Raw genomic sequence first — 71181 nt, 5'->3', positions numbered from 1 at the left:
CTTACTGGTCCCTTTATTTATTTAAAATAAAATGAATAATACAAGTGCCAATCCCCACACAACCCGGAGCGCTTACTGGTCCCTTTGTTTTCTTTAAATAAATATAATGATAAGACAAGCGCCAATCCCCACACAACCTGGAGCGCTTACTGGTCCCTTTATTTATTTAAAATAAATTGAATGAAACAAGCGCCAATCCCCACGCAACCTGGAGCGCTTACTGGTCCCTTTAGTTATTTAAAATAAAATGAATAATACAAGCGCGAATCCCCACACAACCCAGAGAGCTTTCTGGTCGCTGTAATAATTAATAAAATTTATTAAGTAACAACGCGAGTGCTTATCACCTGACTATCCAGGATACTCACTGGTCACCACTGGTTGCGCTTGAATGATTATTTAATGCTTTTTTAATAATAATTAATGCTACTAGTAAACGCCCCAGCTTTTGTAGTGAATGTCGCTTGCCTTATTACTTTATTTATTGTAAAATAAGTATGCGACCAGTAAGCGCACCGTGTTGTGTGGGGATTGGCGCTTATGGTATTTGTTAGTATTACAATTTCTTTCCCCGTATATTTTCATTATTTCGCACTCATGCATAAATCTCGCCTTATTAATTCTCGCCTAATGCGCTACTTAATTAGCTCGATTCAAACTTGTCGCGTCGCGTATACCTATATGTGACGTCAATGACTGTACACACAGATAAGTTCAGTCAGAGATGAGTAGAGAAATTGCTAACGCCAATGCTACGGCGTGAGACAACTTTTTTCCACTGATCGGGGCGACCCGCCGCGGCCAGCCGTCGAACCAAGGCGCACATTTTTCGAGAGTGCGAGACTCGTATCGAAGAGCGTGTGCCTACAAGAAGAGAAGTGGATTCGCGTGGAAATGAGCATATATATAGGCGCACATTTTGGTGACACGTAGAAGGGGTATACCGAATGTGTGCCTACGAGGAGAGGAGTGGAAATGTTGACTATAGCTATATATCTGAGCGCACAGCCAAAGCAAGCGACGACACGAGTTTTTCTCTTTTGACTGCAACCGAGTATATGCTATATATATTTAACTGACTCTTACTCTCTCGCTCTTGCTTGAATGATATCTATCAATCTTACATTCGATTAAACCGTGAAACTAAATGCTCATATAATTATATGCACAGAATTTGATATCAAAACATTTTTTTTTTCCGTACGTTAACACTTAATTTGAAATCTAGTATTATTTTGAAAAAATAATCAGCTTAATTTTTTTAAGGATAACAGTTCAGCTATAACCACTGGTTAATTATTTTTCCTCATCATAATTGTTACGAACTGTAGGACAAGCCCCGGAGGTCATCGATGAACATATGTGACTTTAAGATCTCCTACCCTCGAAGTTTCGATAGCTAAGGTAGTAAGGGCTTATGCCACTACTGTTCTCGTTTTGCTATCTGAGGATCGATTCCAACTGTCGGCAAATTTTTTTTTTTAACGTGATTCATCATTCTAGTTTATTTTCTTTTTATTTATGTTTTATTTATGTTTTATAAATAATATTAACAAACCCTTTTTTCCCTATACATCGAAATACATTTTTTTAATACTAATTATATTAAACAATTTCATAAGCTGATACTTATCGTTAGCATGGCCATTTCGGAATTTCATAATAATAAAATAATTTCTTAGGATATGAGTATAATTCTTACATTTAAAACTCCAAAGAAAGTAAGAGAGAAAAAATCCTTATACATAATTTTCATTAATTTTAATTTTTTTTTTTCCAAGAAATGATTAAGCTGTTCTGGTCGATATTTTTATCTATCTATACAATAATCATAATATTCGGAGGCACAAGAAAACTTACATAAAACTCCCTAAACATTTATTTTCCGTCTTTTGTTGTAAAAAAATTTTAGGTATAGCAGCTATACTTATTGTGTTGATTAAATATGTAATTTCAATTTCAATTACATAATGTTGGTTCTAGACCAAACTTTTAATTAGCGTATGTAAGTATCAAAACTTAATACCTTTGAAAATTATGCAACAAAAATCTGAACAGTAATGAAAAACAGATCTTATATATCAAGTTAACTGTTACGTTACTTAAAATTTTTACCTGGTAGTTACAACCACTTGTCACTTACATTATGAATTTCAAAAAAGTAAAAGTTTAACCTTGAACATAATTTTCGATAATTTATAAGAATTTATATGAAATTCCGAAATGGCCATGCTAACGATAAGTATCAGCTTATGAAATTATTTAATATAATTAGTATTAAAAAAATGTATTTCGATGTATAGGGAAAAAAGGGTTTGTTAATATTATTTATAAAACATAAATAAAACATAAATAAAAAGAAAATAAACTAGAATGATGAATCACGTTAAAAAAAAAAATTTGCCGACAGTTGGAATCGATCCTCAGATAGCAAAACGAGAACAGTAGTGGCATAAGCCCTTACTACCTCAGCTATCGAAACTTCGAGGGTAGGAGATCTTAAAGTCACATATGTTCATCGATAACCTCCGGGGCTTGTCCTACAGTTCATAACAATTATGATGAGGAAAAATAATTAACCAGTGGTTATAGCTGAACTGTTATCCTTAAAAAAATTAAGCTGATTATATTTTCAAAATAATACTAGATTTCAAATTAAGTGTTAACGTACGGAAAAAAAAAAATGTTTTGATATCAAATTCTGTGCATATAATTATATGAGCATTTAGTTTCACGATTTAATCGAATGTAAGATTGATAGATATCATTTAAGCAAGAGCGAGAGAGTAAGAGTCAGTTAAATATATATAGCATATACTCGGTTGCAGTCAAAAGAGAAAAACTCGTGTCGTCGCTTGCTTTGGCTGTGCGCTCAGATATATAGCTATAGTCAACATTTCCACTCCTCTCCTCGTAGGCACACATTCGGTATACCCCTTCTACGTGTCACCAAAATGTGCGCCTATATGCTCATTTCCACGCGAATCCACTTCTCTTCTTGTAGGCGCACGCTCTTCGATACGAGTCTCGCACTCTCGAAAAATGTGCGCCTTGGTTCGACGGCTGGCCGCGGCGGGTCGCCCCGATCAGTGGAAAAAAGTTGTCTCACGCCGTAGCATTGGCGTTAGCAATCTCTCTACTCATCTCTGATTCAGTTTGCTGTCAACCGTCCAACGGTTAACACGTAAGCTCTTTCCTTCTCTTAAATAAAGTGTTTTTGTTAATATGAACCTACGTTGCCTTCGATTCATTAAATCCCAAAAGGTTATGGGCCCAAGTAACGCGAGACGCGTGTTGTCGTAAAAGCCAAAAGTTTAGACAGCGAGAAGGCGAAAGCGAAAAACACCAAAGTCAAGAAAAAGAGCCCCTGCAGCCATCAAGTCAAAATGGCAGACAGCACAGCGTCCTACACAGCACGATTCGAGATGCTGACCAGGGACAACTATGACACCTGGAAAATCCAAATGGAGGCATTGCTGATCAAAAATAATACGTGGCAATACATATCAGGTGAAACACCGGAGGTTAAAGAAGAAGGTACACACTCCTCAAGCATGGAGATACAAGTCAACGAAGAACTCCTGGCCATTCTGCTACTGTGCAGCCTTCCAAGTAGCTTAGAAAATTTTTGGTGTGCGATCGAGTCACGTGACACTCTACCCAACGCCGAGTTGCTCAAGATAATAATTATCGAAGAGAGCAACGCCAGGCAACAAAAGGAAGTCGACACCAGCGCCATGTTTGCACAGTCGAGAAAACCAAAACAGAAAAAAGACGAAAAAAGAGACGACGCAAGCGCAAACAAGCAAGGCAAGCAAAAGCCGAAGTACAAATGCGGATTCTGTGGAAAAATTGGGCACAAGGAAGCCGACTGCCACGCTAAAAAGGCACAAGCTAAACAAGCGGAAACGGAGAAAGCCAATGTTTGCTTCTCGGCACAAGCACGAGACATGAACACAGCGAATCTCTGGTGCATGGACAGCGGCTGCACTTCGCACCTGTGCAACACCAAGGAAGCATTTACAAACCTGAAAGCCGCAAACGATCAGCTGAGACTCGCCAGTGATGCAACCACGACGATAAAATCGAAAGGCGACGTCAGTGTCGGTGTCAGTAAAAACGGATGCGACACGATGACGCTAAAAGACACGCTCTACGTACCCGACTTACGGACTAACCTTATCTCAGTCGCAAAAATTGTCGACGCAGGATATGAGGTTACTTTTAAGCAGAGCAGCGCCGAAGTCAAAGACTCGAACGGAAATGTCAAAGTCGTGGCTGACCGGGTCAGAAATCTATTTTGTGTCGAAGAAAACGTCGAGACGTGCGCACGGGCCGAGCCACTTCAGGCGGACGCTTGGCATCGTCGTCTTGGACACCTGAACGCGAGCGATATGGCACTGATGAAGATAAGTGGTTGCGTAGAGGGTCTCGATTTCAAACTTGAAGAAGTACTGAATACCTGCGAGACGTGCCTAGCGGGCAAAATGACCAGCCTCCTCTTCTCCAGTCGCAAGAGCTCCGCCGACGAGCTTCTTGAGCTCGTTCACTCCGACGTTTGTGGACCCATGAGAAACGCATCCATGAGAGGTTTCCGCTGGTTCATTACATTCATTGACGACAAAAGTCGATGGTGTGCCATTTACCTCATGAAAAACAAAAGAGAGGCTGCCGAAAAATTCATCGAATTTAAAAATTATGCCGAAAACCAAACAGGCAGAAGGATAAAGGCACTTCAGTCCGACAACGGACGCGAATACATAAACAACAGTTTCAAGAAAATTCTCACGGACAACGGCATAGAGCATCGCACGACGGTCCCTCACGCACCTCAACAAAACGGTGTGGCCGAACGTAAAAATAGAACACTCGTCAAGATGGCAAGGTGCATGCTAATCGAGTCGTGTCTGCCACCCTCGTTCTGGGCAGAGGCGATCACGACGGCCAACTACGTCCGGAATCGCTGTCCAACCAAGTCCATCTCCCACGGAACGCCGTATCAGCTTTGGAAAGGCGAACGTCCAAGTGTCCAGCACATGCAGCCCTTCAGATGCAGGGTTTACATCTTGGACAAGGCACCAACCAAGGGAAAGTTCGACGCAAGAGGAATACCAGGAAAATTTGTTGGTTACACGGAGTCGTCGTCGACGTATCGCATCTGGATTCCGAGCGAGCATAAAGTTTGCAACTCAAGGGACGTCAAGTTCCTACTCAGTCCCGGACCAGACGACGAAATCAAAACATCCGAAAATTCCAAGGAATTCGTGGACTACCTGGACATCGAGGTCGCTCCTCCAATCAAGCCTAAAGAAGTTGAGTACGACATTCAGCAAGAAGACTCGACGGATGACGAGGAGCTACCTTTCCGCGGATTCCACCGGAGCGAAATTCTCCCAGGACCCCCTGTAAACGTCAACGTCAATAAGCACGACCGTGTAGGAAGCGTCCCGTCGCGCGAAGCTGAGCCTGTCCACAAACACCCAACGGGGGATCGGATCGGAGAAGAAGCGGAGGAGTCGGACGATTCCATGCACGATGCAATGGACGTTGATCCCTCGGACGCCGAAATCGCCATGGTCGCCACGGAAGTTCCCCTGAAGGATGCCTTGAGCGGACCAGAACGCGCAGAATGGCTCGGCGCCATCTACGAAGAAACGAAGAGCCTCATCAGCAACGACACCTGGGAGCTCGTCGATAGACCTGCGGACGGCACGGTGCTCGGCTGCGGAACCATACTCAGAAACAAATTCGGAGCGGATGGTTCGCTGGCACGCCGAAAGGCCAGAGTTGTCGCTCAGGGATTTTCCCAAATACCCGGAGTTGACTTTGTCGAGACCTTTGCACCGGTGGCAAGACTTGAGTCCTTGAGACTTTTACTTTCTTTGTCTGCAAAGTACGACCTGATTGTGTCTCAGCTCGACGTCGCCACCGCCTATCTGCACGGTGACATTGACACTACAGTTCATATGAGAACGCCGGACCTGTTGGAGGAAACACTGTCAAGGATGGCCAAGGCCGAGGAGGATCCGGATTTGGCGCGCAAAGCGACCACCATGCTACGAGATTTGAGATCCGGAAACAGGGTCTGCAGACTCAAGAAAGCTATCTACGGACTTCGTCAGGCCGGTCGTCAATGGCACCTCAAACTAAATGAAAGCCTCAAGCGCATTGGACTCATACCTACAAGCTCCGATCCTTGTGTCTACACCGATAGTCGAGGAAGCGGGATCACGTACCTCCTAATCTACGTAGACGACATCATCATCACATCAAATGACGCAAAACGTGTGCAGGAAATCAAGCGCGGACTCTCACGGAGCTTCGAGCTTAAAGATCTCGGTAAGGTTAATTACTGCCTCGGAATAAACATACAGCAGACTCATGGACGCATCACATTGAGTCAGAGTGCCTTTGCCGCCGAGATTCTAACCAGATTTGGGATGTCCGACTGCAAGCCCGCCAAGACACCCGTCGCTTTGGGCGAGAAACTGAAGCTTGAAGAACCTGCGAGCACGACTCACAATTACCCGTACAGGGAACTTGTCGGGGCGCTCATGTACCTTGCCATTGGTACTAGACCTGACATTGCTTACGCAGTAAATATGCTGAGCCAATTTAACAGTTGCCCCGGTCACTCTCACTGGATAGCAGCTAAACGCGTACTACGCTACCTAAAAGGGACGCCTGACCGAAAACTCGTCTACTCGAAGGATAACCGAGGAGTCTCTTCGTTCGCCGACGCGGACTGGGGAGGGTGTATCATTGACCGCAGATCCTATTCAGGTTACGCTTTCTCTCTTTCTAAAGGAGCCATATCCTGGTCTTCACGCAAGCAGAGGACCGTGGCCTTATCTTCCACTGAGGCAGAGTACATGTGCCTTACAGAGGCCTGCAAAGAGGCCATCTACCTCATACAGTTCTTACGAGAACTTAAGCAGCCTGAATTGGCCAAAATTGTCATATTCAACGACAATCAGTCTGCAGGGAAGCTGGCTTGTAACCCCATCTTCCAGGCAAGATCCAAGCACATCGATATACGACACCACTTCATAAGGGGTGCTCTCCAGGATCATCCCATCAAGATAGAGTACCTTCCAACGGACGAGATGACCGCTGATGTTCTCACCAAGCCACTGAGTTCACCTTCTCACGAGAAATGTTCTAAGAAGCTTGGACTAATTTAATTGTTAAATTATTATTATATTTTGTGTTTTCTTATACGTGGATTTTCATTGAGGGGGCGTGTTAGTATTACAATTTCTTTCCCCGTATATTTTCATTATTTCGCACTCATGCATAAATCTCGCCTTATTACTTCTCGCCTAATGCGCTACTTCATTCGCTCGATTCAAACTTGTCGCGTCGCGTATACCTATATGTGACGTCAATGACTGTACACACAGATAAGTTCAGTTCGCTGTCAACCGTCCAACGGTTAACACGTAAGCTCTTTCCTTCTCTTAAATAAAGTGTTTTTGTTAATATGAACCTACGTTGCCTTCGATTCATTAAATCCCAAAAGTATTTTACTTATTTAATTAATAAACAAAGCGGCCAGTAAGCGCTCTGGGTTGAGTGGGGATTGGCGCTTGTATTGTTCATTTTATTTTAAATAAATAAAGGGCCCAGTAAGCGCTCCAGGTTGTGTGGGGATTGGCGCTTGTCTTATCATTATATTTATTTTAAATAAATAAAGGGCTCAGTAAGCGCTCCGGGTTGTGTGGGGATTGGCGCTTGTTTTATTCAATTCATTTTAAAAAAATGAAGGGACCAGTATAAGCGCTTCAGGTTGTGTGGGGATTGGCGCTTGTCTTATCATTATATTTATTTAAAAAAACCAAAGGGACCAGTAAGCGCTCCGGGTTGTGTGGGGATTGGCGCTTGTGTTATTTCTCACATGTTTGCCAGTCACATTTGGGAGCACTGGTGAGAACCTCTGGAATGCCCCCTTCTTCTCTGCCTATTCGCTTCTCCAACACTCTATAGATTGGTATGTCAGTGACAGTAACTTTTATGTTACTGACCGTAATTTTCACTGCGGGAATCCTCTTCACCCAACGGCCCCAACGCTGGGCACGATTCCGATTTCTGTGGCGCCGTGATCTGAGTGTGGTTTCTTGTATATTTTGATGCCAGGAATAAGTACAGGAAAAATAATAAAAAAATTCCTTCTTACCTCCTTTTCGAGATGTCGAACTCGAAGGTCGAAAAAATCGTATTTTGTATACATGTGATATATTACGGTTATTTCTTGCTTATTTGATAGTAATAAATATAAAAAAAAATAATGAAAACCATTCTATTTGCTTTTTTTTTGAAATGTAGCATCTCGATTGTCGAAAAACACATTTCAAAAATGTTTGATTTTAATATAAAAACACTTGATAAATTGATATTATTTATTGATTTTAAAATGATAAAACTTCTGTTAATTTTACCATCGCTGCCCGGCACACTGACACAGATCAAAGTGTATTATCTATTCTCATCAACTTGGTATCTGATACGCTTTTCATGTAAGGGCTATTCAAAATTCAAATTCTTGAAAACACTTGATAAATTGATATTATTTATTGATTTAAAAATGATGAAATTTCTGTTAATTTTACCATCGCTGCCCGGCACACTGACACAGATCAAAGTGTATTATCTATTCTCATCAGCTTGGTATCTGATACGCTCTTCATGTAAGAGTAAGAGCAATTCACAAATATACATACACACAGGCTTACACATACACACATTGGAGTGCACGTAGGTTTACCTCCTTGTGTCGCACTCTGGGTAACGCTAAAGATCTATATTATTTTTTTCTGTTAGTGGAAAGTATTTGTTTTTTAATTGTTATTATGTTTATCATGTTTTACTTACTACTAGAAAAAAAACCACATGAAACATTTTTAAAGAAGAAATACACATTTAAAATGAAGCAAAATCAAAAAGTACACAAGTAGAAATTTATTAAATATTTTTATCATATTTTTTACTATCAAATTAGTAAGTAATAACCCTAATATCGCATTTTTACAAAATACGATTTTTTCGACTTTCGAGTTCGATATCTCGAAAAAGAGGTAAGAAGGAATTTTTTAATTATTTTGCTGTATTCCTGGCATCAAAATATACAAGAAACTACACTCAGATCACGGCACCACAGAAATCGGAATCTCCCCGTATTTTTTGCATACTGTCTCACCTACGTGCATGTGAGAAAGTTTGTTGGAGTGGCGAAAATAGTATATTACGCACCTAGAGAGCGAGGTTAAGGATGTCTTAGATTTCACGTGAATAAACGCCCGAGGGGAAGCCGAGGGTGGTTAACGTGAAATCTAATGCATTTCTTATAACCTTCACGCGCGTTTCGCGCAGTATGGTGAAAACCTTATTTGCTTCACAAGTAATTCGTGAAAGCAATACAGTAGTATGTGTCAATAGCTTTTTAATGCTGTCATATCTCTTCTGATTACTGTTTTCTCACCCAACCTGGTCATGGCCACACTGACTCTTATTTTGGAGAGCCTATAGCCAATAAAGTGAGAAGAAGATTACTGTTTTCATAATCAGTTTCATGAGAGCACTTGTAATTTATGGTTTAAAAAATAATAAAAATAACTAAATGTGTTTACTTTTTCAAGTTCAAATTAAATAAGTAATCAAACAACCTTTACCTGTACAAAGCACTGTGCAATCAGATAGCAGAGAATATCACTAACGGAGCCTTACGCGAACACAGCCATAGAAACACGTCCCTTTCATGTATCAAAGGTCAGGCTAGGACATTTGGAAGGTTACGCTGGTTAAGTAGCCCAAAATCGTGCGACTAAAATGTGCAAAAGTGGTGGTGCAGAAACTATTATAATGCACTATCACGAGTAAATAAAAAGTAAATCCGCTTTATTTAATCATGACAGACCCGCGTCTATTACTATTATTATTTAGAAAGAATGTTTTAGTTTTTTAGTATTCATGATAAAAGATCGCGATTGAACCACCAAAAAGTGGCGCTGTCGGCGGTACTTAATTAGCGAACCTCAAGGGTGATAACAAATTAATTTTTAATTTCTCTCACAGGAATTGATAAACCTTATGATTCGTGATGATCCTAAATATTTTTGTAATACTTCGTTCTGGTAAGGAGTTTTCTTGGTGTTAAAGACGTCCATATTTGATCAAAATATTACGAGCAACCACTTGAACCAATGAATGAGGTCCCTACGATCAGCAAACTTAGCATAGATGGCGTGCTGTAGCTAAGAGAAAAATGGCGTCACTGACATACTAGATACTACGGCTATAAGTGACAATGGTATACGGTAATGTGGACTTACTTTTGTGACAACATATCCTTCGCGCTAACGTCAGGAGATCATGAATACTACATTTGTGTCAATGTGACGCCATTTTTCTCTTAGCTACAGTACGCCATCTATGCTGAGTTTGCGAACCGTACCCATAGGGACCTCATAGAGAACATAGAGCGTGCCAAACCCACATAACCCTGTACTAAAAGCTATGTCCCACACGGTGCGAGACAGACCGCTGCAAGAGCTGAGGCCGAAGGGTGGTCAAAATTTTAACCAGCCGCCACTCTCACCAGAATTGAGGAACCTTATGATTCGTAGAGATCCGAAATATTTCGATCATATTTCATAGTGATGAAGAGTTATGTGGTAATTATAGTAGTGCCGTATAGTCTTTTTTAGTAACTAGCCGCAACTTACACCAATGGGTAGAAAATATAAAGCAGGGCAAGAAGGAGTCTTGTCCTGGCGACATGCGCCACCAGGTACGAAAACTACCATTTTGTCCCCCGGGTGCAGTGCTTTGCGCCCTAGAGTCATAGGGTGGAAAGTAATTGGCGGGCGGAAAGTGTGCCCACGGGTGCAAAGTTGTACTTTTCGCCCTCAACCCAAAAATGTAGTTCTCACCTCGGGCAGAAACATACAACAATCCCAGTATTTTCTGTCCTAGGTAAATAATATATTATTTTTTCATTCTTCATCTTTCACAATGCTTTTCTGCTTTGTTTCTGTGCATTATCACTTTTTTATTATTGGCCATTGACGCTCGAAATTTTAATTATTATGCTGTGTCAACATTAAAATTTATTTGCAAAGTTTTATTTATACCTTAACGGTAATAGAAAGGTACTTGCAGTACTAAGTTTTAATCTAAAAATATCAGACCGTAATTGTTCTAATGAAATGGCGAAAAAAATCGTGAGAATGATTGATTATTGTATACCCGTATATAAAACGCATTACATCACAGAAGTTAAGTAAGAAAATTTGAATACTACATATGATTTTATCTGATACACATATTTTTTGAATTTTTCAATGTTGTGGTCGAAAAAGTTAAAACTTATAAAATTTTAAACTTCAACTCTGGGCATATTCCATGAACATCAGCAAGTATCTGTACAGCATTAAAATGTCAACGTAAATCTGACTTGCTGCATAAATAACTTCATCGGGATTTAATTCGATGTGTTTGCCTCCCATCATCGTTTGCACATCGAAAAATAAAAACTGTAATAAAATTGTTTTTCTTGTCAATCATTAAATCTAACAGTTAATAAGCGACATGGAATTTCGATACACAGTACCATCGATATTAAAAATGCGCCAAGGATAGTGATCCCGACCTCCACTGCTGGAGTTTGCAAGGCAGCAATGAATATTCCTCCAATGATTGCACAAAAAAATACTAGGGAGACAATCAACATGAGCCCGGTGTGTGCTGTCAGATCAAACTGCAACGAATTTTATTTTTTTTGGCAAGTTACTTACGTTCTGTGTGTTGTGTACTAAAAATATATATTTTGCACACTTATCAAAAGCTTGTTTCAGTACATTTTAGGGAAAATGAACAAATGAATACGCTTTTACTACAGGAACAAGTTTTTTTTTTTTTTAACTTTTATCTTGATTGCAATTCGAATATTCACGGTATTGTAAGAGATACTTTTGGGTTACTCCATTAACTATTGGAAAAATATCACGTTGAGAATTTTGCAGAAACACTTATATTTTACTCGTTGACTTCCGGTATTTACGTTATTTCGTAAGAAATTCGAAATATTTCAATGTAACAAACGAATAAAATATTGCGTCACAAAAATTTGAAAAATATTTCAGATTCACATGAAAAAGAAATGCTCCATTCTCCACCGGTGAATGAATGCTTGAGAGAAATATTTCATCGGAAAGATTACGTAATGGTTTTCTGTTTAACATATTTGACGCGTACAAAAAAGTAATGCTAAACGAATTTCAAGTAGATGTTGCCACTGCGATTTTGATAATTACTGAAAAAAATAATTTTAACCTTAGTGCAGGCAGCCGTGAAAAATATGACGGCCGTGATGAGAGTTGTGACGCCCACCGTCGTCAAAACCACATCGGTGGAATAAAAAGTGGTCAGCGCGGCCATCAAATAAGCGTCCGACACGGTCTAAGGAAAAAACCAAAGACATCAGGGGTAAGTACTTTTGTTTCTTTGTTGATGATTTCTTCATTCGTCTCACCATCAAAGTCAGGCATACCACGTTGAGAGGCGGATCCCGCCTGGCACAGCTGCTCAGCGATATCGACAGGTACGACAAAAAAAACACGATGCTGTCCAAGAGAAAAAGAAACGGTATATATGTGATAGAATCGAGTATGATTTTTCGTTTAATCAGCAGCTAGACGTGTGGGTGCGACTTACCCCGCCAATATGAGCAAGTGGGCATTGCTGGTCATAAAATTCCTCGCGTCCTCCCTACGCAAAAAAATGCAGTTGGGAATTAAAGTCACTAAAAAAAAGAAAAAAGTAGCTTCCGCGGTCTTACACGAAGTAAAAGACGGCGATGACGATGGCCGTGAAGATCAGTTGGAGCGTGAGGATGGAGAAGACCCTGCGGATGAACCTCCGGCGCACGTTGAACACCTTAAACTCGCCCGCGTAGTTCTCTTCGATCATCTCGGCCATTCTGGCGTTGCGGATCTGCTTGCGCTCCCACCGCCTGGCCAATTTTTGGTTTTCGAGCTCGCGCTTGCTCACCATAGACTCCGTCACCGTCACGCTGAACGGGCCCTTCAATTTTTTTTTTTTTTTTTTTTTTAATTATTTGTTTACTCGTGATAGCTAGGTTTTTTGGTTCGAGGGTGCGTACGTATGGTATTTTTTGTCCCACGTGCAGGGTGGGAAGTTGCGGGGGTCCTCCAGCGGAGGTCGGCCCTTTGTTGGCCATACCGGTGATTCTGAGATCCTTTATTTATGCCACGGGCAATTAAATTTCATACGAGCGCCGATCTTACGAAGTGCAGTTTTTTTTTCTACAAAATTTAATTTAATTGTACTTTGAATATACTTATATCAACAATTTGCTGATCAATGACATTGAGCGAATGCCATTCCCCTTCGTAACCTAATAACCCCAATTTTGTCACATTGTTTATTTTTCGTTGTATTTACATATGTTTTGGTGTATGAAAATGATACATATCAACTTACCAATTACCGGACAATTTTTTCTGTTGATTGGAAATATTTTTTTCTCAGATCAAACATAAATGTATAAAACATAGAAAAATAAGAACCTGAAGCATCTGTCAAAAACCTCGTTAGAAAAAAACATCTGTACAGCGACGCGTAGCTCCACTCCTATATATGGGTTATTTCACAAAAACTGCGATATTTTCACGCCCAAATTGAGATTTTTTAAATTAAATGTTCAGAATTTTTTAATTGTTTTTTCCAAGGTATATAATGTCCAAACTAGTTGGAAAATTTTAGTCTCGACTCTACGATCATTCATTAAAAAACTATGTTAATTCAAATGCATTTTTTAAGAAATTCAAAAAGAGCATTACGGTAATGTCAGACTTCTCATTACCGTAATGGTACTTTTTTTGCGATTTTAAAGCACCAAGATAGAATTTTTCAACGAAATTTCGTTTGTCACATCTGCACCCTATACCCCTTCGTACACTATAGTCATCCAATCGATGATTTTAAATCCTTAATTATCCCTTGGGGAGTAGGGGCGTTAAGGTAAAGACCGCTTATTTTACCGAGAAAAACGCCATGTACTCTCGCGACGATACTAAAATTAGCTAAATTAAAATTTGGTGCTGCAAAAAAATTTGATAGTGTTTTTGTACACTCCAGAGTACAAAACGGTTAATTCCAAGTGTCTAAGAATTAGTTACTAACCGAATTAAATCATTTGTGGTGCGCAATTCAAAAGTGGCAAAAGTAGGCTTGATAAGTAAAACGTTCATACTTGGAAATAAATTTTTTTTTCCTTTCTAAACTATATCAGACAATATGCTCAACACCTCAAATTATACTACATCTTGTCTTTATCTTTATGGTTGGCCTTGTTTTACTTACTGTGACATTAGTACGCCATATTAAATCTATTTATTAGGTGTTTTTTAAATCTGTATACTCGAAAACTAAAATAATTCGAGGCATCGTTGATTTTTACTGCTGTGATGGTACGGTATAGCAGTACAACATACTGACGAGAAACCACAGAGGTACCCGCGAAAAAGTGACGGAGCGGGGTCTTGAACCCTATAGCCCTCCAGACCGAAGGCAAGCGCGGGCCACTGCGAGCTCTAGATACCACAATCGTAAAAAAATTATAAAATCAACTTCTAGGCACCAGAAGCCGTAAAAATAGTAGTTTTCGTCGGAAGAGTGCCATCGTCTCGGGGGCTATTTTGCGGCCCAAGGGAACTGCGAAGCAGGGTCCGAGGGATGTAAGGTAGCCACGGAGCGATGGCGCTTATGTGGCGAATGCTATTTTTCCTACCGAGGGCACACCAGCCTCTCAAAAACGCCCGAGGTAGGAAAATGAAATTTTAAACGCTTATGTACGATAATGACATTTTGACCTGTTTTTTTAACCTTACGGCCACACAAAAAGAACTCTTCGACACGATCTCAAAAATGCATTAAGGAAAAATTGGTTTATACTGTTTAAAAAAAGTTCCAACTTGAAATAATTCGATCCGTTGTTTTTAAACATAGGCTTTACAGAATATCGTATTTTTTGTGAAATGACCCATATATACCTAAGAGTATGTGAATATTGGCACCTTATATTTCATAAGGTAAGTATGTAAATTTATTGAAGTATGGTGCATGTGAATAACACTTTTAAAATTAAACACATGCATTAATTTATACACGTCAACGTCACAATTTTTTAGTCGTGAGGATTAAAACAAGTAATGTAGAGAGAGAGCCTGTTCTTTAATGCACAATTCAAATTGTAGATCTTATAAAAATACAATTTTTTTGTAAATCAGGACATTGATACTAACATGCGTTTTTTCAAATTTAATTTTCTAAAATATTTCACAGAAGTATGCAACTTGAAAAACATTTTAGTATAAATCAATTTTGTTGTAGAATGTCAATAGTTTTCTGATATTTTTTAATGTTGTATAATGTTAATGTCATATTGGAAAAAAACCCATTTTTAAAATGCTTTTATTAATTTTTGTGACTTACAGCGTTCTACTTTTTTCTGAGGGAAAAGTATAGCACACATATACACAATTAAATAAAAAATGTTATATTTCTCTTAGATCTATTAATTTTTTGTTGAAATGTTGGTATACTAACTTTTGTAAAACGTTTATGTGCGAAGTGACATATACCTAGTTAAAAAATCTTTTTTTTTATCAATATCGGTTACGGAAGGGCAAGATTTTTTTTATAGAAAATTAGGAATACATAACAATTTTTTTTTTTTTTTAACAGTTATTTACTATTTGTAAATTTCACGTTAAATACGCGCTTATATATTAGTAAAAATACAAGTTTTAATAACCTTTAAATTATTCAAAAAATATTTAAATCAATTATTATGTATAATAATGGATCAGAATTTTTATGAAAACCTCTATCTTATGTTGAGTCATACAAAATTACTTTTGTGCAATAATAAAATTAGACAGTAATAGATGTTGTCAATCACAATAATTATTTTTTGCAGAATAGGATTATTTTTTCAATTCTACGTGAAACTACTGATATGTGCAATTGTCTATTATCCATTTGCAAAGTTCGAAATTGAGACCTTTATTGTTTTTAAATTCTCATTTATGCAATTTTCTGAATCGTCGGTTTTTTTCAGATATTTGGAGTTATTAACCATTTACAATAATAATAATTAATTCATATAAAAAATTTCTGAAAATGTTTACGGTGTAAAAGTTAATATTCAATTTTATCTATAAAAAAAAAAACTGACGTTTTTTATATTCGATTTATGAATAAAAGTTTTTGGAACTTAAAACCTGAAATTTTGTAATTCTTAATAATTAGTTCCGTTAGAATAGTAGTTTTTAAAGAGTAGTTAAATAAACATTAATTTCCATAATAAACATATTTAATTTCGTAAATTACTATTAGCATATTATTCTCAGAAATAATTCTTTTAAAAGAATTTTTTGATTAATACTTATATTAAATTTAATTCTACAGATTATTATTTAAAAAAAAGCTAATTTAAAATTTTTACTGTTTAAAAAAACGATACCAACTCACTAATTACAGTTTAAATTTTTTATGGTTAAATTAAAGGATTCGGAAGAACCGATGGTAATGTTATATACTTGAAATGTTTTATGTTGTAAGTGATGTTTTTATTATTTATTATTTCCTCATTTATACTTTTATCGAAATTAAATAGAGATCGAGCAACCCGTGTCAAAACAAATTTTTGTTATTAAAATGCATTATCAAATTTTTTAAAAGTAATTTTTAATGATTTTTGTGTATTTTTCCTGCCCTTGTCGAAGTTTTGTTATACAGGGATCAATTTTACAAATATTTAACTATAACGTAAAAAGCCTTTAAATAATTTTCTGTAGCACACCAATTGAACACATAAAATAATAAATTTTAGTAAGACACAGCTAAAACAATTTAGCACAAAACTTAGCCTCTCTTAAAAAGCGTACTTATACAAAGTCCCTTATTGGCAAATATTTATTTGTGGAACGTAAGTAAATTCAAAGAATAATTGGATTAAATGGGAAATGGAATTTGAAGCAACTGGTTTGTGAATTAAGAAAAAGAAAAGCTAAAACTACTGAAAAAAATCTAAGCTGCTTTAGTTCAAAGTTTTGTTTAATTCCCGTGACAATACTTGTTCAATTTGTTTATACTCATAGGTTTTAGTTTTTTGAATACTGAAAAAAAAAATATACGATTAAAACTTAGTTTTGCCTTACTTACAGAAATTTAAATACATTACACTTACTCCTTTTTGATAAAAATTGTGACATAAAATATTTACAGTCATTTCACACTGTGAATGTCAAAATAACTCTAAATACATGCATGTTTCAGGTACTGAGTGTGAATGTGCTGCTGATAAAGGACCCGCAGCACTACAAACACGTGTGTGTTGTTCTGAAAGGAATCGAAGATTTTGTCAGTTATAAAAATCTCCTAAAGTCAGGATAACTTGTACAGAAACTTTGCAGATATTCTATAAAACGAAATAACATACTTGATTTCCTATCAAGGCAAACAATTTTAATCTATTTCAGTCAGATAATCTGAAGAAAAAATTAAATGACTATGATCCTCGTCCACTTGAGAGCCAAAATTCAATAGAATATTATGATTATTGTAAAAATGCTCCTCAAGCGAACATTGAATTAGTGAATAATTAATAATAATTGATACCCCCATTAAGAAATAAAAAAAGTCCAGGTGTTAGACTAAGAATAAAATTTTATTACTGTATTTATCAGTTATATTTAATTTTTTTTTATTTTCATCGTAAATGATATTACATCGGCAGGTACAAATAAAAAAATGCAGTGGCTGTTTAAATTTATTTTTAACTGAAAACTATAGTTTATAATATGTATTATTTATCATTAATATTTTAAAATTTTTGAGTAGCTAATAAACATATCTACAAATTATTACTAATTGTTCATAAAAATAATTTGTTACCGTGATTTAATGAAGGAATAAAACTAAATTTTTCGATTAAATTTTCACAGAAAAAAAGAATATACAAAAATTGATAGTATATTTATTACACAAAGATGAATAATTATTCTAGTATCAAATCTGAATTATATTATTTGTTATTATTAGTTTTATTTTATTTTTTTTTGTGAAGTTCTTAAATAAATAAGATATACATTTTTCGCTTGAGTTGTATACATTTTGCTGTGATCCATTGCAATATTTTCCTCAATTACAACTATTTGATTGCACAAACTTACATTCTCTGTACACTGATAACGATTATAACGATTTAATTACGAATCTCACGAAAATAAGCAAAGTGAAAATAATTGAAATAGAGTTGACAACTCACGGACAGTAGAGAAATAAAAATTGGTTGTTTGAGAAGAGTAACGTAAATGGGTACTTAATTACAGCAATATCCTTTTTTGGCTGCATCTCTTAAGACTGAGGGTTGTATTTAATAACTGTATAGGAGTTGCTATAAGCTTTTTTTTTTTTTTTTTTAATAATAAGTATCGTTACGAAGGTACAAAAAATAAAATGTTGTAATAATTTTATAAATCATACTTAACCGAAATTCATAACTGATAGTGTGTATTATTTATTATTGATTATTTACAAATTTTTTAGCAACTGATAGATACAAACTATTACTAAATGTTTCATAAAAATGATATTTTTTATCGTAGTTTAATGAGGGAAAAAAAACTAAATTTTTCGGTACAATTTTCACGAATGAATAAAAAAAAGTTGTAACCGACATTAGAAAGATGAGTATTATTATAATTTCAAATTTGGACTTCACTTTTTGTTATTATTGATTTTTATTTTTTATTTTTTTTTATAAATAGTTGAATGAATGAGCTAATTTTTGCTGGGGAAAGACGATTTTTATATATTATGGTGATAAGGATATTTTTCTGAAACTGAAAAAAATTCATAACTATTTTAACCAGGTTTTAAGGTAACTGCTGTGCTCTAAGAAAAACACAGGTTTATTTTTGTTTTTACATTCAAAGAGATTTTAGTTACAAAAAATCTCAGAGATAATAATGTTTACTTTGATTTTAAAAATTGATTATTTTCAATAAAAAATTTCATAAGCCAGCAATTTTAAGTAAGTTTTTGTACAGGGATAACTGAAAGATTTGTTTCAGTATAAGTAAATACAATTTTTGTTCCAATTGTAAAATATGATTTAAGTACAGTTTTATTGAAAAAACCTTATACAAAATACAAATTATGATTATAATGATTTAAAGAGCTAGTCTTCACTATTTAGAAGTATTTACACTTTTGACATGACCAAAAAAATTTCTGTAAACATTTTTGACATAAATCTCATGTGTATGACAACTGTTTAAGCAGAGAATATAGAAACAATGGAGGGATGTGTTTCTATATTCTCTGGTTTAAGCCTCAGGACTAATAGTATTTCTAAAATTACATAACATAAAACAGGTAAAAATAATATCATCGGCCAAACAAATCTCAGCTTTTCTTAAAGGACCTTGTAATATTTTGTACGTTTTACTCAACCCAATGATACGTTCAACATGCACTTGTTCACTTGACATTTCCTCATCACTCAATACAGTCTGGCTGGATATTTTAGTCTTTTCCTTGAAAAATTTTGGAACGTTCAACTTTATTTTATGTTCAGCCAAAATATCCTGTATGTCAAAGTCTTTACAGGCCATAATACTATCTCCTGGATCACACTTTGAAAGGAGACCACAGTCCTCGATGATTTCTCGATCACTAGTTGAGCCAGCATAGGTAGATGAAACGTAAGATATCAATCCACCAGGAGTAGCAGCAACAATAGACTTTACAGTTGTTTCAGTTTCATTTTGCTGAGATGTAGGTGTACTTGGTTTCTCAATAGGTATTTCTATCCTATCAATTATACATCTTGTTCCGGGAAATTTATTGTTAAAGTCTATTGGAGTGAAAAAACGTACCAAATTTTTGGAAGGCCATTGGGGAATTGTTGACCACTGTAACTTCATGAATCTGATCCATGTCATAAATATGTTAGCTACTTGTTTTTCCGAAATTTTAAATAACAAGCTTAGTTCAAAGTCAGTTTTGTGTTGCCTTAAAATGATCAAAGATAAAAAAAACTGATTCATAACATCCAACTCAGGCTTTGTTTCATAAAAGTAGTTGAGTGAACAAACAGCTTGTCCAAGAGTAAAAAATACAAATTGAAGTTTTTGATAATCTTCTAGGCCAGTATAAAAGTGAATAGCATCATCGTCATTGGCTAAATCATGAACAGATAAATGAACAGTACCAATGGGCTTCTCCAGCACATCTTGCTGACCTTTGTTTTCCAATGTATTATTTGCGCTATTGTTACACTCATCTTCACTTATTCCCTCTTCTTCTTTCTCAATTATACTGTTACTACTATTTATTTCTATTTCATTGCCCACAAAAATAATTGATTCATCAGCATAACAGCCATCATTGTGGTCACTCTTCCACTCGTTGCAATCACTCATATTTTGATTTTCCATCAGATCCAGTCAGATAACCTACTTTATTGTAATTATTGTTCCAAGGGAGTGTTATTAGCTGGCTGTCTCATTATTTCTTATAATATATTTAAAAATTCCAAAAGATCCCGTCTTTCCATTACCAACTTAGTGTAAATAAACTCATGGACTACATGGAGGAAACAAAGTGTCTGCCTGCATGAGCGCGACCATCAAAATACCTAAGTATATATAAGGGTTGTTCCACCGTCCGTATCAATATTGTACTACAGCTACAGTTTGAAACACACTCTCTCTCCCTTGCTTGGAAATCTGAAAAGGATCTTTCTTGCTTGCCGTTGAGTTTGAAAAGGCTCTTCTTATCTATGATCTCTCTTGACAAAGGCTCTTTCTTGCACTGACCCGACGGTAGGGGAGACCGGGGCGAGATGGGTAACAAATTTTTTAAACTATTAGAACTTGTGTAATTTGAAAAAATTACTATACACTTTAACTTACAATACATTCTACGGAGTCTTAAAAATTGCGTTTACTGCCACTGAGATCTAAAAAACAAATTATTTTTTTTTAAAGTTACAAAATGTAACGGTTACTCAGTATACCCATTCCGCCTCAATCTTGGGGCGGTATGAGTCCATACATTTTAAATGGAGGCTAGATTTTTCTCAAATAAGTTATTTAATGTCCACAGTATGACCTTTAATTTACAAAAAGTAATAGAATAAAGTTAGTAAAAGTTTTAATGATATATTTTTTAAATATTTATTCAGAAAAATAGTAATATATTCTGATCATAAGTAACACACAAGTCTTTGGTTTTACTGTATGTGCATTTTAATTAAAAATAATTTACTTATTGATAAGGCAAAACACAATCACAGTTGCTTTGAAATCTAGTAAACAAGCAACATAAAATTATAATTTTTTTTTAACTACAATAATTAAGGCACACAATAATACTGCCCATCTCTTCCTAAAGCTCGAGTGTCTGAATTATAGGATTCGCTTGACATGGAATAATTTTTAAAAATTGCCTCTTACTGCTTTGGAAAGTTTAAAATACGCATTTCAGAACTTGGCATAGTCTGAATCAATGTAACTGTATTCGTAATATTTTGACCAACTTTTCGTTTCTTTGGCTCAGATTTAATGTTAGATGCTTTTCGTTTATTCTTCTTTTCCTTCAGTTCATTTTCATATTCTACAGATGTTATAATAGCGGCTTTACCTCTAGTATTATTTTTTCGAGGTACCTAAACAAATTGTATAATCATCATTATATCAGCATATTATATTTTTAAACGTATTATTTAATATAAAATTTACCTTTCTTTTCAGTATTTTATAAAATTCATCAATGCTACGTTTGTTAAAGCCATTTGCTCTAGCTGCAGATGTTGGCTCTGGTTTTCTGAGTGAGAGTTGAGGATTTCGTTTGAGAAAACCTTTAAACCTCTTCTCCAGCTAACTGAGTATCATTGTTGAAACGATTTGGTATATTTAAATTTTGAGCAAAGGTGTACGCTAGCCTTCGAACTTCCAATTGGGTGAAACCATGCAATCTTGCCTCATTCTCTAAAATCTTGTCACACATATATACTTTTCCTGCTCTGCAGTAAAAACAGACTTGTATCCTAAAGCTAAAATTATTACATAAAAATACATTTAACCTCAAAATATTGATCGACGTTTTTATAGCGTACTCACATGGTTTACAAGCAAAATCGTCTAAAACTTGTGTTTTTGATATCTTAATAAATTTTCTTCGCAATGTTTCTCGAGGAATCTTGAATTTTTCGGATATGGATCCTAGTGTTTTCCCTTTCGCTAAAGCGTCTAATGCACTTTTTAAATCTTCGGCAGACCATGACTGCCTGCTCGTTACCTTTTTATAGTTACGCACTATTAATATTTGCTATCACCTACACTTAAAATTAGCTAAATTACTTAACAATAAGTAGGTACGTAGGTAGGTACCTATAGCATTTGATGCATCCTATTTTATTTTATTTATATGCGCCTGCAAATAGGCAACCGCAACCGAGCCGATATACCCATATCACCTTATGAAAATACACCGATTCCGCCCCAAAGGTAATTTTTATTTAAAACAGTTACAATAATTTTATTCTTAAAGGGTAATATGAAAATAGGTCATCAATTTGAAGTTAGATAATTAAATATTTAGAAAGAATAGTTTTTAGCCTTCAGTATATTATTTTTCATAATTTTTTTGTTCGTTGAAAATCCTTAAAATTATTTTTTTTACGGCCTGAATTTTCATCGTAAAATATCTTAGTTTTTTAATTGATTGGATCACTATTTTTTATTAATAAAAACTACTTTATCTTTTAATATGCAATAAACAAAAGTATAGCAATGAACATATCATTATTTTTGAAATATTGCAAATACCCATATTCCCCGAATACCCATCTCGCCCCGGTCTCCCCGTTTTTTTTGACGAGAAGATGAAATGTTTCGGTTAGTAAATATAATTAATTAAAAAGCTTATCAATGCAATACGAAAAATGTATGAGTCATCCTTTGAACACAGCTCTGAAGGTGACAAAAATTTTATTTAATTTATGTAACAAACCTGAAAGTTAAATTTACAATAAGCTACCACAATATTATTGGGAACTTGCGTTGAATAAAAGCTTTTCTATAAGCTACGACGAAAAGTTTTCTATTACAAAAAAAAACGCCCATTTTACTCTTAACGTGTACAAATAAATATTTTTTGCCACATACATGGTGTGTTATCGGAACTATATCTCTTTATCCGGGTGCCCAAGATAAGCAACATAAGTACATCTCGAAAACTTAGATAGGGCCAATAGTAAAAAAATGTTTATTTTTAGTCATACTACATGATCCAATCATTGGTTAAATAAGTATATAAAAGTTACAATGTGTGTCCATCTCTTTGGATTTCGGCTACCCACGATGTATTTAATTTGAAATTGGCGCCATTTGACATGTAGTGCTGCACAATGTTGCCGCGTCTACTACACACAAAACACGCTCCTCCTCCACAGGAAGAACTGGCAATGGCATGGCAACACTGTGCATTGTTAGTGGGGTCCCTGTGAAAGTGCTCTCCCAAAACTAAGTTGGTCGACAATTTTATTCGATTATTTTTCATGTGAGTACCTATTGTTATAAATCATTTCAAAATATCGTCCTCAAGAGCAACGACAGTGCACCAATAGACTTTTCGCGAGAAGTTCGTCACTCGATCCAAATCAATCTCGAGAGTCCGGTAAGCCGAGCTTAACCTCAAACCCAAATCGGAGCCGAATTCAGCGCGTCCCCATTGCTTTCTCTCCTCAAACTTATCGATCAAAGAAGAGAATCTTGTACGTTATGTTTAACTACACCCAGTGTGCCGTGAATATCTTCTGACGACGCGGCTTGGCTGGCTGAAGACGCCTACGGTAGATATTTTTTATTCCCAAAAAGCCTTGTGCCTCTTAGAGAAGCCTATATTATAACCTTGGGAGAACAGTGGACCGGACGTCAACGACGCGTCCGTTTCATTTCAGCCGAGGAGCCGACTCGTCTCTCTCTTGTTCATGTGTATACATGGGACTCTATCATTCCGTTTCGTGCAACGCTTCCCGGTTATTTGTGATATTAAATCGCAGTTGTAATTAATCCAGTTATCTTGACTTTCACGTGCACATTCATATATATATATATATGTATTGATGTAGATGCTTATCTCTGCTTGCTTATTATTCCTTCTAGGAACTGAGAAATGTGAAGTTCCAAATTCTGCTAGTACACGCTTTCTGTCTGACTCACTCACTTTGTTGTTCACTATTATTACTACACATACAGCAACGTAAAACCACCCTATTTATCACAAGATTTAAATTTTATTTTGCATTCTATCTCTTTTGTTACAAGTTCTGTACTCTTGAAACAGGAAACCTGAATTCCTATTCACTCGGGTGTACTTGCTCTTTTCATTTAGTTAAACTTCAAAGAAATATAGTCTAGTTTTGAGTAATGTTTGGAATTTGATAGTGTTGCTGTTAGTTACATTCACCTTCATAACATTGGTGAGATACTGAGTAAGATTATATATTTCTTCTGTAGATTGAATAATAAGCAAAATAAACCTACATGTAAGCATCAATATCAATGACACAGCCATGTAATGTTTAATTTCATTTAATTAACTAAAGGGTTCATTTTTTAGCCGATAACATATACAAAAATTATTAATATTATTTACTTTCCAGTCTAGGTATATTACCTAAGTTCAACCAAAGGTAAAGTTACAGCCATCAACTAAAACGTCACATATCTAAAATGGCCGGCAAAGTAGATATGAGCTTGGACGAAATCATTAAGCAGAACAGAAAGAACAAAAAGTCGACACAAGGTAACAAGCGCGCAGGCACTGGTGGTAAAAAGACCGGTGGTGCACCAAAGAAGACTGGCAGTCCACCAAAAAAGACTGGTAGTCCACCAAAGAAGACTGGTAGTTCGCCAAGAAAGAGTGGCCCTGTCCGAACCAACAAAAAGCCAGGTGGTGGTGTTATACGCAATCGCAGCCAGGGGGCCATTACAAAGAACCGCAGACCCGGTAACTACAGCCGTTCCCTGCCGAGCTTCAAGCGAGAGGCTTTCCTTGGAAGCAGTGGCCCACGTAGGTACAGCTCTGACACCACAAAGTTGATTGTCTCCAACTTGGACTTTGGAGTCACAGACTCTGATATCCTCGAGCTGTTCAGCGAGTTTGGCCCACTCAAGTTTGCCGGGGTTCATTACGACAGATCGGGACGTTCTATGGGATCTGCTGATCTCATCTTTGAGAGAAGATCCGATGCCATCAAGGTGGGTACTTGGCAGCTGTTTTTTGTTGCATGGTATTTTTATCGGTTCGTCACATTCAAAGCAATCGCTATTTCATTTTAAAACCATCTGTAGTATTTGGATAAAGCTTATTAAATATTGCAATTTTGATAGAATAGCAGCAGTCGTTTAATACTTTTATCATGCTTTTTGAATCCATTATTGAAGTCATATGTTTATTATTTCGTCCTTTACATATTACATTATTTAACATAATTTTTAGGCAATGAAACAGTACAATGGAGTACCTCTCGATGGCCGTGAGATGAACATCCAGCTGGCCACGTCCGAAATTCCCGGCTCCAGCTCCATTCGAAGTGGAAACCGTCTTGGCACCAGTAACTCTAATAAGTCAAGGGGAGGGCCAGCTTCAAAACGAAATGGTAAACAGCCACAACGCAAGAGCGGTGGTAGCGGTAGTGGTGGTGGAGCTAACAAAAAAGGAGGTGTAACCAAGGGCAAGGCGAAATCTGGCGGTGGTAAGCCCAAAAAAGCACCATTGCCCACAGCTGAGGAGCTCGACGCCCAACTCGAGGAATACGTCAAGAGCAAAGTATCCACGTCGGAGGGTGCCTAAGTGACAAAATTATTTTACTTGTAATCTGGAGGCAAGTCTTTCTTCTTTGCAGTAGTCGTTTGTAAAATTGCTTTTTTTTTTTTTCTTTCTAAATAAGATGAAGATTTTTATACCTAAAATACTGTTACCTCGTACAAATCAAGAATCAATCGTCAAAGGGTGTGGGGCAATTGTATAAATTCTTTACTTGTCAAGAAAGTAAAAATCACATTGAGAAAATTAAAAGCCAAACTGGTCTTTTATTATTTCAAGGGAAGAAAATTTTTTGGATTCATGGTATGAGAAGAAAGACTCGCGTGAGAAAAGAGCTGACTTTTTCTATGTAATTGTATGATGAGAGTTTAACATTTTTTAACTATTTACTTTTCAATGACGACATGTGTTTTATGTAAACGCAATTCTCATACGTGTAACCCAATTATTTGTGTTTATCATAATTATTTCCTGTATACTGTAAATCAATTAATTTTTTAATGAATTAAAGGAATGAATTTTGATTATTGTCTTTAATTATAATTAGGCTACAACTATATGTAACAATCAAATGTGTGTAGAAATGTTATAAAAAAAAGATTACGTACAACCATATAAAATAATCTTAGAGGTGCAATCATATCTTTTTAGTGAATTAACATTCTATAATTCCAAAGTTTGTAAAACTGTAATGATTTTGTGCGACGAAATTTAACAAAAACTTGCAAGTTTTAACAAGTTTTGAGCGGAAGAAAAAAATTCTGCAAATTTTTGTTTTGCTACAAATCCAAAAGAAACATAATGCATCGTACTTGGATACCATTTTTTTATATTTAGAGCTTGTTTCATTGTAAATAAATAATGCAAGCTCTCACAGGATTAAAATATTAATTTACTAGTGTATTTAGGAACTGAAATGTTCCCAATATATGTGTGTTGATAACTTGACTGTATTATCAAGTTAGGAAATAAAAAAAATATGCAGTACTGTACATGGAGTTTTCTCATTAATTTGCATAAGCCATCATGAAACATAGCCGACGTTTGAACCAACGATGTGCAGGAGAGTAAGTTTATTTCAGTTTTTGTTTGTCATTAAAAATTTAAAAAGTTTTGTTATCTTTATGACTTGAAAAGTACACTAAAAATTCGCAAGTGCGGCGTACATTGTACACATGTATATTGCATGTACATACATATATGAAGTATCTACACACACGCATGGTATAAATCGTGATTTGAGTACGTGATGCACACGTAACTCGTGAATTCATGAAACCTAGATAATAAGTACTTGATTAAAATACAATTAAGTATAGAAAACAATAGCTGAGAAATGTTAAAAAATTGATATCATAGTGCTTTCCAAAAGACGCATTCAGGATTTCAGGTACTAAGGTAATTACACCTAGTTCATGTTACATCTCAGCCGGCATTTTAGAGCAGTAACCTTTTTTGTTTTTTTAACTTGTAAAACCAATATTTGTACGTTTCTTTCAGGCATAGAAAGTAAAGCACTTGGTCCGCTTGTATATTACTACTTTATGTTTATAATATGATGTCAATTGATCTGATCATGCTCTGATGGGGGGTTAACTTTGATTTGTGTCTTGTGTGCATAATGACTGAGCCAATGAAGACATATACCAAAATAAATGATATTCAGGACCGATGGATTGAACGTTTTTTATAATCTACTTCCAAAGTAATCTTTCAAGGGCAGTTTGGCCTTGATAATACAGGATGATGAATCTCCAACCATTCCTGTGGAGAGTGAAGTCCTTGCTCTCCACGCAAGCCCGTATACTGTACAGATGTCATTCGACCCAACAAGAGAAATTGGCCGAGAAGAGGTACACGGATACCGTACTGTTGCCAAAGACCAACTTTCCAGCCAAGATCACCGGCAAGAAGAGGGTCGAGATGGACATGTATTTGCAAGATGTGAGTCCACTGTTTGCTAAATATTTGTCTTGACTCAGCATGTAAACGTCGATGGCAATTGACATTTCAGAAGTGTGGCTTTGCTGAATTGTACAATTGGCAAAGGGCCAATCTCGAGGGTCCTGATTTTGTGCTTCATGACGGTCCACCTTATGCCAATGGAGATCCTCACATGGGCCACACAATCAACAAGGTAAGATTCAGGTATCATTAAAAAGTTGTTTTTTTTTAGCACTGCTCCTTCTTAAACTGGTTTATGTTTACTTGCTCAGATATTGAAAGATATAACAATCAGAAGTAAAGTCGTCAAAGGCCAGAGGGTGCATTATGTTCCTGGTTGGGACTGTCACGGTTTACCCATTGAACTCAAGGCTTTGAGCAGTGCTAAGAAACGAGTTGCTGATCTGACACCCATTCAAGTTAGGACGCAAGGTATATAGGCAGCGATTAAAACATTTGTAGAGTAAAAAAAAATGCGAGCTTCTAAAATTACGTTTTAGCCCGAAAATTTGCGGAAGAGGCATTTGCCAAGCAGAAAAAGGTCTTTGCATCCTGGGGCATCATGGCCGACTGGAAGGACAGCAGTTGTTACTTTACAAACACCACGTCGTACATAAAAAATCAACTCCAACAGTTTTATAGTTTGTACGAAAAGAAGTTGGTGTTCAGGGACTTCAAGCCTGTCTATTGGTCACCTTCATCAAAGTACGTTTTGCTTCCTTACACTTGATGATATTGAAAAAAAAAATCAAACAAACAATTCACCACCTCTTGTTTCAGAACTGCTCTGGCCGAAGCTGAACTGGAATATAAAGATCATCAAAGTCAGTGTGCCACCGTCCGACTGCGCTTGGTCGAGTTACCACCGAGATTAGCGGCCTTTGAGGGCAGACCCGTTTATGCTCTCACGTGGACGACAACACCGTGGACCTTAATTGCTAATCAGGCATTGGCTTACTCTCCGGAGGTCAATTACTGCTTGGTAGAGCACAGCGAAGGGAATCTGTACATATTGGCGGAACAGTTACTTCAAAGCAACATTGAGAAAATCGGACAGCTCAACGTCCTTACTACTTTCACTGGTTTGTACACCAATCCCTTTTTTTTTTATTATACTTTTGCATCTTTGCTCTGCAGAAGTATTAATTTTTGAGTCTCTTTCGCGTACTCGAAGGAAAAGACCTGGTTGGATCCAAGTACGCTCACCCCATAACAGGTGTTGTTTTACCATTTCTGGCTGGCAGTCACGTAAATACCTCACAAGGCACAGGCTTAGTCCATACTGCTCCTGCCCATGGCAAGGAAGATTTTCTAGTCGCATTGGAAAACAAAATATCTATTGTGAGTGCACAACCACTGTTACAATAAATTCACTCAGTTATTGTAACTCCATTGCAGTACAGTAGTAATCCTTTTTTTTTTTTTTTTTTTTTTAGATATCTTTGGTAAACGAAGAAGGTAAATACACGGCGGAAGCAGGCGCCGAATTCGAAGGCTTGAAAGTCTTGGAGGAAGGTACGCCAGCAGTTCTGGCTCGGATCGACCAAAACATTGTTCATGATGAAAAGTTGACGCACAGTTATCCATACGATTGGAGAACAATGAAGCCCGTGATCGTGCGCGCAAGTCACCAATGGTTCATCAACACCGATTCTATCAAAGATCAGGCCGTCGTAAGGATCTTATTATTATTACTGTCATCAATGTGCTGTTTTTTTTTGTTTACTCATGCCACCCGATAAATTCGTTGTTCTAGGAAAGCTTGAAGGATGTAAATATATTCCCGGAAACAAAGAGAACAGCGTGGAGTAATGCCTTGTTGACTCAATTGAAGCAAAGACCGTACTGGTGCATTTCTCGTCAAAGAGCCTGGGGCACGCCGATACCAGTATTATATTACAAAGACACGGGCGAAGTTTTCATAACTCGGTAATTGTCGGCTTAGTTCCATGTACTTAACTGTTGATAAATAAACGGGATTATTGTTACTTGATCGTTTATTCAAGCGAGTGGGTAGACAAGTTGTGCCAGTTGATCGACAAACATGGGGATGATTGCTGGTGGGAATTGCCTGTGGAGAAACTTCTCGGTCGAAAGTTGCGGGCAGCGTACAATGTGACTGGTGCCGAATTGGAAAAGGGAAAGGTATGATTGCACTGTCGATGAGTTGTTACCAACTCTTCTACGGTGAAGTGAAATTTTGCTCTTGCACTAGGATATCTTGGACATATGGTTCGACAGTGGTATTTCGTGGTCGTATGTCTTGCCAGATAAGAAAGCCAACCTCTACATGGAAGGAATGGACCAGTTCTCAGGATGGTTCCAGTCGTCCCTGCTTACTTCTGTAGCTTTACAGGGCTGTGCACCTTACAAGTAAGAAAAATTGCTTTTCATACCGATTGTACAATATTGAACGGCACACGTGTTGTAAGCGACAATTGTTGTAGAGATTTGTTTGTACATGGATTCGCTGTGGACGAAAACAACAATAAAATGTCGAAATCAATTGGAAACGTTGTTAATCCAGATGACATTACCAAGGGAGGAAAAAACTTGAACAAAAATCCAGTACATGGAGTTGATGTTCTGAGGCAAGTACTGTCTGAATAGGATCGTTTTACGCCCTCGATGCAAGTTATAAGTTGACATTTTAATTACAGGTGGTGGGTGGCTAGCCACGGAACTCAGCACACCCTAGTCCCAGTGAAAAAAACATTGCTGGAGGGAAGCGTAGAATCAGTTAACAAATTTCGTAATGTATTCAAGTTTCTCTTGGGAACTCTAAACAATTACGACGACAACAGAAAAATAACAGTTGAACCTCAGTACAAATACTTGGATAAGTACATGCTTCATCAACTTTATCATTATCACAATCAAGTATGTTGCAAGTCAACTATATTTGCGATATTGTAGATTGTATGGTGTATGTGTAATGAAAAGTAAAATTGTAGATCCAGGAGTTGTATGAGAAGTATCAGTACCATAACGTTAGCAAGTTGTTTTTGAATTTCATGACAAACGATGTATCGGCCATCTACTGTCATTTGATTAAGGATCGGATTTATTGTGAAAAAGTTGACTCTCCCTTCAGATTGGGATCATTGGACGTCGTTGGCGAAATTTTGGCTATTACTGTCAGATCCGTAGCACCGATTCTACCTCACCTGGCTGAAGAAGTATGGCTCCATCACCCGGAAAATCTTGGTAATTGAGCTATTTGGTCAAACTTGTCTGGTATCGGGATAAAAATTGAAAAAAAATTTTTTTCAGCATCAGTCCCACTATTTCACACGAAGCATAGATCATTAGACAGTTGGGATCAGCCAGAGGTTAAGACGATCGTTGAGAAAGCGATGGACGTCAAGAGCGAAATAAACAAACTAACGGCAAAAAATACGTGGCTGTCGAAAGCTACAGTGAGAGCAAACTCGGGAGATTTTGAACTTTTATCTGTGAGTATCGTTGCTAAGTATTTTTCCACTTACGCATTTATGGCTCCTCTAATCATACATTTTTCTAAAGGTTCTTCAAAAGAGCGGTATATCTTCAACATCTGAAATTTGTGACATATGTCAAGTGTCCTCTGTTACCCTTATAAAAGACGACAGGTGTGAGAACTTGAGTGTGTCCTTGGAAAACGTAGACCAGGAGCTGTGCAAAAGATGTCGACGATACGTAGAACCTGGGCCTTCGGAAATTTGCGACCGTTGCACGGAAGTTTTAAATGCAACGTAACAATCGACAGCTCAGTGTACAGTGTCATGTAAAATAAATGTTTCTCAATCTGTGTTACTTAAGTTGTTTTCGAAAAGATTTTTTGAAATGCTCTTATTGTCATCATGTATTCCTCGAGTTAATATGATTCGCATTTATCGATTAAATGCTTCGCAAAATAATACAAGCATAATATACTTTGATCGTTTTATCTTAATACGTTGAAACGTATTGTACATGTCATGTAAATATTGTAATAAAACAATTTTTATTGAGTTAAAACAATAAACATATCTTTACTGAATCACATCCAATTGATCGATACGAATCTCCTCCAAATAGTATGTTATGTGTACACCGACAAATTTGCCGTTATCGGTGTCAAAAAAAAAGGTAGAATTTGTAGGTAAGCAAACCTCTGAAAATACGTGCGTTTATTATCCCTGACATGACATACCTCAGAACAAAAAAAAAATACTTTGATCAATCAATCCTGGTCTTGTAACATACATTTTTAAGAATTTTTCATTACTTGATACTCAATTTGAATTAAAATCCCGATTTTTTTGACTTTTTTAAACATAACTGTATCCCAAAAGTCAGAGAGTGTTACTTGAAAAAGTAAAATAAAGCGATTCAAAAAAACCTAAACTTTTATACTTGAAAAGTGTTAAATAGTGCCCAACATCAATAGTTATTAACACTCAAAGCTCGAAAGATGAAAAGTAATATTACAAATTTTATTGAATTTTCCAATGTTTAAACTTATTCTAGCTCTCTCTGACTTTTGACGCTGAATGTTGATATTTTAATTTCTCAACGGTTCAAGAAGGAAATTAAAGCTTATCTCAAAAGTTTCATTTTTCTTTTTTTTTAACTTCGGCATGACCTTCTGGGGGATAATTTAATAAAAAACGTGAGGACATTTTACACAATATTCTCTGATTTTTTTACTGTTTCGTTCTTAACTATGCCGAAGGAATTCGTACTATACGGAGTTTGAAAAAAAAAAATAACGCTTTTGACATAGGCTTTGATATTCTTTTTGAGTTTTTAAAAAATTTGATGACCGACTACATACTCATCTCTGCTACAGCTTTGAACAAGTAGTATGAAGTTGAGAAGAAAATATCGAGAAAGTATGCAATTTGCCATGAATTTCAGTCATTCTACCATTTTTTACTATAATAACTCATCGCTTAAGTTAGTCATAAATTTTTTAAAAACTCAAGAAGGATATTAAAGCTTATTTTGACCTCATTGGGATTGGGTCTTGACTTGCCTTGCCATATAATTAATTATTCGATTTGAGCTTTGAGCCGCTTTGAGCGCAATTCCAAAATCACGCCCCCACTCACTAGGCACTTTGAGGTCTTTGAGAACGATTAGTCGTAATTAGAAAAGGACAGTACTATGAATTGATTTCTATATATGCTGTAGATGATCGATAAGCGACATTTAAGAGTTGGCCATCTGGTGAATGGAGCCGGAAGATCGATTTCATAATAATTACCTTTTCTTATCAGTTATCAGTGATAACTTATCACACTTATCCAATCGTTCTGAAAGTCTCCAGTGGGGGCGCGATTTCGGAATCGCGCTCTGTAACTATAACTTTCAAAGCACGCGCTCGGCGCTGAGCAGCACCATCCAGTGCTGCCATCTTCTTCTTTCAAAAGAAGAAACTTCGTAAAGTCATTTGAAAGATTTCTTATAGCCACTTTCTTCAGTCATCTTTTAAAAAGACATCTTCTAAGATGTCTTTAACAAGATTTCTTTAAGAAACTCTGGAAAGTCATCTAAAAGATTTCTTATAGTAACTTCCTAAAGTCATCGTTTAGAAAGACTTTTTTTAAGATGTCTTTTACAAGATTTCTTTAAGAAATTTCGTAAAGTCATCTGAAAGATTGCTTATGGAAACTTCTTAACGTCATCGTTTAGCAAGACATTTTTTTAAATGTCTTATACAAGAATTCTATGAGAAATTTCGTAATGACATCTAAAAGATTTCTGATGGCAACCCACTTAAGTCATCGTTTATAAAGAAATCTTGCAAATTTCTTGAACAAGAAATTTGAATTCATATATATATAACGTAATACATGTATGCATACAAAAGAGATGTCATAAAATAATAAAATAGTATCTGCAGTATATTTGTTGTCAATCCATTTTAACGTCAATCCGTATCGGTACCCAGTGGAGAAATATCTTCTAACATCAACCAACGTAAGAGTATTGAACTATATATCAATTTGTAATACTTTTTGTTTTTATTAAGCTACCACGTGTCCAAAGGTGTCCAAATGTAATCTAAGTTTGATAGGTTATGTTCAGCATGATTATCAATGAACGGATTTTTTTGGTGAGTCTGTTTTGTAAGTGAAAAAGCTACGAAATTTTGTTTTTTTAATTTTAATTTAATATCTGTTATAATTAACATCAATATATGTTTAGGTCATGACATGCCAGAAGAAGTGACAAATATAATGAAAAAAACGATTACTGATCCACTATAGTAAGCCAATAGACTTGGAAAATACATAAACAAAACAAATTGTTCATCGACTCTTTGAACTTCCCAAAAATAATTAACGGTAAGCAATTTAAATTTCAGACATTCTAATAAAATTACTAGTTCCTTTAATAAATTGTTAAGATATATTTTTTAGAAATGATCAGAAATAACAAATAATATCATGGAGAAGAAAGTTTTGGAGCGAATTGAAATTTGGATACCCATCTAGTGACAGAAAAATTTGATCTCGTAAATAATTTTGTCCTTAAAGAGTAACGATAGTATTTTTTATAGCTAATTATTGAATTATTATACCGTAGATTTTTTTTTGTAATTTGGAAATTGGAAATTCAAATGTATACTTCTTATGTATTTCATTTCTTATAATATTTTTTGAAAAATAAAAATTAGTGTTGAATTCGTAAATCAGTCAATTGAACAAGTAGCAAAAAGACGAAGATCTATTTAAATTCAAGCTTATTAAATCTTATAACTTTATTATGTTGTCAGTATTTCAAGTTAAGTTTGTGTAATGTAAGGTATTAAAGTTATAAAAGATAATATGCTTGATTTTAATTCGGCCTTGGTCTTTTATTGCTCCATTTACTATTTGCATACGCCTCTCGAAAGATATCTGAAAGCCTTCTTTGATAATTTTCTAAAAGATATCGTAAAGACGTCTTTTAAGATTTCCTAAATAAGATTTTAAGATGGACATTAGGAATCTACAAGATGTCTTCAGGTTTTCTTTTGGAAATTCTTGAAGAAATCTTTCATTTCAGCAAGACGTCTTGTAGACATCTTAAAGATTTCTTTGTGTTTCCTGGATACTATCTATACGTATGATCCGTCCTGCCACCTAAGTGTGGCGTTCTAACCAGTTGAGGTTGAGGGTTGAGGCAGATTACGCTCAGCAGTCGAGCAAGATACACGCGCCGACGCGCGCCTAACCAGCAGGACAAGCTGCATGTAAAATGGTAATCGAATAAACGTTGAACTTTTTCGTACTCGCACGAGTTTTCATTTTGTGCGACCTCCTCACCTCCGGCTACCCTCAAGCTCAGGATAAGCTACCCGGCAATATGTTAAATTGGTGACCCCGACGTGATCTGTGAAGGTGCTTGGTGCCGTAGAGGAAAAACGTGTAACCTAGTGCGCACGTGGTGTGAGGCTTAAATGTAGCCTACGGTAATATCACCGCAAGAGCACGTGGATATTAGCGATACTCCGTCGTCCCCACGGGCGACGCCACTTATTCACGCGTGCAAAAATCTAGACATTCCTTCGAGGGCGCTGAAACCTTGAGGGTGCCGAATATTACATCGCAAGTGGTGGCCGTTTTTTCCCGCGAAATTGTCTCTTTGCTCGGCTCAACACCGCCATCTTTTCTTTTTCGAGAATCTTTATAGTGCGCAACAAGCAACAACACGCGCGACTTTTCTCTCCATCTCTCTCTAGCGTGCCTCGTTTAGAGCGCCCCGGCTCCACAACAGCATACAAAGCAAATGCTTAATTAGAATCTTACAGCAATCTTTGCATTCAATTGACTTCTCTGCATCATATAATAGAGCAAGGCTCGAGAATACAGCTCTCTATCTCTCTCTCAAGTCTCTTTTTTAACGCGCGCCTAAACGGTAACAACAAAAAGAGCGTTTTCTTTGTCAGTGCCTGTGAATTTTCAACTCGTCACACCTGACGATGACAGGTGCAAGCAGACAAGCTGGAGACGGGCCCTCGACGTCCGGCGATGGTAAACGAAAGGCCTCCGGAGCATGATCCGGTGCTCACGGATGACGACACAGATTTCGAGGACGCTACAACACACCGATCCCGAAAGAGATCACCCCTGCGTTTAGCACCGTTCTGGAAGCGGAACCCGAAGGTATGTAAGAGCTCGTCGTTGCAGCGCTAGTCGACGCGACAGTCGACGAAATCTCCGACATTCTGCTCAGCCCTCCCGAGCACAAAAAGTACGACCACTTCAAGGCCGAATTACTGAAACGCTTGACCGGCACCGAGGACCAGAACCTGCACCAGCTCTCTTCACGTAGCTCCAACTAGGTGACAAAAAGCGCCATCACAGTTACTCTGTTATATGAAGACACTCGGAGGAAAAGTTGTCAGTGACGAAGCCATCAGGGTCAGGTGGCTCGACCTGTTGCCAGCTGCAGTCGCGCGGCACCTGAAGGTGATGAAATCCGCCCCACTTGGGCAAGCTGGCCTTCCTGGCGGACGAACTCATCCAGGACTACCCGACTTTGATAGCGGTTCAACGTCAGACCCTACCGGCCTTAGCCACCGCGTAGCACCAGCTGCCACAAACACAACTTCAGGCTCCATCGGCGAGTGCCGCGAGCTAGCAGCTGTTCACGCCAGTAGCTGCCGCCGCCGCCCAGTACCAGGTGTCACCAACAATCGCAGCGGTCGAGGCCCCTACGGTGGAGTCTTTGGGTGCGGAGTTGTCAGCTATGCGTCTCTCCATGGTGCACCTTATTTCCTTGACCAAAAACCAGTTGACACAGCAGCATCGCTCGAGGTCAAGAAGCAGGTCACTCAGTCGTGCAAACAACCAGACTGGCTCTCAAGGTGGTGCCAGCAACCTGGATTTGTGCTGGTATCATAACACGTTTGGTGCTGAGGCTAGTAGGTGTAAACAGCTCTGCTCCTACCCTACCTCGACCCAGGGAAATCAGTAAAGTCACCCCCTTCAGACGATGGAGGACGGCTTGACATTACCCGCTTGACGGCTTGAAAATCGTCTACTCGTCACTGACAACACGATGCAACTCAGGTTCCTGGTCGACACTGGCTCAGTTGTCTTCCTGCTGCCCAGGACACACGTCAAACATAACCTGCAACGTCAGTCTCTTACCCTGGCGGCAGCCAACACATCGGCCATCGCCACCTACGGCACGTACGACCTGTAGCTCAACCTGCCGCTGCGCCGGTCATTCAATTGGGCCTTCATAGCTGCTGACGTCGAGACTCCTATCCTGGGTGCGGACTTCCTGGTTCACTTCAACCTGCTGGTGGACCTGCGCAACAAGCAACTGATCGACGCGGCCACACGTCTTACTTCCAAGGGATTCACGGCCCTGACATCGGCCCACAGCGTCTCCGTCGTCAGCACGTCAAACATCCCCGCAGGAGCTCTTGGTCGTCGTTACCAGCAGCTGCTGAGCGAATTCGAGGACATCAACCGCGCAGATGGCTCGCCAGCGGAGCTGCCGAATCTGTCGGTGATCCACCACATCCATACGACTGGTCCACCGGTCTCCGATCGACCTCGACAACTCGTCGGCCCACGCCTTGAATCCGCCAAGGAGTTTCAACGCTTCCTCGATCTCCGCATCATCCGTTCTTCATTCATTCCAAACCCTCCCAATGAGTCTTAGACTCGACTGTTGTTTCCCGGTTCGCTCCTTCATGTGGCGAAAAAAGTGTTTGGTTAGTATATAAGGATGAAATTGTGAGTTGCCGTCAGAGATAAGTGCTCTGACTCGTCTATGACGTATAGTCTAGTGTGCGGCTCGGTTTGAATGATTTGCTACATTGAAAATACGTGTAGTAGTCCACCGACCGTCACATAAACAGATAAGTAAGGTAAGTTGAACGTTGATGGCTTGCTTGAGTATCATATTTTTTGTTTTTATTTTAACAATTTTATTTAAAGCCAATGTACAGCCTTATTTCCAAACACTCTCTTTTTTTATTTATCTCGTCTTATAATGGATGAAAATTCACTCAATAACAATTACTAAAATTATTTGCTTAAAAATTTAGCGTATTCATGAAAAAATTTGCACACATAATTTCCTCATTATTTTTTAAATATTTTAAATGTGTTATTTTACTATTTATGATTTATTCTTCTCGAATACTCCATACTTAGAAAGTCCAGAATATGTTTGCTTAGTGAGAATAATTTTGATAAGATAGCCACGAAAAAAAAAAAAAACATTTATGTATATATTGTTTTCCAATAAAATTTTCCATTATTTTTATCGTGGCTTCCCGCAACCTTATCAGTGTCATGAAAAAACCTCTCGCTACTTTCCGCTACATATTTAGAATTCTTGTAGCAGCTCTAGACCCTTCGAAAAATTAGAAAAATTTTTATGGATTCGTCCTTTATTCGTACCCTAGCGTTTTTTTTTCTTTAGCTGATTAAATTACTTGTTTTGATTTGTCTACAGGAAAACGATAAAGTAGTACAATAACTATTGTGCTACTCAGTAACAAAATTTCAATTTTTTTCTCTCAGCTGTTAAATAATAATCGAGTACTATAATAAAAAACGAGAAGGGAAGATAGTGAAATCCTGTAATTTACCTAGAGTTTCAAGAAACATCGTACGGCAGACCGAAATAACTCCGTTTGAAGATGGCAAAGTAAAACTGTATACAGTTCTCTTCCGATTGTCGTTCATCAACTGTGCCACTTTAAATGCTTTATCATCATTTTGTTTGGGTTGCTATAAAGTCGCCCAGTTATTCAAGCATTTCCACTGCTTTGACTTATGAGCTAACACCCAATACAAATTAAAAGCGTTCTGTCAATCAATCACCAAAATTTTTTTGAGACACTGATATCAAAACTTTTCAGAACATCTGGCTTTCATTGCTCTCGCTTTCATAGGATCTTTCCTTCCAACTTCTTTGCTTCTTTCTAAGCGATTCTTTTCCGATTAGTTGTTTATCCATTCCTTCTATCTTCTTTGCCTTTTTTTCGTAACAATGTTTGAATTTGTCTTCTTCTTTTTGAATTTCATTTTCAAAAACTTTGGTTTTTCTGGGCCATTCAATATCCGACACAGTTCAGCTATAGGCCCCCTTTCTGAATCAGATAAACCTAAAGTTCAAAAATAATCGTAATGTTAAACTCAAGTGTATGATAACCCATGATAATTTTAAAAATATAATGTGCACTTTATGCGTATGAAATTATGAAGGCTTAATCTACTGCTCCGTTTTCAATAAACATTTTTTTTTATTTACACCTTCGAATAACGTACCGCCTTCTACTGTATTCTACAGTCCCCGTCCCGTTCATTTAATACTCTGGACGTATCGATGCTGACAGTAAAGTTTCTATAAGCGGTGGTACTGACTCCCTAATGGTCATTAGTGACGGCAACTTTGGAGTAAGTGGATACTGGATTGGCAAGCACGTGAAAGTTATCAGTTGACTTAACGAAAAGTTCGAAGTGCTGTTGCTCAGAAATAGATAGCTGGTGATATCCTGCTTCTCTCAAATCTTGATACACTTAGTGTGTACAAAAATTAATGGATTTTAATTATTTTAATTAAAATTTACAAGTTAGCAAGATTTGCTGATATAGTACATACAATATCATACACAACTGGCAATTAAAACTGTCTGTTTCGTATTTATTTTACAAAATAAATTCAATTTCTACACTACGACTTACAAAATCAAATTGCGATAAACCACCAACGACATTCGTTGTTTTACTGAGCTCCTGATTTATATATTTGTTGACACAGTATCAAGATTCTCACGTGATTCAATGTAAAATCTTTATCCATCCTGGGCATAACCAATTCCAATTTTGATATTATTTACAGCAAAATTTGGATGAGCGGTGGTTCTGACTTCGTGATGTTAACCGGTAACGGCAACTTTGGAGTAAGTGGTAACAGGGTCTAGAGCCACGTGTGGAATTACATACTCTTCGTCCGTACGACTGTTATTTAAGGCATTTACAAAAAAATTTACATGCAACTGTAATATTTTATTAATTTTATAAACTTTGAACATAAACTTTACTCACCAATACCAAAAAATGATGTAGCCTATGTATTCTCATTAAAATTATCCGTCACTTTATTAATTGGCACATCAGGTCTGCTGTACCACCAAACAGTATCTACATTGTTGAAAGTCATTAATTATTTTGTACTAAACATTTACAAATTTTCAAACGAAAGCATATAAATATACAAAAAATATTGTTTTACAAAATTACAGTTATCAGTAATTATAGAAGCCACAGTAATAATATCGTGGGAAAGTCTTATCAGGCTAAAACTGTATAGCAATTGAAAACACTTCTTAAATAAAATGTACTTAATTCACAAGTATTAGAAAAACAAATACTTAAGTGTTGCACGTTGTTAGGCACGACAAACGTTAAGTACCTTATTGAAAACATATAAATGTATGAATGTTAATATTTGTAATTATCGTGCTCACTTGTCAAACGAAAATAATGATAAGAAACTTGTAGAGCCGCTGATAATAGCCATCAGTAAAACGTTCGAAACAGCGAAAATACACAAAATTTATGCATTTAAATTCACATGGGTCTTTCACGACAGGTACTTACACTCACAGTCGTTGTTGTCTATGTGTACCTGTTGAAACACAACAAATAATATATAAACTACAACGTAAATCAAAAGAGACAAAATTTTGATGTATGTAACACAAGCTGCTTTATCTGAATTTTGTAGATGTTGTTGATCATCTCCTTGCACAGTAAAAAATGATCGTAAATTTTGTTTGTCCATAAAATTTTTATCTGGAGGGTAATTTCTTTTAATTAGACTGAAATAGGCGTAAAATCTATAGGTACCAACGATGAATTTTTTAGTGCGACGTAGCTAATCACTCTTAAACATCGACTGAATTAAAATTGCAAGGGCTTAAGGAGGTTTATCTGGTCAAAGAAATAACAGGTACATACTGTTGAAAAAATACATATACGTAGATAAATATGCAATTACCATCTGTGCGAAGTTTGGGAATGATTCACCACCTATTATTAGAGAAGTAAATTAAACGAAATTGGCATTTCTCAACAGAGTCTTCTTTTTTTAAAAAAATTATCCTCTTTTTTTGAACTCTCATATGTCGTAGATTTGACGTACCGTTGTGTATCAGATCTATCCTTTGTAGTCACGTACTTACTGTTATGCTTTCCAGGAGACAAGCCCAGTTTTTTCTCTTAATTAATGAGGAAAGTCTCTCCATCATTTTTTCTGTTGATAGCGCAAGCTATACGATAGTCTCCAGATGCTGAAATTCCGTACATGCGAGACTTTGGAGCTTTACTAGCAATAACTGTGTTCAAACTTTCAATTGCATTACTCGATGCTTCTGCAACAAACCTTCCACATTTACTAGCCAGCACTTTAAATAAGCTTTGTAAAGCTTTGAACAGTCTTTGGCCGGTAAAACCATTATCTATTACTGAATGTCTGTAACTAGCGGCATCTTTAACATATTTACACCAGTTGTCACAGTTATCATGGTTATTGAAGCAATGGAAGGGGAAGTTTGTAATCGATTTTTTCATTTCTTCCTCGTTTCCAAGATTTTGTAAAATACTATAGCTAAAACATCTTTGTAAATATTTAATAGAATCTGAAGTTCATTCTTATTAACTTTTCTTTAATTTATACAATTCATTCGTCACGCCTTTATTGTGTGATTCTTATCCGCGTGTTTAATGATTTCATGATAAGAGACTGCTCGCATCGCTAAAATGGAGCAGCTGTCATTATCGCTGATTACTATTCCAAGCTCAACATTGCACAATTTAAAATTGAGTTATCGGCTGCTAATGCAGCTGTAGCATCGGGCTCCACACCTTTAGCAGTCCCCTCAAAATTTTTCTGAAAGTCATGATCACCGGTATCATGACTACGATCACACAGTCGGCATTTTCTATTTCTTATAACATAGGCTAGAACTTTTTTTATTAAAGTAACCACTAAATGCAGCACAGCCTGTCAGACTGTCATAGCTTCGTCCAGTTCCTCTAGTTGTCCACTACAAGTCAAAAGATGCAGCAACGCGTACAGTGCTTTCTTCTGCAATTTTATCAGCTTCATTTTTCATATCTGGGAATGGAAATCCCTCTCTCAGGTTTGGAGGCCTACAATTACAATAAAAAGTATATGCTAGCAAACTACTTTTCATACTTTTTATTGGAGATTACAACCATGCATATGTTACAAAATAAAGTACAATTTTTAATTGCACACTGTGACAATTTTTTTTGGTCTTTTCACCTTACACTTTACTTATTTTTAACAATGTATTACAAAAAATATCAGTGTAACTATGTAGATAAGTACATAAAAAACTAATATATTAAAATTTTGTAAAATAAAAGAGGCAACGTACGTATAAAAATAAGTGTATAAACAATTTGTAAAATAAATGTAGCTATATATACATGTATAAAATAAGTGTACAAAAATTTGTAAAATAAAGTATTACTGTATGTATAAAAATAAGTATATAAATAATGTATGAAACAAAATTCCACTGTGTGTAGAGAAATTTTTAAAATGAAAAAAAAAACTAAACTTGTATAATTAACTGGTATAAGCTATCGAAAAACAATCTTAAATTACAGTTATTAACTCAACATAAGCAATCGGACGTTGTTTTCTTGCTGTATACCACATTGAAGGATCCATTACTTACAACTATAACTTTAACTTTTCAGCTTCGTTAACGGAAAAACATTTCTCCAACATCGTAGCTTTTACACAGCTAGGTATTGAGAGCTACTTCTTCCATCGCCAAGCCTACTTCTTTTTCGTGCACTTTATATACCTTGGGGTACATAGGTGGAACATCGGAAGAAGATAAAATTTTATTCAAATGAGCGTTACCTGAACCAGAGTTGAGAACACCTAGAACAATAAGAAATCCACGAAGTTTGTTATTAATATGTTAACACGTTTGATAATTACACTACAAACTCATAAGACTGCTCGTTATTACCCATCGTCGCTCTCGTGTTTACGTCAAGATAAACCGACTGTTTCTTTTTTGACGTAGGATTTGAAACTGAATGACTTTTAACCGTCGCGACTTTAAAATACACAAAACTCGTTTGAAATTTTATTGTATATATGGATGCCAAACCCTTATGTTGTTCATCTTCAGCATTAGGCAATGACAATATTGCCCCGCATCCTTGGCATATTAGTTGAGTAGCTAAAGTTTTTAGATGGACACTAATTGAACAGTGTGACGCCCTTCCGTAATTGCATTATTTTGCTCCTCTTTCTCTTCGTGCACCATCAGGTTAGCTTTTCGACGACAGCCATACATACGCTCCAACTTTCCTCAAACGAAAGAATAACAGTATTCCGTCAAATTTTCAGATGTTTTAATCACGCATGCATAAACAGTATCAATATTATGAAATTGCAGTTACACAAATGTAAAAAAATGAACTATGTGATGCCAAGAACGGTTGTGAAATGTTTGAATGTAACAGTATATTTATGAAGCCTCGTTAGTTTTCGATCCAGAGCACACTCTCAGAAGCAGATGTAAAAAAAAAAGATAACTACGCAAAATAAGACATGATCATTGTGATTTCTATTGTTTAAACGTTTATTACGTAAGAGTGAAAGAAAGTGCTGCGTTGTTTAGTGTAACAGTAGCGCATAGACAGGTGAAGTAAAATGACATAAATTTTGATGATTATCCAACTGTATATAAAAGTAATTTTCATGTGCATTGCAACTAAGACAATTTTCAAAATAATCTGAATAAAACGTTCATGCACGTTGATTTTGTAGGGAACTTAAGTTAACCGAGGTCTGCCTAAATTACGACGGCACTTGTCAAATTGCTAACTCCATCAATTTGAATGCTGTAACATCGCACAAATGACTACTTTCAACCAACTGTTTACTTTTTTTTCTCGTTTTTTTTAAGGTTTCAGAGTTAAAACAAATCGAATGTGTGATATTCCTAAATCCTGTTTTTATAATACGATCTATTATCAAATACATAAATAAACTAATTTTTTGCTAGTTAATTAATTATTACTAAAAGTGTGCATCGGTGTATGTGTTGTTGACGTATAATGTAGGTACCCGCAGTTGCATGATTTTCACACGAAGAGTGGCACTGCATGAAAAAGTGCAGCTTCATTAACAACACTTTGCAAAGAAAATCAACAAGCAAAGCAGGTTAAAATTCCGACAGTTCTTTGAATTTTGGGCTACCAATCGCATACTTTCGATGAACATTGGAAAAGTCACGCGTTTTATTTTCCAAATGATTAAAATTGTGTGAAGTTGCAAACAACAAAATATCCAGAACATTATTCAGTATTAACGTAGTACTCAGATAACGTTTACACTTTTCTTTCAGCCCTTGTGTGCAATACTTGTTGGCGCAAATTAGTGAGTCGTGTGCAACTTTATCAATGTTTTCCACGTTGCCAGTGTACATGCAGTGCAACCTTTCTTTCACTACATCTGCACTAAAATCATCGATTACTACAACGTTTTCTCCTTTATTGCTCATGTCATTTTTAAACATTGCCAAAAACACTGTACTTTTGGACGCTAACATCAGTTGTGAGGTTTCGAATTTCTCTTGAGTGCGGGTTACTATGGTCACATCGGTAAATTTTCTAATGTTTAACAGCAATAAAAGGTTACCATCCGTTTCAAATTAAACTTGATTGTTCTTCGTTGCATTTTTTTCGTACATTTTACTTTTAAATCAATTTTCCACAGATATATTACATTGAATAAACAGCATTCCGTCAATGGGGAGATCGTTGCGTATTAGATGGCTTTCATCTATAAACCAAATTGACGATGTCACTCCTGGTGCAAAATTACATGAACTTTTCTTTTTGCACTCCAGTTGGAGCCTTCCGTTAATAATAGTAAATTTAAAAAAATACTAGATTGTATTCATATGATTCATCGTAAACGCAAATTTTTCGCTTTCCAATAAAGTTGAAGACAAAGCAAATTTATTCTTCGGATCACGATGACAATTGAATGACCAGATATATTGATGCCGTAGATCCAAAAACTGCTGTGAATGATATACTGGTAAACTTGTACCGAAGGCCCATATTTTTAACGAACAAGAAAAATAATTTGTAGTACCGACTTCATCATACTTCAGTTCAGTGTAAGGATAATTTGTCTAAAACGGGAAATGTTTCTTTCTAAATAATTCCATCTTAAAAGTGCTTCTTAAATCCGGCAATGTCGACAACTGTATTACAGAAGTTTCTCACGTCTCTGAAAAACACAATAAATTATTTTAATCATCAATCAAAGGTCTATTATAATACGATAAAAACTATACTTGTGAGTATTTTCTTTAAACATATTGGTATTATTTGAAAGTATGAAAAATTCACTGATTTTAAACCTAACGCGACAGTAAAACAAAGTTGTTCACCACGTACTGTGCCGAAAGAAGTAAGCTTAATCTTGCTTCACCGGAAAAAAATGCTTTGAATATAATTTATAGAAGGGGACACAGAAAGTTTCAGATCAAATGTCTGTCATCTCAGATTTTCTTTATTCCCCTTTCGTAAGTGAGTTATGTACTATTTATGGATATAGTCTCTGTATTCGTTCTCATTTAGAACTGAAAAGGAGGTCCCAGAGAGGAAAGACTCTAGCCAATTAGAGCCCTCACACTTCTTATATACACAAATTCATGAAAATTGGGGTTTTTACGACCTGTCCCTATCTGATCTGAGCTTTTCAAGGCACCATTCCCGTAACATAAGGCTCTATCAATTGTGGTGTTGACACAAAAACGTAATAAGACGATCTTAGATTCATGTAATGGTTTATTAAAAGATTCAAAAGTAGCTACAAGTCGTCAAGAGCTTCAACTGTTTACTAACTTTTTCGTTTTACCACGAGGTTATATAACAGAGCGAAAACGAATTTGAAACAAACAAAGGAAAATAACGGCAACCAAAAAACAAGAAAAAAAATTATGAATTTGACGAGCGCTTCAGGGCCTTTGAACGAGAAAGCATCTGGAATTCCTGAAATTGAAAAATGATCGTCATGTTAAACTCAACTCAAGTGTATATGATAATCCATATTTATTTTAAAAAATTAGTGTGCACTTTATGCGTATAAAATTATGAAGACTTAACCTATTGCTAAGATTCTAGAAGATATTTTTTTTTTTATTCACACCTTTGTACGACGTACCACTTTTCTGTATCCTACAGACCTCATCCCGGATGCTGACAGTGAATTACAGTGACAGTACGACTGTTATTTAAGGCATCTACAAAAAAATTTACATGCAACTGTAATATTTTGTTGATTTTATAAACTTTGATCATGAACTTTACTCACCAATACCAAAAAATGATACAGCCTGTGTGATTTCACTCAAATTATCCGTCACTTTCGTAATTGGCATGCACATCAGGTCTGCTGTACCACCAAGCATTATCTACATTGTTGAAAGTCATTAATTATTTTGTACTTTACATTTACAAATTTTCAAACAAAAGCATATGGATACACAAATAATATTGTTTTATTGTATTACAGATATCAGTAGTTAAAGAAGCCACAGTAATAATATCGCGGAAAAGTCTCATCAGGCCAAAACGGTATAGCAATTGAAAACACTTTTTAAATAAAATGTACTTAGTTTACAAGTATAAGGGTAAGAAATACTCAAGTGTTGCACATTGTTAGGCACGACAAATATATTTTAATACCTTACTAAAAATGTATAAATGTATGAACGTTAGTGTTTGTAATTATCTTAATCACTAGTCGAACGAAAAAAATGATAAAAACTTGCAGAGCCGCTGATATTAAATTAATGAGAAATTTAAGCTGCAGGTGCTTAGGGCAACGAACATTGCTAGCGGTCCTTATACATGCTTAGTATTAATAAGTATACTCTATTTAAAAAAAATGTGATGTGTCTTCCTTCTATTAATATAACATTTGTTAATTTTCATTAGTATTATGCCTGATGATAATAAGTGTTTTCGAGTATTGTATAATTTTAGCCTGATAAGGCTGGCACACTTAGCCAGTGAAACGTTCGAAACAGCGAAAATACACAAAATTTATGCATTTAAATTCACACGGGTTTTTCACGACAGGTACTTACACTCACAGTCGTTGTTGTCCATGTGTACCTGTTGAAACACAACAAATAAAATATAAACTACAACGTAAAACAAAAGAGACAAAACTTTGATGTATGTAACACAAGCTGCTTTATCTGAATTTTGTAGAAGTTGTTGAACGCGGCACTTAGGAGTCCCTCTTGCCTCTTACCAGCCGGGAAAACACTTACAATTTTTCTGATAAAGTGATTCATCACTCTTTTAAACCATGATTTAATTGGCTGTCGATATTTAACCACATTATGTCTTGACTTGCCTTGCCATATATAGGTATACTACAGCATTTTGTTAGCGTTACCTACATAAACAAAGGAAAGTCAATACTATTGTAGGTACGACCAGGGAACTGAGTTACTGGTAACGGATGGATCGTACCGTATAATACAACTTTTACGGTCACATTAAAGTGTTGTATCAAGCATATTTGGACTGTTAAAAATACTTGGATATTTGCGAATACGTATTCAAAAGTCATGATGATGAAGCTTGTTGGTATCCGCTCTCTGCCCCTTTTTTTAGTCCCGATGCCTGTTATGGCTAATTCAATCTCCCGCTTCGATGCCACGATAGTACTTGGTTGCATCTTCGAACGCGTGGGGGCATGTGGTATTGATTTCTTCAAAAAAAGGGCTGATAATCATCTTTTATAAAATACTAAACGATAATACGACGAAAAAAGTTGGTTTTAAATTGTAAAATCGAGTTTTCATCGAGATGCATTCATTCCAAATCTTCCCAATGAGTCCTAGATTTGACACTTGTTTCTCAAATTCGCTCCTGCATGTGGCGAAAAAAGTGTATAGTTAGTATATAAGGAACAAATTGTGAGCTGCCGTCAGAGATATATGCTCTGGCTCGCTTGTGACGTACAGTCTAGTGCGCGGCTCGGTTTAAATGATTTGCTACGTTGTGAAACGTGTAGTAGTCCACCGACCGTCAGTCATTTAGGTAAGTAAGGTAAGTTGAACGTTGATGGCTTGCTTGAGTATCATATTTTTTGTTTTTATTTTAACAATTTTATTTAAAGCCAATGTACAGCCTTATTTCCAAACACTCTCTTTTTTTATTTATCTCGTCTTATAAAGGATGAAAATTCACTCAATAACAATTACTTAAATTATTTGCTTAAAAATTTAACGTATTCATAAAAAAATTTGTATACATAATTTCTTCATTATTTTTATTATATTTAAAAAATATCATTTCATTATTTATAATTCATTCTTTTCGAATACTTCGTACCTAAAAAGTGTATAAAATGTTTGCTTAGTAAGAATAATTTTTAAAAAATACAGCCACGAAAAGAAAAAATCATTTACGTATACATTCTTTTCCAATACAATTTTCCATTATATTTATCGTGAATTGTTTATTATTTTTATAATTTCTTTATTATTTTTTTTAATTTTGTAAGAGTATTATTTCATTATTTATGATTTATTTCTTATTAACAAGCCTCATAAATTATACCAAATTTCTTATACATAAAATGATTAGCGTTAGAACATCAGTCGAGATACTGAACATTTTACTGTAAAATTATTAAACAACAAAAATAATAATAACAATTATAATAATGATAATTATCAATACAATAATAACGCACTAAACAATTTAAAATATTTACTACTTGCATTATTATTTTATTTGAAAAAAAAAATTTTTCATACCTTTCTTTCGATATTACAGTATAATTAATAATTTTTTTTACAATTTTTCCTTAAATTGGTATGGAAGAAGTACTCTTGTTTGATTGTTAATTATACTATTACAACAAAAATTTGGAACAAAATTGTAGAGCATACAGTCATATACATATTAGTTTGGATTGACCGGTAACACTTTGCAAAGAATATCAACAAGCAAAGCAGGTTGAAATTTCGACAGTTCTTTGAATTTTGGACTACCAATCACATACTTTCGATGAGCATTAAAAAACTCGAGCATTTTATTTTCCAAATGATTAAAATTGTGTGAAGTTGCAAACAACAAAATATCCAAAACATTATTCAGTATTAACGTGGTACTCAGATAACGTTCACACTTTTCTTTCAGCCCTTGTATGCAATACTTGTTGGCGCAAATTAGTAAGTCGTGTGCAACTTTATCAATGTTTTCCATGTTGCCAATGTACATGCAGTGCAACCTTTCTTTCACTACATCTGCACTAAAATCATCGATTACTACAACGTTTTCTCCTTTATTGCTCATATCATTTTTAAACATTGCCAAAAACACTGTACTTTTGGACGCTAACATCAGTTGTGAGGTTTCGAATTTCTCTTGAGTGCGGGTAACTTTGGTCACATCGGTAAATTTTCTAATGTTTAACAGCAATGAAAGGTTACCATCCGTTTCAAATTAAACTTGATTGTTCTTCGTTGCATTTTTTTCATACATTTTACTTTTAAATCGATTTTCCACAGATATATTACATTGAATGAACAGCATTCCGTCAATGGGGAGATCGTTGCGTATTAGATGGCTTTTATCTATAAACCAAATTGACGATGTCACTCCTGGTGCAAAATTACATGAACTTTTCTTTTTGCACTCCAGTTGGAGCCTTCCGTTAATAATAGTAAATTTAAAAAAATACTAGATTGTATTCATGTGATTCATAGTAAACGCAAATTTTTCGCTTTCCAATAAAGTTGAAGACAAAGCAAATTCATTCTTCGGATCACGATGACAATTGAATGACCAGATAAATTGATGCCGTAGATCCAAAAACTGCTGTGAATGATATACTGGTAAACTTGTACCGAAGGCCCATATTTTTAACGAACAAGAAAAATAATTTGTAGTACCGACTTCATCATACTTCAGTTCAGCGCAAGGATAATTTGTCCAAAACGGGAAATGTTTCTTTCTAAATAATTCTATCTTAAAAGTGCTTCTTGAATCCGGCAATGTCGACAACTGTATTACAGAAGTTTCTCACGTATCTGAAAAACACATTCAATTATTTTAATCATCGATCAAAGGTCTATTATAATACGATAAAAACTATACTTGTGAGTATTTTCTTTAAATATATTGGTATTATTTGAAAGTATGAAAAATTCACTGATTTTAAACCTAACGTGACAGTGAAACAAAGTTGTTCACCACGTACTGTGCCGAAAGAAGTAAGCTTAATCTTGCTTCACCGGAAAAAAATGCTTTGAATATAATTTATAGAAGGGGACACAGAAAGTTTCAGATCAAATGTCTGTCATCTCAGATTTTCTTTATTCCCCTTTCGTAAGTGAGTTATGTACTATTTATGGATATAGTCTCTGTATTCGTTCTCATTTAGAACTGAAAATGAGGAGCCAGAGAGGAAAGACTCTAGCCAATTAGAGCCCTCACACTTCTTATGTACACGAATTAATGAAAATTGGGGTTTTTACGACCTGTCTTTATCTGATCTGAGCTTTTCAAGGCACCATTCCCGTAACATAAGGCTCTATCAATCGTGGTGTTGACACAAAAACGTAATAAGACGATCTTAGATTCATGTAATGATTTATCAAAAGATTTAAATGTTGGTACAAATCGTCAAGAGTTTCACCTGTTAACTAACTTTTTTGTTTTACCACCAGGTTATATAACAGAGCGAAAACGAATTTAAAACAAACAAATGCAAATTACGGCATCCAAAAAACAATAAAACAAATTATAAATTTGCCGAGCGCTTCAGGGCCTTCGAACGAAGAAGCATCTGGAAATCCTGAAATTGAAAAATGAATGTCATGTTAAACTCCAGTTGAGCCATCAGATACAAAAATAATCATAGCATATATCTAATTTCCTATTGACCATTTTTAGTCCACTTGGTCATTCAAACACTTTAAACAAAACAATTATTCTCAAGTAACCAGGAAACCGTTACGTAGCAGAAGATTGTAATATGTTTTTGCTGACATAATAAACAACTTAAAATTTATTGTTTAATACTTTTAGGATGTGCAATTTGCGTTTATAGTATCTTTTTACTACAATAACTCACGACAACTGCTTTAAAATATTTAAAAAACTGCTTTCTAATTTATAATTTTCTTAAAAGATCGAAATCACAAAGTCAAAGGAATAGGTGCGAATACAGACACTACCCTTAATTACAATGACGTTGTTCATTTATATAAACCCAGTGTCCTTGTAACAAAGAGAAAACAATCGGAAGAGTAACAGCTAGACTAGTTTTATGCAAAACGATAAAACCGCAGAAAACTGAAGTAAAAAAGAAAGACAAACCATAACTCTTACAAGCTCAAATAAATTTTTTTTTAAGCGCTCTATATGCATGCGCATTGACTTTTATGTAAAAAACATTTTTTAAATAAATCAAGAACATTTTAAAATTATTTATCATTCACATAATCAATTCACTTATAAAAGTTAAATAAAATATGTCAAGATTCGATCATTTTTAAATATAATTATTATAAATGTATTTTTTATTCTACAGTACGATATGTGTAGGTAACAATGTTTAAAGTCATATATTTTTTCATCAAATTTGAATTAATTATAAATGTTCAATCAAAGTAAGTGTTTTGTCATGCAGTAAATGAGTTTGTAAATTTTTATAAAAATGTTAAAATACATATTATATTAGCTCATTTTTTTGTATCTTTTTTATTTTTCCTTTAAATTTTTTTTATTTGAATTTAGTTATTTACCAAGGAATATGGGAGAGGATAAGAAAGGTAAGTTAATTTTTTTTTAACAAATACAAAGACACAAAGTTCAACATGAGTTCGATAGAAAAATTACAAAAAATAGTGTTCATCTGTTACAAGCAAATACTAATAAGATTAAAATTTGAACTTCCTTATGAGTAGTGTTTACACGTCGTATAAAATGTTTACATGTTAAAATTTAATTGGTCAAGAAATTCTCAGTTGTTCACTGTGTGCATGTTAATATACTATTCGTTGCATTGACAAATCGTTAAGTTGAAAGTAAAAGCCACCATTTTTTTTTATTTTTTAACTATACTTTTGTTTTTCTGAGTTCAATTTTAAATTCTTTATTATATAGTATAATATCTTATATTTCACTGACTTAGATCATATTTTACATAATATATTAAAAAAGGTATTTTCTTGTAAGGTGCTTTGTTTCAAAAATTAATAATTTTTAATTCTTACGAAATTAAATTATAATATCAATGAGCTTAGCTTACATCAACCTTAACAAGATACTTTTTATTGTTTGGTGGATGTTACTTAAAGGAGTTACGTTGCAGAAAAATAAGTAATAACGGACACTTTTTGTCACTGTCAATTATATGTGGCAAAAGGCAAAGTGGAGTAGCTGAAAAGAAACCAAAATGTTTGCCAAATAGTTAATATTTCAAATTCCATTAATACTATTTTTTATGGGTATTCTGGTTATTTATTTTCATAAAAAATCAATTTATGACCGAAGCAGATGTTTCCTATTAAGTATCTAATAACTATGTTATGTCTAGCATATAAATATTTTCTGGAGCTGTTGTTTGGCATAACGTTTCAGCCTTGTCAAATAACTTAAAATCTGTGAAACCATTCGTAAGAACATACTTAATCAAGAGTAAATTTTATATGAAATTATCTTACGGTACCTACTGATTTACGGGTATTTTTTCAGTAGACTTTCCAACTATAAGTATCTCTATTGAGTGCAGATAAAAAAAATGGTACTCTGCATAAGTAGAAAGAAAATCGACAACTGTATAAATGTGTTACTTCACTCATATTGTGAAGTATTTAAATTTTTATTTTCATCCCTGTATTAATATGATAAAAACTATGAGATCTCAAAGTATTTTAGTTGACTATTCATAAATAAAATAGATCAGATTATGAAATGGCATCATTTATTATTTTCTTTTTGTACATTATCTTTTATTACTGTAACCATAAATCGACGTTTCTAATGTCGATCACAGTCTATTTATCGACAGCTGGAACATATAAATACAAGACATTGTCCGAGTCGAGCCACGCCTCAACCTTATCCGAATCATATTCATCCGTGATGTCATACGTTACGGTAATTTCTCGGGTAGCGTTTTCGTTCTCACCTTCTTCAACTTTCTTGGAACCCGTAACTAAAATAGATTTACCACTGACCTGAAAATTAAAAATATTTTTCGAACCAACATGTTTGTTTCTCATAAAATAATTTTAATACGTGCAAATAAAATAGCATTATGAAACATCCAACAGGTTAAAATTTTTATTTATACCTATTGGTTCATCAAAATTCCTGAGAAAGTAGAGCATAAGACTAGTCGGCACATAATTTTTTAATTGTAGTCAAACATTTAACATAAAAAAGATTTAATACTTAAAAAGTAAAACCAGACAAAGACTTGGACAAAGAACTTCCGTACTTACGTTGACGTTGAGCGTATTCGAGACAAATGTAGTAGAATCTATTTTCTGAAGATGGGTGTTCTACAAATACGCCACTTCATTGATTTTTCGAGAAATGTATAAAGAAAATGAGATATTTATCTATGATTGATCATTTCCTTACCTTATTATTATCGGCGGCTCAAATGCGAGGGTCATCCTTAGATATCGGCTTAATCTCCAACTGCCTCGCATCTTGGAAAGTGTTGCTGGGAGACATAATCTGATGACCTGCTAACGTTCCTGCATTTGGGTTGTCAGGATCTACTGGTATAGTTAGACTTGGATCTGTTTCATATGGACTCTCATAAGACATTTTTATAAAAATACTATTGTGACGTGACTTTCTTGGTTAAAAAAAAAAAGAACGAATTGTGGTTAAAGTAACTTTATTGGAACCTCTTGAGACAAGTAGGGCGTGTCTTTAACGTCTCTAGCTAATATCCCCGACTTATCAAAGATTAGTATGACTCGACTAACTTCGCTTTTCTTCTCTATTTTTCTAGTTTCTTTTTACTATTCCCCCACCTTTGAAAATTTAGGCCGAAAAAAGCGCACAGGTATTGAAATAAGAGTTGTGGTACATATGAGGCAAATAAACAATACCTGCCGCCAATCTCACCAAAGTCAAGCAACTTCACTACTGGTGGAGATACACAGTATTTTTACGATATTGTCTCATCATAACGAGTTATGTCGGTAAAAAATTAAATTGACATTGGTGACATAGTTGGAACTTATCTACGATCGTTCAAAATCGACTTTTAAGCGAATGAATCCGCCTACAAAGGAGAATACTTGCCGATAGTAATTTTTCTGAACATTTATTTATTATCATTCGTTTTCGGTACTAGAGTGGCATAAATTTTGGCTGTAATTCTTAGTTTATTTACACGGAGAGGGATAAGATCCAATTTAATCAGTGGCACCTACCATCTTTTACTTACACTCATTCACCGCTGCCTACCACAGGTTTTTCCGGTACCAGCAAAGAAAAATTTCTAACATTGGTATACTTCTACTGGTACTGAAAAAACTCGTGTGTATATGTATATATATCGAACGTAACACGTTTGAGGCCTTAACGTCTTTGGCAGTGGTTTCAGGGACCAGCGATTTTGGTTTGATTTTTTCCGTAATAGCAACTCAATTTTTATAAATGTAGTTATAAGAAATGAAATTGAAAACCTAGTAAAATAAATTATTTATTTCAGATTGAATGATAAAATATTGTTTATCAAAGTCAAGAATTACAATAAATTTATTAAAAAAGTAGGAGAAAGAAGTCAAGACGTGCGAGCAGAACAGAAATCATATATTGCATACATGTGTTTATTTGTCAGCCCGTGATTTGTGGCGTTATAATGGTAATGGGTAGGTGATGGATCGTCGTGGTCGATACTTTTCCGGATATACATATCTGATAATAGAGGGACATCGAAAATCGTAAGAACAATCAGGAAAGGGTCTTTTTTAAACAATAAACTAGGAGTTAAATTAAAAGCATGATAAAAAATAATGATAAAATATTTTGTTAACTGTCATATTATAAGCGAATAAAATAAAATAAAAATAAACTTAATAAAAACTTCACAATTTTTCTGTTTTTATTATTTAAAAATGGTTATGAATAGTACCAACAAACTAGTATTATTTTGATTATACAAGTCAGTAAAAATGAGATTAATTGTTACTTCGTCGGAAATTACTTCTTATCACAATAAGATTAATAACTTTTAGAGATTAAGTCAACTTGCTGTCAGACCTTTCACTAGTAAATTCTGACTGCCCTAGTTTTTATCGTGGTCATGCAAAGAGAATCCTTTTTTGGCATCGATTGTGACTCTTTTTTTTCGATTGGTGCGTCTCTTAAGCATAACGAAGCTCCTACAAAGGAAAAAAAGATTATGTTCAACTATGTGTTTATTCTTATCAGTGGAAAAAAATTGGGATCCAATAAAAAAAAAGCATGGGGTAAAAGTCAATGCAAATTGTATGTAATATTAGTCATTTCACTTAAATACGAGTTAAATATACTTCTCCTCTAAAAGAAATCCTAATTTTTCTTGGAGTCTATCTTGATAGTCCAATCAGTCACGAATATAAGATTCTTTGCTATATCGAATAAATGTGTCTTTAGTTTTTATAGTGTGCAAAAATGCAGCGGCTCGATAGAGCCTGCTGGATCTGGGGGCGGGCTGGACTCGGGATAATAACTTGTAACAACATCACTTTTTTTCGACACACAAGAATAGGTTTATTTCATTACAAGAGGTTTTTTTTTAAGCTAAGTTACTTACACAGTACAAAGGACAGACGAGGAGATTCGTGATCACAAGAAAAAAAAAACAGATTAAACAAGAACAACGGAAAAACTCCTTGTCGACGACACTCTGCTCACTGCCCAACTCTTCTTCTGCCTTCTTTATTAGCTTCTTTTTTTCGTCTGCCAGCTTTTCTTCCGGCGCTGCTATCGCCGCTTCTCCGCGCCTAATTTGACATCATTTCCGGCTGCTGACGGAACATACCACCCGCCTTGTCCCTGGGACCAATTTTTTGTAGACAATTTCCCCTAGTTATGCTTCGGCCGCCCGCCGTGAAATCTATGTTTCGCCGCCCGCCATGAGAACAGTGTCGAGCTGCTTATAAACGCCAGAGGCTTCGACTGGCTCCTCGAGTATCGGAAGAAGAGCGATCTTCACGATCGGTCTAGTGTATTCCTTGCTTGCGACTTTTATTTTGACGACTCTCACCAAACCATCGTTACCCGGGATGACCTCGATCACACGACCGAGAGGCCATTTGCCCGTCGATGTAATGAGCGTGGGGTCCAAGGCTAGTATCACGTCACCAACAGCGAGATTTCTACGCCTTTTCGTCCACTTTGCCCTCTGTTACAACGTGTTTAGATATTTTTTAGCCCATCGGTGTCAGAGTGCATCGCATACACCTCGAACTAGGTTCCAGTGGGACAGGCGATCCAAGTTGTCGTCTTGCTCAGCACCGGGCAGACTATAGTAAGCGGGCCTCCTATGAGGAAGTGGGCCGGAGTTAGGACGTCCAGATCGTCAGTGTCTCCAGCGAGTGGACCAAGGGGCCGGCAATTCAGAATCATCTCAATCTCGACTGACAGGGTCGAGAATTCCTCGTAAGTCATGCGCCTCATTTGGGCGATTCGGAGCAGGTGATACTTCATAGACTTGACGCCCGCCTCCCACATCCCTCCAAAGTGAGGAGCCGCAGGAGGAATGAAGTGCCAATCGATGCCCTCCGCTGCGAGATTCTCAGCCACTGAATCCCAACTGTGCTCGGCCTCCTCCATCAATTTTCGAAGCTTGCGATCTGCTCCATGGAAGTTCGTCCCATTATCACTCCAGATCTCCTTTGGTTTTCCTCGTCGGCCAACTAAACGAGATAAAGCGCCGAGGAAGCTTGCTGTGGTGAGATCACCGACTAGCTCCAAGTGAATGGCTTTCGTGCAGAGGCAGACGAAAATGGCGACATAGTCCTTTGAAGATGAAATGCCTCACCCCTTCAATCGGAGAATCTGATACGGCCCAGCGTAGTCAACACCAGTCTTACTGAATGGCCGAGGCGGTGGCGTCACGCGAGCAGCCGGCAATTGCCCATAAATTGACTTATGGGTCGAGCCATGGATCTGGCACACAGGACGCATTTGCGGACGCACTTCTTTATCATGGCTTTATCGTGGCGTCACCATGAATGATCCACGCTCGGCGCATGACGTGACCATAGGTAGAACGAAAGCCGCCATGTAGTGCTCGGATATGAGCCCATTCCATGACAAGGCGCGAGAGATGACATGCGCAGTCAAGTATCGGAGGGTGCTTCTCGTCAAAGAGCAAGGGAGAGTGTCGGAGACTGCCACCGACACGTAACACATTGTTGTCGTCAAGAAATGCGTCCAGACGATTAAGAGGGCTTGACGATGGAATCGGTTTCCTCTTCTTCAGGGTGTCGATCTGGGCGGCAAAGTAGTGAGCTTGGCTCGCTCTCGCACAATTCAAGAATGCATTCTGCAACTCGTGAGCTCTAATCGGAGCCCGATAGGCCAGCAGAAACTTGTCCCGTTCCTTTGAGCAAACGGGTTTTGGAGATCTTACTCGGCTCTTGACTAAGAGCGCAAAGCGACGGCGTCTAACGAGAACCCGCAGAAGGCGGCACAAGCTCGAAAACTTCTCAAAGGGCGCGCGGTGCGCTTCCAATACAGTTGAACAAACGGTAACTTGATGAGCTTCTTCGTAGTCAGTTGAGACAGCGGAAGGTCTTTGCTGATCGAGCGGAGCCGGCCACGAATCAGGGGGGAACGCCAGCCAGGGTGGGCCATGCCACCAGAGCAAGTTCCGCTGAAGCTCAATAGGTGAAGCGCCTCTGATTGCGATGTCGGCTGGATTCTCGCCAGTGGGCACGTAACGCCACGCCTTACGGGAAGTGAGCTCTTGAATGTGTTCGATGTAGTTGTTGACTAGACTGTTGCCGACCGGTTCGTCTGAGCTCAGTCAGTCCACCACGGTGCTATAGAGTCACTCCATAGAAAATGCCGATCGCTTGGCACGTCTAAGCCAGTAGCTACCGTCCCGAGCAATTTCGCGGCTAGTAAAGCGGCTCTCAGCTCCAAGCGTGGGATGGTCATGCTGGCCCTCGGATGTTCAGCTGGAACCAAGCTCTTGATGGGAGTAAGCTTGGTTTTGGCGCTGATAAGGCTCACGATGAAACTCTCATTAGCCCGCTCAACTCTGAGGTAAACTGCCGCAGCTATGGCCCGTCGACTTGCATCCGCAAATGCGTGCATCTGCAAGCCGCTGTTCGGGGCCGACTGAAACCATCTCGGCAAAGTGAGTGAGCCAATGTTGGCCAGATTTGATCGAAATTTCGCCCAGCGGGTTGCGTGTGAAGTTGGTAAAGATTCATTCCAAGATAGCTTTGCTCTCCACAAGTCTTGAATTATCATCTTTCCCGAGACGGCGACAGGAGCTAGCCAGCCCACTGGATCCCACAAGCCGGCCATCTCAGCAAGAGCGCGTCGTTTGGTTAGAGTCTTAGACTTGCCTGGTTTGGGAGCAGTAAATCGAAATGAATCCGCCTCAGGATCCTAAGCGATGCCCAGCTCACTGACGGGCCCGTCGGTAGTAAAGTGTGTCCAGTCAGGGCGGAGAAGGTCGTCTGGAGGCAAATCTTCTAGCAATTGTCGATCATTTGATACGTGCTTCTTCAGCGGAAAACCGCCCGCCATGAGCAGCTGAATTATCTGATCTCTGCGAATTCGAGCTGCCTCCACACTATCACCACCGGTAAGAAAGTCGTCTACGTACAGGTCTCGACGTATAGCGTCGACGGCCTCGGGGAAGCCTGCGCCCTCGTCCTTACACAGTTGCATGAGAGTTCTCAAAGCTAAATATGGAGCGCTAGCCTCACCGTACGTCACGGTGAGGAGAATATAGTGAGACTCCGGTTCGTCCTCTGTGGCGCTCCACAATACCCGCTGCAAGTGCACATCTTCGTCCCGTACGCAGATCTGACGAAACATCATTTTGATGTCCGCACAAAATGCAATCCTGTGCCATCTCCATCAGGTGATGACGCTTGAAATGTCATTTTGCAGTTTTAGGCCGGAATAGAGAGCATCATTAAGGCTAAATCTCGTTGATGTAGGGCTGGAGGCGTTGAACACCACGCACAGTCGCTTTCCGTTGTCACCTCGCTGCCAGATGGCATGATGAGGTACATGATTGACCTTGCGAGAGCACGAACTGATTTCCTCGGCTGATGCAAGACCCATGTGCCCTAGCTCGACATATTCTGATATGAAATTGATGTAGTGGCTACGAAGCGTTGCGTCGTTTCTCATTCGTCTGTGAGCAGAGGCCAAGGCTCTTCGGGCCTGAATCAAGCTGCCACCGATGAGATTGAGTCTACCACTCTTAATGGGCAGTGGGACGATGTACCGGCCACTCTCAGACCTGGTGTGATGCTGGGCATAACAGTCCTCGCACTCAGCATCCGCAGGAGAGACTCGCACTGTTTGAGGGACTTCCTCCATAGCCAAGTAGCGTTGCATGAGCCGAACGAGTTGCTCGCAACACGTATCTCGGTCGCCGAGTACCGTCGTCAAACTCTTGGTCGCTGAGGTGGAAGACTGACCATGTGCTCCGGTAATAGTCCAACCAAAAACGACTCGTGCCATGAGACTACCTCGGAGAACGAGGCCGGGAAGAAGGATCTTGGCGTAAACGTCTGCTCCAAGCACGAGCTCCACCCTTTGTGGTGTCGAGAAAGTTGGGTCTGCCAGTTTGAATCCAATAAAGCGTGAATGGAGATCGATGCCTGGCTCCTGAGATGGTGTGGTCAGATCGATCTGCTGTAATGCATAGGCGGACACATTGATGCAGCAACTATCTCGTCGTCAGCAATTATTTTAAGGCGAGTGCGGGCAACAGAGCAACTTATTGCACCTCCAGACACTCCCACGACGCCAATGGAAGATCTCTCCAGAGTGTGCCCGTACTTGCGAGCCGTGGACAAGCTGGTGAATGTCGACTCCAAGCATGGATCAAGCAGAGCTCGAGCCCTTCCTCGTCGTCCACTCGGGTTGTAGAGCGTGACCACAGCTGTGGGCAAGAGGCCTAGCCATGTTGACTCCGCCTCAGTCAGGCTGGGGGAGGCCGAGTTCTGCGGATCCTGCTTCGGTCGCTTGGTCCGTACGTCGGAGTCGAGTGAGGAGCCGGGGCGCTTGACCGAATCGTCGTGGATTGAAGTGTCGTGTTGGACAATCTATAGGTAAAAGTAGATTTTAAAAAACCAAGTTTTGCGAAATAAGCACTAATGTGCTCGGCCTATGGGCGAGATATTTTTTTATTTCCACGTATGGTTCAAAAAATTTTATTTTCTATTTGTGATTACTACTTGTTAATTTTTATTTATGTACGACTAACTAACGGCTTATTCACACTTTTTGTGCAAAAGTAGTCTTGTTGAAAGTATAGCATCTTAAAATTTATATTAGTGATTTACTGTATCACGATAACCTTCTTATGGAATATAAGGCCACGAAGGGCGTGGCTGTGGCTCCCTGTACTAAGAATAAACTGAAAAAGGCTTTCCATCATTGTACAAACGGTTGGTTTTCGTCGGTTTCCTAATTTTCTCAATTTTTCTTCATGATTTTTTTACAAAATACAGTACAATTTGTCTGTGAAATTTCTCATACGAAAATGTGATTAGACTGAGGGCAAATCCACTTAATAACAATACAAACAGTGGAGTGACTTCGGAAAGACCTAATGATGTAAACGAAACTTCTTTTTCATTGTGAATAGTACTAAGAGTTTCCTTCCTTGCTCGAGATATTATTCCATTATCTCGAAACTTCCGAATGCTGAAAAAAAACAATGTTTCAATGCGAAGGAAACAAGTTTTACTTAAAAATACTTACTGATAATTTAAAAATTGAAGAAGTGGATCTCCTTTGTTTAAAGCTATACCTTTTTTTCTAGAATTACCTAGTGGAATAGCTAAGATTTTGCAATGGAAATTAACAGTTGCTGAACTCCGTAATATACTAGACCTATAAAGAGCTACTCTGTCACTGCAAACCTAAAATTATGACAAAAATTTCGAATGATTACGGTGCCGATACATAATCGATTTTAATTTATTATCTCTGTGTAGCTTTAAAAAATTGTTTGAAATTACTGTGATTTTATAAGGTAGATTTTCATTTGCACATGGACACACACGTACATGCACACATGCGCTATTGCAAGAACACACACACATATATTTTATGTAAATATTTTTTTAATCGCTTCTATAGAATTTATCTCCGTACCAAAAATTGTTTTCTACTCTGTAATCTCAAAAAATTGATGATTGACAAACACTTTTACCACCATTTCAAGTAAAGTTACAAAATGTTATTCAAAGAAGTGTTGGAAGAAATTTTCACATGCTACTGTGGACGATGATACATTGTTAAATGTTTTGAAAAATTATTAATACACAAACAGAATATTTTATATTACCTGCTGAAAAGCATCTTCTGAGGTTGTAGGTAGACTATTTTCATCCTTCAAAAACAATCTTAGTTCGTCATTCATATTGTCCTTTGAGCTCTAATAAAATATCATTGGATAAAGATTTTAAGTATAATGAAAATAATACTTTTAGTTGGTACTTTATAAAATTACCGAGAAAAAGGGCAACATGTTAGTATTTTTATAAGTGATCAATTGATATGTTTTATCCTCAAGGAATTCACTCGCATCTTTGAATGGAACATGTGGTATTAAAACAGTGGCAAAACTTGTAAAACAGCCTGCGTACATTGAAATAATAACAAATGCTGTCAGATAAAGCGATAGCCTCGCCATTTTTGAAGATACGGAATTGAATTGTACATCTGTAAATTTTAAAAAAATGTAAGTGTAGCTGGGCAATCGTGCCAAATTATTACGGTTCTTAAACTATATTCAAGAGTAAGATCGAAATTGTATATTTTGGAAACTTTTATAACGGTAATTCATGGTTTTTCATTTCATTAAACTTAAGTTTTAGGAAAATATGCGAAAATTGTTTTGCCAAGTTAGCAAAAGAACCACCTCCCCAGCTCTTCAAAAGGTTTTTTCTGTACATTTTTTTTTTAACTTGCACACTTTCGTTTTTTTTTTTTTTTTTTGGAACATTCACCTTCAGGTAACAGATCTTCTGTGAATAGATACGTATTTTTTAGCTAAAAAGTTAAAGACGTAGTTTCATTAAGGTTTATAGGGGACTTTAAAAGTTTAGTCAGATTTTAATTTTTCAAGTTTCACTTGTTTAGCAGTACCATGTATTGATACAAAAAGTACTGTAATATTCATTGATATTATTTTCGATTTCTTTTTGCCTTTTTCGCAGATTGCTAGCTACTCTTGATTGATGAAAAAACAGTCAACATCAGTAAAATCTAATCTAACATATGTGTTTTATTGGAACGCGTTGATAAATCAAATTTATTTGTAATTACTCTGTAATCATAAATTAATTTATTATTCCTACCTCGGTACGTTTTTGATGATATTTGGACCCTTAAATTTTCCTGGTAAGAAAATAGCATATGCCACACCATCACCATCGAACCTGGTAACCCTACATACTCTCAAACCGAACTTTGCAGGTCCCGCTGGCCGCAAAACATCCCCTGACATGATGGTGATAGTAAGACGAGTACTACGAGTACTCTTTGTTGTGATGTATAAGTTTAATTTCCTATGAATACAAAAAATCTTGGGTCGTATTTTTTAAATATATGAATTAAAATTTAGATATAGTATTTTTTGGCTCAAGATTCTAAAATTTCTTTTATTTCTTCAAAATGATGACCATTTTGTACCTCATAGGTCACCAAGTACAACTTGCATGCTCAAATAAAGCAGGTGTTTTAGGTTTGGGCACAAGATGCGAAAATTATTTTTATTACCCAGGGCGTCAATTGCAGTGTTGGTTTTGTATCTGGTGTTGCCTGTCACCAGGAAAACGCCAGGTTCGAGGAACTGTAATGTTTTGGTTACATAAATCAAAACTTAATTATAAAATACATTGGTAATTTGTGTTTTGATTTTGAAATGTTTTCAAATTCACAGATTTTATTTCGGGGTGCGAAGGTAAAAATTATTATTTCTCGATATTTTGGACAGATAATTTACTCATTTGAAAGATTATAAATGTAACTTAAAAATTTGTTTTCGCATTTTATAAACGTACTTTTAAAATTTATATTAAAAAAATTTTTTTGAGGCATTTCTTCAATGCATGGTTTATTTTGTTCATAATGTCACAAACTATGTGGAATGACACACTAAATAGATATTGAATAGATAGATACTTGAGACAATTTTTCATATTCATATATTTTTCATACTTCAGACCCTAGTTATTGATATTAATTTCATAAAATTTATTTCAAATTTTACATAACACTTACAGTGAACATTCTAGTTTTACTTTAACAGTATGTTTATGCGCTCAACCGAAACTTATTCCAGTTCATCGATGTTCGAAGTATTAAAAGAAAAAAAAATTTAACACGGGTTTCAGTAAAAGTAACACCCTTTTTTGTGATTAAAATATTATTATTATATAATAATAGCATGTAATCTGTAATTTATCATCAATAGAAGCATGTACGGGTATAATATCATACAAATCGCAAAAAAAGGGTGTATTTCTCTCACAAATCAATGATCAAATTTTTTTCTACGTGGTCCATCTTATTACGAATAAAATGAGCTCAGTTTTAAGGGTATGCCCCAAAAAATTTTTTTTTATTAAAATGGGGAGCCAAAACAAAACATTTTTTGTTGATTTCCTGACGTATACAGTAGAAAACTACGCATAAAAAGAAAATAGACTAGGGAATTACAAGTATAAGATGCCGTGAATGCCACCGTGAAAAAAAACTGAATAATGCTGTATTGGTGATCTAATGGATCAAAATAAAAATTGAAACAGTCAATAGTGAGCACTGCGTCAATTATCTCGTATTTACATTAATTTATGCATAATTATTGCTTTAAAGAGTATACAAAAATTCATATGATTAGGGTGTAATAAACTAGTCCATTTCTTTATTTTAAAAACCGTATGAGAAATAACTAACAAAAATAATACAGCTGGAAATGAACAACTCTTCCTTAAATTAAATTTTATTAAATTAACGTAAGTAAGCAAAAAAACCTTATACGATGTAGTATGAAATAACGTAATGATAACCTCCTGGCTGTATTTTTATAAGAAATCTTTCTCTACAGTTTACCTGTAAATTCCTGATGGACAAAGATTCGCCATACATTTAAAAAACTGTCTGACAATTAATGAATAAATCCTCTTCTATCTTTATGTAATAATAAAATCACACCAAATAATAATGAAGAAATAGGTATGAGTATAATCAAGAAAATCCAAATGCGTTTGCTAAAAACCAGTTTAATAAAAGATATAAAACACTGTAAAAAAATTATGTCCTAAACGTTTTTAAATTGAAAATATTTTACCTCAAAAGAAGCTTTCCATGGAATCTCCATGGTACCCGGTGATTTATAATACAATGTATCTTGAAAATCTAAGACTTCAATCGTCATGTCAAAATTATCTAAATTTTTGACACTCAAATACTCGCAAGGGAAAATAATACTTTCAATTAATAATTTTGTGGAATTAATTACTGTACTGTTGACACTTGCATTTGATTTACTATTGATATGGGAATCATTTTCATACTTATAGGTCAATCCTGTTCTTACAGCAAAGTCTTCAACTATTTGAGAATAAAACAAAGAAGGCTACAAAAAAATACAGAAAAAAAATTAAGTTTTTTTAATGCAATGATTGCGTTATTTTAAACTAAACCAAATTTTTTTTTAAACAAATTCGTTACCTCAGCATTAATTGTAGCTGACGCACCATTCAAACTCTTTCATCTCTGAACTACACTTGATAAAGCTCGCTTGTCTGTTATAATAAATCCGTCTTGCTCCACTCGAATAATTTATTAACGTGTAATTCATTCTGGGAGCCGACAGCAAACCATTCATGAATGTTTTTATTGTTTCCACATTTTATTAAGACTTCACTTTTTATATTCAAGTGAAGGTAATTCTTTTTAGGATATCGGCAAGAGCTATGGATCTCTTCAGTGATGGCAGGCCGGAATAACAAGAGCCATACGTGAGGCAAAAGATTGTGATGCTTCGAGAAGTGTGTGAATTTTTCGAAATCATTGTCAGAACTCAGAAAAACAACAAAAAGGGTTTTAGAGTAAGTTCTTAGTTTTGGATACTTTTCTGGAAGGTCTGATATAGTCGAAGCTACAGAGTATACCATTTTACCTGAGAATTCTTTAACCATGTTGACCACCGAATGTATATCTGTGGATTTAAGAGAAAAATTGTTGGTATTGACTATTAATAACTTTCCATAAGCGCTTTACTTTTACTCACCTTTGTTGCTCCTATAAATAATTCCTATGCTGGTGGTCGCATAGAACTTTTGTGCATCCAAAATTACAGGAACTTGACTTTCCATGTTTTTTGCTGAATCACATGGCATGAATAAAACGATGGCCAATATTTCAACGAGGCTGGTTAGCTTCATCATTTTTGTCTAAAAATGGATTAAAAAAAATATTCACGTTTATTTACAGAATTAAATAAAATCATTGTATACACGTACTTTACACGAGTTTCTAAAAGCAAGACTATTTTACGTGAGTACAACTACTAACACAGAAAAAAAGGATTAAATTTAATTTAATTACAATCATTAAACAACAGTACTATTTTTATCACATCTTCGAAAATTAATTCATCATGAAATTTGTAAAAGTCACATTATTATATTCTTATTTTAAACTTATGTTGCGCTTTAATTTTTTTAATGAGGTAAAATTATTTTTATTAATCCTGAATAAATCACAAAATTTACTTAAGATTTTTAAAATGGTAGATAATGTGCTTAGAAATTAAACACTGAAAAATCTAAAAATTATTTTTTTCAATCTTAATGGAAATGAAAAACTTTTTGGAAACATGTATATTTGAATTAAGAAAGTTTAAATATATATGCTTTTATTGAATAATTGTGTGGCACATAATTTTTATAAATACACTCTTACTTTAAAACCAAATTATAGAGTTTTTTAACTTTTCCTACCATATTTATGATATAATTGGTCATTAAAGTTATTTAACATAACTATAAAAAATTTTTAAAAAGCTTGACTTTCTTTATTTTTGATTTTTGGTTAAGTGAGGTGTACGTAAATATATGCATCAAAATTCGTCCGAATCCTAATTTTACAAATTATATCGAATTTCTCAAGTTTCTGGCTTTTTTAAATACTATTTTTTTATGCTTACCATCTCTTGATGTAGTAAAAATACTGTAACGTGGGAAAATAAATTGAAATCTTTAAATATATTCTGCTTATAATTATACTACAAAGGGTAATGGATAATTAGTTAAGGAAAAAAATTAGGTACACAAAATAAACTTGAATATTTCAAAAGCATACAAGGCTAAGACATTAGTTAAATATTAGTAAAGTTAGATTTCTAGATTTTTTTAACAGTCAACATCTGTATATTATTTTTTAAAGTAAATTTTAAATATCATGTTTTTAATTTTTATTCGATGAAAACTCTATAATGAAATAAGTTGAAAAATAAAAATAACCTTTTTTGTAATTTATCATTGAGCATGCAAAAAAATGTGAAAGTGCTTTCCAAAGTCTGTGTAACTATTGATAAAATATTCTTAGCTTGACATTAAACCTCTTGATAAAAAAAGCTTGGCTATGCTTGTTAAGTTTAGTTAACGCTGTTCTTAAAAGAACGAAAAAATTATGGTAAAGTTATGTTTGTTATAAATTTATACTTGAATATGAACAAAACATGTTTCATTACCCTCGCTCATAACACACTGTAAGCCTTTCTTTGCCAATACTGCATTTTAATAGAGAAAATGAATGTCAAAGATTTTTTTCACACGCGCTTATGAGAAAGAAAGAGGAAATTTTATGTGTATTATTTATAAAATACACTTTAAAAATGACAATAATAAGAAAATAAATGATATCAAGAAAAAAAATTATTTACTTTCTTGTATTAATCAAAAATAATTCTAAATTATGTGTTGTGTATTACTCTGCTTATTTTGTATTAAAACAAGTACGTCACTTTGAAAAAATAAAATGATTTCAATGAAAGCAATATACACCTATTTCTATAAGAGAGAGGAGTAAGTAAGTTGCTTACTTACTTGATAACTTGATTCTCCTCAGACAAAGCTGGGCACGGCTGGAATGGATGGTCTTTGGATGCTGGGAGTTTTGGTGTCTTGATTTTCACAAGACACTTTTTACAAACGAATATCGAGTTGAGCACTAAATTCCTTTGACAAACTGTATAGGAAACATAGAACACAGTGATCACTTGGGGTTGAGGTGTTGTCTAGCTGACGCACTGCGAGACAGTGACGTGGTAGGGCTGTGTCTCGAAGGGCTTGGAATTCCCTTTTCCACCACCAAAATTTCCTGGCTATGAAGTGGGAAAAAAGTCATGCCCATCGATATTTAGTTAACCCCTTTCCAACTTCCCCTCATTTTATTTGTATTCCCGAAAACAAACAAAACAGAAGCCAATCTGCGTAGGACAGGTCGCAAAGAAACCAATACATGAAAAAATTGTAAAGAAATTCAGTATACATAGGATTGAAGCTACCCGTTATTATATAGATACAATATTTATAACCAGTAACTTTTGAACATCGTACATTGTCATTTTTTGAAATATTTAACTATTTAAATGTTTGAGTAACCCTAATAATTATTTAACAACTTGAGTTATTTATCGAATTGCTAGTTTATTTACAGCAGTTGATTAGGTGTCAATTTGTTCATGTTTCTGATTTTTAAAAACTTGTATATATATTTTGTGTACCGACTCATTAAACAATTGTGAATGCTATTTGAAGCAAATACTAACTATCTTAAGTTCACTAAACAATTTAAACCATATATTTTAGTAATTATTCTGACCAATTCAAGTCTAATTAGTGCTTGATATTGTATTGTTACTTGATATTCCATTACTTTTTTGTTGAAGTAAAAAAGTTAATTTGAAAACTGTACATCGTACGTTATTAAACTTTATACAACAGATTTAACTATCAAATAGAATTGAAGAATTCACAAAACTTCGTTTACAGTATGATTTCCGTGTTTTCTTATGCTACTCAAAAATTTGGTGGGTATTTATTATATCGTGTGCTTATATGCTTGTTAGTTTAATGTTATACAATACGAATTTGAAGTTTGTTTACCTTCTTATTTTTTTACTTCCATCAAATTGTAGAATAAGTGAAGACAGTCTGTTAGTCTGATAAGTATTCTTTGTAATTAAATTTGAGGATCATCATACTTTATTATAGTTATAAAAATTTTGCGTTAGTTAAAACACTAGGTAATTTGTACCACGTCAAAAAACAGCCAGGAATTACAACTTTTCTTATTCTATGTTTCCTTCATTACCAGTTTGACATCTGCTGAGTATTAATGTATAATGAGTTAGCTGTCGTCAGATATAATAAGTGTTTTCTTTCAAAGGATAAAGATCTTTTTAATCAAGTAAGCTTTTCTGCCTTTCAGCTAATTGATATATCATTGTGTTATAAAATGATTATCTGTAAAGAAAATACATCTTACATTGTAGTAGTAAAAGTGGAAAATTGTTTTGTTTAATGATCAAATTAAAATTGATGAAGGAAAAACAATTCACACATAGTTATCAGCAGCACCTCTTATTCACGAAATTTTCTTGCACTCACACGGATGCATGTCATCAACTGTTATATTTCTTTCTGATTCTTGAATACGTAATATTTTGCTAAGATTTTACAATCTGCTACTTTTTAAAAGTATCGAGAAAAAAATCTTGTTTTAAGAATTTCGATTCGTAAAGAAGGATTTTTTTAAACGTTATAATCAGTAATAACTCGAAACTTTAAGACTTTACGAAAAATCAAATTTTACTACATTTTTTATCAGTTTCACTATTTATGACTATACGACGTTTGGGAAATAGTTTGTGCTTCTATGTACATGATATTTACAAATACAGATGTTTCAAGGAAACTTATAATTATAAATAAACTTATGCTTCAAAGTATGCATAGTTTTTATCAATAGCTTCAAGGGAGATATTTATGTTTATATGAATTGTCTGTTGTCAAAAATCTGTAATGATTTTTTTATATATTAGTTTGTCAACTTGTAAAAGTGATGTTATGGTAAAAATTGAGTTTAATATATTAATCAATTCGTAACAGTATTTTAAATTTAACAGCGCAATCGAAAAATTTGTATAATTTAAGAGTTATTCATAATAATTTGTTCAACGTTCATAAAATAAAAAGAGCGTGTCTGAGCCTCAGCAAAGACACCGTAAGTAACATCCATTTATACAGTAATTGATACAATTTTAGGGCTCTACTCTACAAAGACATATATGTACAAAATCCTTCTCCCAACGCACCTACATTTTTGTCCTGCGATTAAGATCATATGTCATTACAACAGCCCACACACTTTTAAAATTGTTTTTCTGAGCTTTTTCTTTCCGACATCGAAAATTTTCTACAGCTCCATCTGGCATAAATCAAAGAAGCGACACTATATGGAGTCGAGCCCAGAAAGTGGGACAGTACCTATGCGTACAATGTGCATGACAATTGAATTTTACCATCCGCTACTATGCGGCTCCTCTTATAATATATTTATAATTATTCCTGTATGTCCCGCGCTTGTTTTTGTTTTACGTTTATTTTTCCTACCATCTGTTTTCAGAATCAAGAACTGACCCTTTTGTAAAGAAATCGTGTTATTGATCGAATACTCTTTTTTGGGTGGTTGTATAAAATCACAAATCAGCTATTCAATGGTGTGGAGGATTTTTTATGTTTCGAGCCTATGTGATAGTTTTGTAAGCACGTGGCTACTTCTCTGGCAAGGAAAAACCAACAAAATTGGAGGAAGATATTTACAGCTATCTAAAAATAAGCAATAAAACACTAAATAAAGTTAAAGGAAATTTTATTTTTAACTTTTTTGAAATTCGAATTAATTGTGATGCATGTATCACTGCTGTAATTATATTTTTTACTGAATTACATCTCAATTACTAAACAACCATTTTTGTTTTCTATCGTATAAGATTTGTTACTTTTTTTTCCTAAGATAGAATTTTTTGGTCTAGAAGATATGAGATTTAAATAATTTTCAAACTATGAGTTGTGCAAGTGCAGGTGATTCAAGTGGATCCTTATTATTTATTATGAAAAACTTTAACACAGAATTCTGTTAATTTTAAAATGAACGAATTCCTTAGATTTCAAGTGTCTTTCCTAAATCAAAAAAAATTATCATATTTTTTGTTTTCTACCTTATTTTCTGCATTAGTTTTCTGCGTCCAACGAAAAATATTCCACAAAATGAACCATCGTAGCTGCCAGGGATTTAAAATATTAATACTTTGGTATGAAGTGAATAATATATTGGGACATTTCCAAGATCAGGACCACCACCATCACACCTGGTTAATCGAACATTGAAGCCCATTGTTTCAACCAATCACAATTCTACGAAGGGCCACGTATTTACTTGTAGCAAATACGATTTATTTTCCCTCCTACCCTTCGAATATCACGATCTATCTTCTTGAACTCGCGACCATCACGCACCTTTTTTCCCCTCTGACCGCAACTTTTGGATATTTTGTCTTCCTCTGTTATTATTTTCATGAGTATTTAAACTATGTATTGATTTTCTGCCGTTTGTTTGTAAATAAGTTGACGAAGAACAAATCGACGCCCCGGGCCAAGACTATTCCCTAATTGGCCCTGGACGAAAACTATGCCCTTTCGACGTCCCGGGCGAAGACTATGCCCTTTTTTCTAGTCCGGACGAAAACTATGCCCTTTTTTTGGTCCCGGACGAAGACTATACCCTTTTTTTCGAGCCCGGGCGAAGACTATGCTCTTTTCTCAAACCCAGACGAAAACTATGCCCTTTTTTTGGTCCCGGACGAAAACTATGCCCTTTTTTTGGTCCCGGACGAAGACTATACCCTTTTTTTCGAGCCCGGGCGAAGACTATGCACTTTTCTCAAACCCGGACGAAAACTATGCCCTTTTTTTGGTCCCGG

The 71181-nt window shown here is 35.8% G+C and overlaps 7 protein-coding genes and 2 long non-coding RNA genes across 14 annotated transcripts; 3 read left to right on the top strand and 6 right to left on the bottom strand.

The window, feature by feature from the left end:
- Nucleotides 1-11381: 11381 nt before the first annotated feature.
- LOC106644156 (protein lifeguard 1) lies at nt 11382-13237 on the bottom strand. The gene is made up of 7 exons (XM_089597268.1): nt 13149-13237; nt 12836-13087; nt 12712-12765; nt 12530-12620; nt 12331-12456; nt 11609-11755; nt 11382-11531 (listed from the first exon to the last, which is right to left on the bottom strand). Exons 1-7 carry the CDS (start codon nt 13235-13237, stop codon nt 11382-11384), a joined length of 909 nt encoding a protein of 302 aa, XP_089453394.1.
- Nucleotides 13238-19415: 6178 nt separating this feature from the next.
- LOC106644157 (uncharacterized) lies at nt 19416-20513 on the bottom strand. Its single transcript, XM_089597264.1, has one exon. The coding sequence runs from the start codon at nt 20511-20513 to the stop codon at nt 19416-19418; it is 1098 nt and encodes a 365-aa protein (XP_089453390.1).
- A 1148-nt stretch (nt 20514-21661) lies between these two features.
- Nucleotides 21662-22284, bottom strand: LOC149375874 (uncharacterized). The gene is made up of 3 exons (XR_016293662.1): nt 22215-22284; nt 21834-22147; nt 21662-21760 (listed from the first exon to the last, which is right to left on the bottom strand). It is a non-coding gene; the product is annotated as an uncharacterized LOC149375874 (long non-coding RNA).
- Nucleotides 22285-23569: 1285 nt separating this feature from the next.
- LOC106644159 (aly/REF export factor 2) lies at nt 23570-26450 on the top strand. 6 transcript variants are annotated; one of them, XM_014359557.2, is made up of 3 exons: nt 23570-23655; nt 24761-25358; nt 25600-26450. In XM_014359557.2, exons 2-3 carry the CDS (start codon nt 24831-24833, stop codon nt 25951-25953), a joined length of 882 nt encoding a protein of 293 aa, XP_014215043.2. In that variant the 5' UTR covers nt 23570-23655; nt 24761-24830; the 3' UTR covers nt 25954-26450. The 6 variants fall into 6 exon arrangements, with proteins under 6 accessions (XP_014215043.2, XP_089454146.1, XP_089454145.1 ...); XM_089598020.1 differs by lacking the exon at nt 23570-23655 and adding an exon at nt 23662-23772; XM_089598019.1 differs by lacking the exon at nt 23570-23655 and adding an exon at nt 23781-23947.
- Nucleotides 26451-27186: 736 nt separating this feature from the next.
- Nucleotides 27187-31813, top strand: IleRS-m (Isoleucyl-tRNA synthetase, mitochondrial). The gene is made up of 16 exons (XM_014359561.2): nt 27187-27324; nt 27427-27870; nt 27941-28063; nt 28143-28302; nt 28371-28575; nt 28651-28952; nt 29045-29211; nt 29307-29543; nt 29627-29799; nt 29877-30015; nt 30086-30243; nt 30318-30461; nt 30531-30750; nt 30825-31077; nt 31144-31325; nt 31396-31813. Exons 2-16 carry the CDS (start codon nt 27670-27672, stop codon nt 31606-31608), a joined length of 2877 nt encoding a protein of 958 aa, XP_014215047.2. The 5' UTR covers nt 27187-27324; nt 27427-27669; the 3' UTR covers nt 31609-31813.
- Nucleotides 31814-36885: 5072 nt separating this feature from the next.
- On the top strand, nt 36886-37500 carry LOC149375873 (uncharacterized). Its single transcript, XM_089597253.1, has 2 exons — nt 36886-37015; nt 37076-37500. Exons 1-2 carry the CDS (start codon nt 36886-36888, stop codon nt 37498-37500), a joined length of 555 nt encoding a protein of 184 aa, XP_089453379.1.
- A 7821-nt stretch (nt 37501-45321) lies between these two features.
- On the bottom strand, nt 45322-47237 carry LOC149375872 (uncharacterized). Its single transcript, XR_016293660.1, has 4 exons — nt 47018-47237; nt 46240-46339; nt 46075-46168; nt 45322-45917 (listed from the first exon to the last, which is right to left on the bottom strand). It is a non-coding gene; the product is annotated as an uncharacterized LOC149375872 (long non-coding RNA).
- An 8791-nt stretch (nt 47238-56028) lies between these two features.
- On the bottom strand, nt 56029-57101 carry LOC149375871 (uncharacterized). The gene is made up of 3 exons (XM_089597247.1): nt 56988-57101; nt 56403-56933; nt 56029-56316 (listed from the first exon to the last, which is right to left on the bottom strand). Exons 1-3 carry the CDS (start codon nt 57099-57101, stop codon nt 56029-56031), a joined length of 933 nt encoding a protein of 310 aa, XP_089453373.1.
- Nucleotides 57102-57120: 19 nt separating this feature from the next.
- On the bottom strand, nt 57121-58454 carry LOC149375870 (uncharacterized). The gene is made up of 2 exons (XM_089597239.1): nt 57995-58454; nt 57121-57935 (listed from the first exon to the last, which is right to left on the bottom strand). The coding sequence occupies exons 1-2, from the start codon at nt 58452-58454 to the stop codon at nt 57121-57123; spliced, it is 1275 nt and encodes a 424-aa protein (XP_089453365.1).
- Nucleotides 58455-71181: the final 12727 nt, after the last annotated feature.

Source organism: Copidosoma floridanum, unplaced genomic scaffold, assembly GCF_036245765.1.
Source record: "Copidosoma floridanum isolate Cflo_tuat_1 unplaced genomic scaffold, Cflo_Japanese_pri ptg000004l, whole genome shotgun sequence".
In the NCBI taxonomy this organism is placed as follows: domain Eukaryota; kingdom Metazoa; phylum Arthropoda; class Insecta; order Hymenoptera; family Encyrtidae; genus Copidosoma; species Copidosoma floridanum.
Note: the sequence above shows the minus strand (reverse complement) of the source record. Positions and strands in the feature narration are given on the sequence as shown.

Bases quoted from the DNA above. Each gene is read 5' to 3' on its own strand.
- LOC106644156 (XM_089597268.1), bottom strand. From the start codon at position 13,237: ATGGCCAACAAAGGGCCGACCTCCGCTGGAGGACCCCCGCAACTTCCC. The intron at 12,766-12,835 runs GTAAGACCGCGG...TTTTTTGCGTAG, and splicing joins ATCGCCGTCTTTTACTTCGT to GGAGGACGCGAGGAATTTTA. The intron at 12,621-12,711 runs GTAAGTCGCACC...TCTCTTGGACAG, and splicing joins CACTTGCTCATATTGGCGGG to CATCGTGTTTTTTTTGTCGT.
- LOC106644157 (XM_089597264.1), bottom strand. From the start codon at position 20,513: ATGAGTGATTGCAACGAGTGGAAGAGTGACCACAATGATGGCTGTTAT.
- LOC106644159 (XM_014359557.2), top strand. From the start codon at position 24,831: ATGGCCGGCAAAGTAGATATGAGCTTGGACGAAATCATTAAGCAGAAC. The intron at 25,359-25,599 runs GTGGGTACTTGG...CATAATTTTTAG, and splicing joins GAAGATCCGATGCCATCAAG to GCAATGAAACAGTACAATGG.
- IleRS-m (XM_014359561.2), top strand. From the start codon at position 27,670: ATGATGAATCTCCAACCATTCCTGTGGAGAGTGAAGTCCTTGCTCTCC. The intron at 29,212-29,306 runs GTGAGTGCACAA...TTTTTTTTTTAG, and splicing joins TGGAAAACAAAATATCTATT to ATATCTTTGGTAAACGAAGA. The intron at 31,326-31,395 runs GTGAGTATCGTT...ATTTTTCTAAAG, and splicing joins GAGATTTTGAACTTTTATCT to GTTCTTCAAAAGAGCGGTAT.
- LOC149375873 (XM_089597253.1), top strand. From the start codon at position 36,886: ATGCAACTCAGGTTCCTGGTCGACACTGGCTCAGTTGTCTTCCTGCTG. The intron at 37,016-37,075 runs GCACGTACGACC...GGGCCTTCATAG, and splicing joins ATCGGCCATCGCCACCTACG to CTGCTGACGTCGAGACTCCT.
- LOC149375871 (XM_089597247.1), bottom strand. From the start codon at position 57,101: ATGCGTCCTGTGTGCCAGATCCATGGCTCGACCCATAAGTCAATTTAT. The intron at 56,934-56,987 runs GCTGGGCCGTAT...TCATCTTCAAAG, and splicing joins GTAAGACTGGTGTTGACTAC to GACTATGTCGCCATTTTCGT. The intron at 56,317-56,402 runs GCCTGTCCCACT...ACGTTGTAACAG, and splicing joins GCAAGACGACAACTTGGATC to AGGGCAAAGTGGACGAAAAG.
- LOC149375870 (XM_089597239.1), bottom strand. From the start codon at position 58,454: ATGGCCGGCTTGTGGGATCCAGTGGGCTGGCTAGCTCCTGTCGCCGTC. The intron at 57,936-57,994 runs GCGATCGGCATT...GACTGAGCTCAG, and splicing joins TACTGGCTTAGACGTGCCAA to ACGAACCGGTCGGCAACAGT.